Source organism: Moschus berezovskii, chromosome Y, assembly GCF_049115385.1.
Source record: "Moschus berezovskii isolate FMDL1 chromosome Y, NW_MosBer_1.0, whole genome shotgun sequence".
Lineage (NCBI taxonomy): Eukaryota > Metazoa > Chordata > Mammalia > Artiodactyla > Moschidae > Moschus > Moschus berezovskii.
The window spans coordinates 72,926,572-72,998,660 of record NC_142489.1 but is presented as its reverse complement, the minus strand read 5'-3'; positions in this window follow the sequence as shown (position 1 = coordinate 72,998,660).

The following is a 72,089-nucleotide window of genomic DNA, read 5'->3' as shown; positions in this document are numbered from 1 at the left end:
GTGATCATATGTGACTGAGAATCCCAGTTCCAGGTTCGATTTTTAATCAGGATCCCCAGTTCTTGGAGTGTTTGAATCAACAACAATTTTGGCTCTTTCATGATGAGATGGAGCATGGAGTTGGAAATAATTCTGACATCTAAACTTGGTATCAATATTTTCTGTTAAGCAAACATATCTGTCTATTTTATATAGATATTTGTATATCTATGATGTATAAATATATGTATATATATATATATATATTTCCATAAGTGTTTATTTTTGCCATTAAACCTGGACAAACATTTGAAAATTGGTAGATATTTATTAAAACGAATGAGGGGAGTGATATAAAGGAGTCCTCATATTTTAGATGCAGCCAAAGAAACATATTTGGAAGTATTTCCATTTACGTATATTCAATAACCGAGTAGACTTTTGAATCATTCTGCTTTTGGATTTGAATTTTTTTCCATTGCTGCTTTGCCTAACGAAATTAAAAGCCATTGTACATTTTTCTATACACACATCCATACACACAAACATGCACGTATGTGTATATATGTGTATATGTCAAAATATAATTTTAAACAACTTTATTTGGGTGGTCAAAATCTTTACTTGCTTCCAGTCTTAAGTGAACTGTTTGAGAACCCCAACACTACTTAATAACTTCCTGGCTGAATAATATTGATCCTATTACTGAAAGACTATCCCTTAATCGAGCTTATCTTCCACTATTCTTTGTGTAAGAGATGGAGTTCATACATATGAGGACACCTTGAGCACATAAAACCACAACTCTCATTTACTTAGAGACACAGACTAGTTCCAAATAGGAATAGGAGTACGTCAAGGTTATATATTGCCACCTTGCTTATTTAACTTATATGCAGATTACATCATGAGGAACGCTGGGCTGGAAGAAGCACAAGCTGGATTCAAGATTGCCAGGAGAAATATCAATAACCTCAGGTATACAGATTACACGAACTTTATGGCAGAAAGTGAAGAGGAACTAAAAAGCCTCTTGATAAAAGCAAAAGAGGAGAGTGAAAACGTTGGTTTGAAGCTCAACATTCAGGAAACAAAGACCATGGCATCTGGTCCCATCACTTCATGGGAAATAAAAAGTGTTACAGAGGAAACAGTGTCAGATCCAAAATCATCGTGGATTCTGATTGTAGCCATGAAATTAAAAGACTCTTACTCCTTGGGAGGAAAGTTACGACCAACCTAGATAGCATATTAAAGAGCAGAGACATTACTTTACCAAATAAGGTCCGTCTAGTCAAGGCTATAGTTTTTCCAATGGTCATGTATGGATGTGAGATTTGTACTGTGAAGAAAGAATTGATGCTTTTGAACTGTGGTGCTGGAGAAGACTCTTGAGAGTCCCTTGGACTGCAAGGAGATCCAACCAGTTCATTCTAAAGGAGACTGATCCTGGGTTTTCTTTGGAAGGACTAATGCTAAAGCTGAAACTCCAATTCTTTGGCCACCTCATGCGAAGAGTTGACTCACTGGAAAAGACTCTGATGCTGGGAAGGATTGGGGGTGGGAGGAAAAGGGGGCGACAGGGAATGAGATGGCTGGATGGCATCACCGACTCGATGGACATTTGTTTGAGTAAACTCCGCAACTTGGTGATCTACAGGGAGGCCTGACATGCTGTGATTCATGGGGTCGCAAAGAGTTGCTGATGACTGAGCATCCGAACTCAAAGGAACTGCAGACATTCAAATTATATGACGTGCACATTAAAATCACTTCTCCATAATTAAGTGTGTACATTTTTCTTTCATCCCTTTAAACTGCTGGTACCAAATATTTCAATAGAAACCACTGATTATCAAAATTTCTCTCCCTTCGTGCCACAGGGGTTCAGCTTCATGCCGCCCTCCATATTATATCCTTATTTCTTGTCCTCCTTTGTATTTTTGTAGTTTCCACATCAGAGAAAACCTAACTAGATAACATGAACAGGCTCAATATATTATGTTAATAGAGAAATGTAATATAGGCTGTGCATTTTGTCAACATTTTACAGAGTTGTCACAGAAGCATGACAGAATTGCTCCAAAAGGAAACTTAAAACCAGCAGTATTATGTATAATGAGTAGCGACCATCTTAGAACACTCTTAGAAAATAATTTTTTATCCAAAACACTGAGGGGAAAGCAATGGTAAAAAAATAAAATAATTCTCAATGTTAATAGGAAAACAGGGTAAACAATACACTTGAATTCTCAGTATTACACAAAATAAGATCATGGCATCTGGTCCCACTACTCCATGGGAAATAAAGGTGGGAAAAGCAGAATCAGTGACAGATTTCCTCTTTTGTGGCTCTATATTCACTGTGATGGTGATGGCAGCAATAAAATTAGAAGACAGTTGCTTCCTAGAAGCAAAGTGCTCACAAATTTAGTAAGTGTGTTAAAAAGTGAAGAGTTGACTTGACCAAAGGAATCACATTGAGTAACACTAATGGTCTTTCCAGTAGACATGTATGGATGTGAGAACACCAAAGTGCTCTGCTGGGGATGACTTGTGAGTGTCCATTGGATTGCAAGGAAATCAAACTAGTCAAACATAAAGGAAATCAACTCTGAAGATGCATTAGAATCACTGACGCGGAAGCTGAGTCTCCAAAGCTTTGACCACCTGAGCAAAGAACTGACTCACGAGAAAAGACCCTGATTGGTAGGAAATAATGAAATAAGGAGGACAAATGGGTTAGAGAGGAGGAGAAGGCTGTATCATTTCACCCATTCATGGACATGATCTCAGGCAGAACCTGGGAGATGGTGAGGGGAAGAGAGGCCTTGTGTGCTGCAGTCCAAGGGGTCACAAAGAGTGTGACATGGCTTTGTGACTGAACAACTACAAGATTTCAGTTAATAAAATGGTTCTTCCAGGGTTGCGATGGGGGTCTCATTGTGTTAGAGGAATAGGAGCCTGAGTCCACTTTCTCCCACACAAATCCATCAAAGGATAGATTGCACGTGGAACACCTTCCGGAGACCAATTTGTGACTGATGTTGATGGGCCCTAGAAACTGATAAAGGAAAACCAGTCTCTTAAAAAGTAGGTAAGAAAAAATAAGTGATGAAAGGGAGGAAATGTATTTAGGGATCAAGACTCTCCTTGGAGAAGGAGTCTTAAAGGAGGAGAAATTTGCACAAAATAAGAAACCCTCTCTCATAGGTGTCAGTCGGGGAAGAAAGAGAACTGGAGAGAGGAAGAACAAAAACACAGCTTATGCCAATAAATCCGATCACTAGCCAAGGAATGATTCAGATACTCCCGTCCACTGTCATACATGGGGCATTGAAGGCAGGTCTGGGATGTATCAAACACGTTATGGTTAAAAGCAGGCTTTAATGCCCTGAGGACAATGTGACGAAACTAAGATAACACACAAACCTAAACCATGGGGACACTGGAGACAGAAATTTTAGAAAGGACCTTTCCTGTGAGAAGGCTCTAAGGCCACATTGAACCATGGAATACTCACAGAACCGAAGATTGTGCACTAGAAAATACCAAAGGAGACCAAGCCAGTGTCCATTTAAGACCCTTTCCTCCACAGATTGAGAGAGGAACGTGTACGACTGCCAGAGGCAGAAGGAAAGAGGCTACTAGTATCTTGACTCCAGAGACACCCACTACCAAGCTCTAAGCTGGCTGACAGTTGCTAGTGATGAATTCCTCACTTCATGGACAGTTCACATAGGCCAGGAACATGACAGCCTGGGTCAGTTAGCCTGAGGAGACACATGGCATACTTGAGACTCTGCCCGCTGGCACAGGCAGCAAACTGAGTGACTGAGACCAGAGAGCTGCATAAGATGCACGGCCCACCTGGGACTGTGCCTTGCCTCCAACCAGTCACCCGAGATTTTGGACTTGGGAAGAGCACAAAGCACATAGCCAATCGTGGTCATGGCCCTTGCCAAGCACCTGACTGCCTGATTGGCTGGGAAGTGCATGTAACACAGGGCCCACTTGGAACTGTGCCCTCATGTATCAGCCAGGAATCTGAGCGGTGTGGACCCAGAAAGGACATGTCACATTTGTCATTCAAAAGCCCAATGTGATCAATCCACCTCAACCACCCCCAATATCCCAATGGTATTTGATTTCTGTGTCCCACCTCTCACCCCCCAAAGCACTGAACAAGTGAGCTCGAATATGAGGTTACTGCACCCTCGTTTCATGGTGAAAACGAGATATGGAGAGGTTTTCAAATAAAAGAAGGAAATATAAACAAAGAAACAAAAACCAACCCAGAAGTGACAGGTTCAATGGAATAAGTCAGCAATATATGCCCAGACTGTTCAACTGAGGAACAACAGTCACCTTTGACAATACAAGCTTCAACAAGAGACTGTCTGACACTCTATTGAAACCAAAAATCACACAACTGCTTTGAGACTCTGTGATCTATTTCCATATGATTTCTTTAATTTTAAACTATTTTAGTCCTTTATTATACCCTAAACTTTTATTTCTATTAACTATTATTATCTTTCAAACAAAACACAAATAAATCCATTTTTAAACACATTTTTTATATATGAGAGAATAAATTTAAACTCCATTTTCTTTTTTTACACTATTTTTCTTGTTTATTAACGTTTATTTTCCCAAAATTGATATCAATTGTGATTTTAGTAAGAAAATATTTATGATCTGACTTCATTTATGGATTCAGTTCAGTTCAGTCGCTCAGTCGTGTCCGACTCTCCGCGACCCCATGAATCACAGCACGCCAGGCCTCCCTGTCCATCACCAACTCCCGGAGTACACTCAAACTCATGTCCACAGAGTCGGTGATGCCATCCAGCCATCTCATTCTCCGTCGTCCCCTTCTCCTCCCGCCCCCAACCTTTCCCAGCATCAGAGTCTTTTCCAGTGAGTCAACTCGTCGCAGGAGGTGGCCAAAGTATTGCAGTTTCAGCTTTAGCATCAGTCCCTCCAATGAACATCCAGGATTGATCTCCTTTAGAATGGACTGGTTGGATCTCCTTGCAGTATAAGGGACTCTCAAGAGTCTTCTCCAACACCACAGTTCAAAAGCATCGATTCTTCGGCGATCAGCCTTCTTCACAGTCCAACTCTCAGATTAGTTTCCTTAATTGATTGCTGTTTTCTATTTTAACACTCCCCTATCTCCTCCTAGGCACCTCTTTCACACTCCTCCCTTTTCTCTGCTGTCTGAAATTCTGTGCATCCTGTTGATACTTTCTGGATGAGGAGAGTTGTGCCACCATTAACCTGGGGTTTATCTTCTGTATTGAGTGCATGTTAACTTTTGATGTTACTGCAATCTGGAAAAATAAACCCAGAGTCCAGGATATCGATTCCAGTACTTTAGAGCAATATCGAACTCCTTACCTCAAGGAACGTTAAAGGAGAAGCACACACCCCAGAATTTCCATGTCTACATGGAAAGCAATATCCACACTTGAGTCAGTAAGGTCAGTACAAGAGAAACCACACCTATTCTCCAACAAACAGAAACAAAACGGTGAATATTATAAAAGGGGGTGCACTAAGCCATACCAAACCCACAAACACCCAAAAGCACTGTCCATGGGCAATTTATTGAATTTCAGAGAGAGGAGACACAGATCCGCATGCCAGTGCACAGACACAAATGATCCGAAGCATTAAACCTGGAGAAGTCACTGGTCCAATCCCACCCACAAAGGACAGGATCCACAACATATTGGAGCTATAACCCTCCGGCCTGTAGAAAGGGGACCGAAATCAGAGTAATCATCATAGATGACTACTGCAAAAAACATAGCTTGACTAAACAGAGCTTTTTTGGCAAAATCAGGTCTCTGCTTTTTAATATGCTGTCTAGGATGGTCATAACTTTCCTTCCAAGGAGTAAGCATTTTAGTTTCATGGCTACAAGCAACATCTACATTGATTTTGGAGCCCCCCCCCCAAAAAAAATAATATTGGCAGCCACTCTTTCCACTCTTTCCCCATTTGTTTGCCAGAAGTGATGGGACTGGAGGCCATAATCTGAGTTTTTAAAACTTGATCTTTAAGCCAATGCGTTCACTCTCATTACATTACTCAAGAAACTCTAATTTTTCTTTAGTTTCTGCCATATGAGTGGTGTCACCTGTATATCTGAGGTTATTGATATTTGAGGTTATTGATATTTCTCTCAGCAATCTTGATTCCAGCTGTGCTTCTTTCAGCCCATCTATTCTCATGATGTACTCTGCAAATAAGTTAAATAAGCAGGGTGACAGTACAGCCTTGATATGTTCATTTTCCTATTTGGAACCAGGATGTTGTTCAATATTCAGTAGTAACTATTCATTCCTGACTTGCATACAAGTTTCTCAAGAGGCAAGTCTGGTGGTCTGATGTTTCGATCTCTTTCAGAATTGTCCATAGTTCTTTGAGATCCACACAGCCAAAGGTTTTTGCATGGTGATTAAAGCAGAAATAGATGTTTTTCTGGAACTCTCTTCCTTTTTCGATGATCCAGCAGATGTTGGCTGTTTGATCTCTGGTTCTTCTACCTTTTCTAAAACCACCTTGAACTTCTGGAAGTTCACGGTTCACCCGTTTTTGAATCCTGGCATGGAAAATATTGAGCATTATTTACTAGCAAGTGTGTGAGATGACTGCAATTGTGCGGTAGGTTTGAGCATCTTTGGCATTGACTTTCTTTGGGATTGTAATGAAATCTGACCTTTTCCAGTCCTGTGGTCTCTGCTGAGCTTTCCACGTTTGCTGACATATTGAGTGCAACACTTTCACAGCATCATCTTTTAGGATTTGAAATACCTCAACTGAAATTCTGTCACTTCCACGGGCTTTGTTCACAGTGATGTTTCCTAAGGCCCACTTGGCTTCCCATTCCAGAATGTCTGGCCCTAGGGGATGATAAGTGATCACAGTATCGTGATTATATAGGTGGTAAAAAATCTTTTTTGTATACTTCTTCTGAGTATTTGTTGCACCTCTTCTTAATATCTTCTGCTTCATTAGGTCCATACCATTTCCGTTCTTTATTGAGACATTCTTCGCATGAAATATTCCCTTGGTATCTCAAATTTTCTTGAAGGGCATCTAGTCTTTCCCATTGTATTGTTCCCATCTATTTCTTTGCGTTGATCACTCAGGAAGGCTTTCTTAACTCTCCATGCTATTCTTTGCAACTGTGCATTCAAAGGGATAAATCTTTCCTTTTCTCCTTTGCTTTTAGCTTCAGTTTTTTTCACAGATCTTTGTAGGTCTTCTCAGACAGCCGTTTTTCTTTTTGCTTTTCATTTGCTTGTGGATGGTCTTGGTTCCTGTCTCCTGTACAATGTCACAAACCTCCACCCATAGTTCATATGTTGTATACAGCATGCTAAATGCCAGGCTTTAAGAAGCACAAGCATGAATAAAGATTGCTTCGAGAAATATCAACAGCCTCAAATACTTGATGAAATCACTCTTATGGCAGAAGATGATGTAGTTATAAAGAACCTCTTGATGACAATGAAAGAGGAGAGTGAAAATTTTGAGTTAAAACTCAACATTCAGAAAGCTAATATCATGACATATGGTGCCATCCTGGCTTAAAATATGAATGGAGAAACAATGGAAATACTGATAGACTTTATTTTGGGGGGCTCTAATATAATTGCAGATTGTGACTGCAGCCGTAAAATTAAAAGGCACTTGGTACTTGGATTAATAGCTATGAACTCCTTAGTCAGCATATTGAAAAGCAGAGAGATTGCTTTGCCAGCGAAGGTCCACCTGGTCAAAGCGATGGTTTCTCCTGCAGTAATTTACGGATGTGAGATTTAGACTGTAAAGACAGCTGAGCATGGAAGAATTGATGCCTTTAAAATGTGGCATTGGTGAAGAACCTTGAGAGTCTCTTGGACGTCAAGGAGGCTAAAGGAAATCAGTCCTGAATATACATTGGAAGCACAGATGCTGACACACATACTCGAATATTCCCGACCCCTGATGCAAGGAACTGACTCTTTGGAAAAAACCCTGATGCTGGGAAACATTGAAGGCAATAAGAGAAGAGGACGACAGAGGATGAGATGGTTAGATGGCATCACCGACATGACAGATATGAGTTTGAGTAATCTCTGGGAGTTGGTGATTGACAGGAAACATGACAAGCTGCAGTCCATGGGGTAGCAAAAGTTGAACACGACTGACAGACTGGACTGAATTGAACTTAAATGGAGAATTACTTACATTTTTGCGTGCAAATATGGCGATGCTTGTTTTACTCCATGATATATTGCATTTTTTTTTCTTCATTTTAAGAAAATCAGGAATCAGTTTTTTTTTTTTTTTTTTAATGTGAAATGTGGACTAGTCTGCACCTCATACATGAATCCTCCTGGTGGTTGTCTAACATCAAGTGGAAAGTTCTGGATATTTCACATATGAAAATCTTATCACTGCTTTTAAAGTCATGGAAAACCAGTATGAAATTGGAACTATCTCTATTGCACAAGTGAAAATATGGGCACCACTGTTTCTTCATGAAGTAAAGAGTTTGTTGTATTTCTGAAAACATATACCAAAACAAAGAATGGATTCCATGAAGTGGGAAATGACTTGTTTTTACTGTATCAAAACCTGGGGGGAAGTCTCCGTCATGGAATTTGGACTTCTCTACACTTCATATTTGAGTTCAGAATGGATATTTTCCTATAAGAAATATGGAAATCTCTATATTTCACATAAGGCACTGGTTCTTCAGCTGCAGAAACACCCATGTTCCCTATTTGCCTATGTTTCCGTGTGTCTTGCACATTTGTGTGTGTAGCCACGGAGGCTTGTTTCCAATGTTTGTGTGTTTTTCTCTGTGGATATGCTTCCAATCACAAATGACAGAGTGGTGAAAGTTACAGACCACGAGATATGGAACAAGCAGAAGGAGGCACCAGGCATCCACAGACTGGGAGAGACTGCTCCATGCATCTGTGAGACATGGAATAAGGAAAGGATGACCAGTCACAACTCAGGACTGTGAATTCACAAATCTGGGTTTACATCAAGAGACATGAAGAAGCTCACAGTTTCTGCTGTGGTGATGTGTGTTTGTACCAGCAAGAGGATGTGGAACGGTTAAAGATCCATCCAGTATAACTCCAGTGGTGTGGGGCTTTTAAAACATAGCCTGTGGACCCCTCAGTCTGTGGGAAGTAGGCTGGCCTGTGGAAAAGGTGGACATGGCTATAACTGGAAATAAGAGTGTCAAGAGGTGAAGGTGCTTCAGGAAAGAGTAGAAACTGAAAGGAGGAGGAATAGAAAGAAAACCTGTTGCACTGGAGAATTTTTCCAAATTAGGGGACGGCCCTGGGATAGTGCTGCCTCGGATCAGCCAATCAGGTAACACACTCTCTCTTTACGAGTGACCAACAATAGCGTCATGTGAGACAAATGACATGAAAAGGTAGGATCCTTCATGGTGAAACCACACACATCCTAGAAAATACAGGGTGACCTTGGCTCTGTCCAGGCACTTCAAGCCTATCTGACAATTCAGAATGGTGAAAAAAGTTCAGATGTGGGATGGAGGCATTTCCCCCTTTGGCAGTGTGTGCCTGTAAGGGAGAGAAGATGGGAAAGTAGAAGGGTGTGAACCCAACTTTTCCTGTGCGAACTCCAAAATTACAGCTTGTTTCTGAAGGACCATTGACACAAGAATGTTGGGTCCCACCAAAAAGAGCAACAACAACAACAACAGATGTCCAAGGGCAAAGGGAAAGCCCCAAGAAGACTGTAGCAGTGGTGAATTTGCACCTAGAATCAATAAATACCAGCGATGCCTCAAGTGCTCAATAAAATATTTTGTGCACCTATACCCAGAGACCGCACAGAGAGAGAGTCAGAACTGCATTCAAGTGATTGAGTGTATCCTGCAGAGGCATGGGTCAGCAATGGCCTGACAGGGAAGAGAAGCTCCAGCTGCTACAGACGTGGGTCATGCAGTTTGTGACATAAGCTCTCTCACAGAAGGTCACCTTACAACCTAACATAAAGCCACTTAGCACACAATCCACAAGTTGCAGGAAATGATTCCAAAGAAAGTTTCATACACTTAAGGAAGCTCTAGGACTCCTACAGTTTTCTTAATCCTGGGATCTGGCAAAGGGACTGAGAACCCTAGGTAATTTGACTCTGTAGGCCAGTGGGATTTGATTATACAACTTCCACAGGAGTGAAACAGACTGTTGGAGGGCACACTCAAAACCTTGTGTGCACGAGGAATCAAGAATAAGGACCAGTGTCCCCAAAAGAGACTGAGCCAGACTTGCTTGTGAGTGTCAATAAGTCTCCGGCAGAAAGTGGGATGCAGAGGTGTCTCAGGCCCTGAATACAAGAGTGCTTGCTCAAATGCTTTTGAAAGAGGTCCAAATGACTTTCGTTTCCCATATGATAGTTTGGGCTCAGTTCAGACAACAAAGCCTGAACACAGCCACACCCATCAAGAGTATATTGGATTAAAGATCCACTGAATATGGCTCCATATATCAGAGCCGGACCGAGGCTCACTCACAGTCAGTTTCTCCCATCAGGAATTTTACATAAGCCTCTTACCTTTATCCATCACAGGGCAGAGAGAATGAAAAGCACAACCACAGAAAACTAATCAAACTGTTCAAATGGATCACAGCATTGTCTACCTCAATGAAGCTATGATACCTGCCGTGTAGGGCCACGCATGATAGATTGGACATAGTGGAGAATTCTGGCAAAATGTGGTCAACTGGCGAAGGGAATGGAAAACCACTTAAGTATCCTTGCTTTGAAAAACACATGAACGATATGAAAACCCAAAAAGATAGGACATTGAAAGATGAACTCTCCAGGTTGGTAAGTGTCCTGTATACTTCTGGAACTCAGTGAGGAAGTAACTCCAGAGAAAACGAAGAGATGGAGCTAAAGGAGAAACAACACCGAGGTGTGGATGTGAGTGGTGTAAAAGTAAAGTTTGATGCTGTAAAGAATGATATTTCATAGGAACCTAGAAAGTGAGGACCATGATGAAGGTAAAATTTACGTGGTCAAACAGGAGATGACAAGTGTGACGATCAAAGTTTCAGCAATCAGTGAATTAAAACTGAATGGAATGGACAAATTTAATTCAGATGACCATTTTATTTTCTAAAGTGGGTAAGAATCCCTAGAGAAGAAATGGAAGAAGCTGCCCTCATCAATAAATCAGTGTGGATTTCAGTACTTGATTGCAATGTAAAAATGAAACATCTCTGCTTGTTTTCAAGGCTAACAATTCGGTAGCACTGTAATCCAAGTCTGCGTCATGACCAGTAATGCTAAAGTTGAAGTTGAGCTGCAGGCCAGGGTGAAGCTGAGGTTGAGTGGGTCTGTGATTACCAGTAGGACATTCTAGGATGTACACATGAAAAACAAGATGCTATTTTCATCGTATGGGACTGGAATGTAAAAGTAGGAAATTGAGAACTCCCTAAGGAAACAGACATGTTTGGTCTTCGGGAACAAAATACACCAGGGAAAAATCTATCACAGTTTTGCCAAAACAAGTTACTGTCATTGGATACACCCTCTTCCAACAACACGAGATGTGACTCCAGACATGCACATCATTAGATGATCAATACCAAAATCAAACTGATAATATACTATGGGGCTGAGGATAGAGAGTCTCTTTCAGTTCAGATCAGTTCAGTTCAGTCGCTGAGTCATGTCCAAGTCTTTGTGACCCCATGAACCGCAGCACAACAGTCCTCCCTGTCAATCAGCAACTCCTAGAGTTACTGAAACTCATGTCCATTGCGTGGGTGAGGCCATCCAACCATCTCATCCTCTATCGTCCCCTTCTCCTCCTGCCCCCAATCCCTCCCAGCATCAGGATATTGTCTATTGAGTCAACTCTTCGCATGAGGTGACCAAAGTATTAGATTTTCAGCTTTAGCATCAGTCCTTTCACAGATCACCGAACACTGATCACTTTTAGAATCAGTCCTTTAGGACTGGTTGAATTTCCTTGCAGTCCAAGGGACTCTCAAGAATCTCTCCAAAACCACAGTTCAAAAGCATAAATTTTTTTGCACTCAACATTCTTCACCATCTAACTCTCACACCCATACATGACCACTGGAAAAACAATAGACTTGACTAGGTGGACCTTTGTTGGCAAAGTGATGTCTTTCCTTTTTAATATAATATCTAGGTTAGTCATCACTTTCCTTCTGAGGAGTAAACGACTTTTGCTTACATGTCCACAATCACCATCTTCAGAGATTTTGGAGCCCCCCCCTCCAAAAAAAAAAAAAAAAAGCCTGAGACTGTGTCTACTGTTTCCACATCTATTTACACGAAGTGATGGGACCAGATGCCATGATCTTAGTTTTCTGAAAGTTGAGCTCTAAGCCAACTTTGTTACTCTCCTCTTTCACTTTCATCAAGAGACTTTTCAATTCCTCTTCACCCTCTGCCATTTGGGTGGTGTCATCTGCATACCTCAGGTTATTGAAATTATTCCCGGCATTCTTGATTCCTGCTTCTTCCAGCGCAGCGTTTCTCATGATGTACTCTGCATAGAAGTTAAATAAGCAAGTGACAATATAGAGCCTTGAAATACTCCTTTTCCTATTTGAAATTAGTCTGTTGTTTCATGTTCGGTTTTAACTGTTGATTCCTGATCTGCATATAGGTTTCTTAAGAGGTAGGTCAGGTGACCTGGTATCCCCATCTTTTTCAAAATTTTCCACAATTTATTGTGATCCAAACAAACAAAGGCTTTGGCATAGTCAATAAAGCAGAAATAGATGTGTTTTCTGGAACTCTCATGCTTTTTTGGTGATTGAGCCGATGTTGGCAATGTAATCTCTGGTTCCTCTCCCTTTCCTAAAAGCAGCTTGAACACCTGGAAGTTCCCAGATCATGTATTGCTCAAGTCTCTATACAGTCAGCCAAAACAAAACTAGGAGTTGACTGTGGCTCAGATTAACCACACATATTAATAAAAATTTGTAATTACATTGAAGAAAATAGGGAAAACCCCTTGATCATTCAGGTATAACCTATATAAAATATCTTTTGAGTGCAGTCGCAAATGTCAAACTGATTCCAGGAATTAGATCAGAAAGAGAACTCTGTACAGAAGTTTGTGATATTGTACAAAGTGAAGCAATGAAGAATATCCCCAACAGAAAGTAATGCAGAAGGCAAAATGGTTACCTGAAGAAGCCTTAAAAACAGCTGAGGAAAAGGAAACAAAAAGAGAGAGAAAGAGAGAGAGAAGTGGAAGGGAAAAAAGAACAGGAAATTTACACCCATATGAATGCAGAGTTTTGAAGAATAGCTATGGCTTATAAGAAAATCGTCCTCACTGATCTATGCCAAGAAATAGAGGAAAACAATAGAAAAAGAAAGACTAGAGATCTCCTCAAGAAAAGTAAATATACCAGGGGAACATTTTATGCAATGAAGGGCACAATAATGGACACACATATTAGGGAACAAAGAGAAGCAGAAATATTAGAAGAGGTGGCAAAAACACAAAGAAAATGGTCAACCCTGAAAAGCACGATGGTATCATCACCCACCTAGACCCAGATATCCTAGAATGCATAGTCAAGAAGGCTTTAGGAAACAGAGAACAAACCTGGTGGAGGTAATGGCTATCCAGTTGAGATATTTCAAATCCTAAAATATGATGCTGTGAAAGTGCTGCAGTCAATATGAAGGCAAGTTTGGAGTACTCAGCAGTGGCTACAAGACTGAAAATGATCACTTTTCATGGCATTCCCAAAGAAAGACAATGTCAGACTCTTTGAACTAACACACAATTGCATTCATCTCACATAAAGCAAAAAGTAATGCACGGAATTCCTGAGGACGTTTTCAACAGTATGCAAAGGAAGAATTTTCAGAGGTTCAAGCTACATTCAGAAAAGGCAGAGGAACCAGAGATTAAATTGCCCAAACCCGTTGTATGCTCAAAAAAGCAAACAAGTTCAAGAAACACATCCACTGTTTTATTGACTAGGTCAAAACCTTCGGCTTGTGGAACAGAAAAAGTGTGGAAAGTTCTTCAAGAAAAGGGAATACCATACCACCTGACATGCCTCCTGAGAAACTTCTTTGCAGATAATGAAACAACAGTTATCATGGATGGGGAATAATGGGCTGGTTCCAAGTTGGGCAAAGTAGCAACTCCAGGCTATATATTGTCACCATATTTACTTATGTAGACTGCGTCATGTGAAATACCAAGCTGGATGAAGCACAAGCTGGGATCCCTTTTTTCAGGAGATATAGAAACAAACACAGATATAGGATGACACCACCATTACGGCAAAAAGTGAAGAGAAACTAAGAAATCTCTTAATGAAAGTGAAATTGGAGAGTGAAAATTTTGGTTTCAACCTGAACATTCAATGACTGAAGTTCATGGCATCTCTTCCCAACTCTTCATGGCAAAGTGACGGGGAAACAGTGGAAATCATGACAGGCTTTGCTTTCTTGGACTTCAAAATCACTGTAGATGGTCACAGCGGCCATAAAAGCTAGACAAATGTAGACAGCATTTTAAAAAGCAGAGACATTACGTCCATCTAGTCAAAGCTATGGTTTTTCCAGTAGTCACGTATGGACGTGAGATTTGGACCTTAAACCTGACTACCGAAGAACTGATATTGTGATCAATCGTATTGGAAAAGATGATTGAGATTTGCACTGCATGTAGAAGGAACTAGTGAATCCTAAAAGAACTTGGTTATGAGTATTTGGAGAAATGTTGAAGCTGAATCTTCAATATTTTGGCCACTTGATGTGAAGAAAGACACTGTAAAACACTCTGATACTGGGAAAGACTGACGACAGAAGGAGAATTGGGCGACAGAAATTGAGAAGTTTGGATGGCATCCTCATTTTTCAAATAACAACAAGAGAGATATTGCATCACCACTTGATGGAGAAGTATTTGAGCAAGCTCTGGGAGTTTTAGATAAACAGATAAGCCTGGCATGCTTCAGTTGATTGGATCATAAAGTGTAGGGTGAATGAGGGAAAGAAATAACTTGAACTGAATGGTGGTGGGCTGTTTGCATCAAGGGATCCTAGGACAGTGATGTTCCTGAGAGCAGTTCAGAGCCTTCAGCTTTTCAGTCTTAGGGCCAAAGGAATAGCAGTCATCACAAAGATATCCCACTTCTTGAGCCAAAAATTGTGACATAAATTCCTTTCTTTCTCTGGGATCTCATCCTTGGCTGTGGATGGCAGAGAGGCAAAATGTCTCTCTGCACTTCAGGGATGGTTCTGAAACTCTCACTGGAGGACAATCTCTGATTTTTTTGTGGTAATCCTGAGTGAAATGTGCACCATGAGACTCTCTACCACAGCCTTATGAGGGCAAGAGAAAGAGAACCTTGGCATTTAGTAAGTTAGGGAGGCCTGGCCTGGAATCATGCCCTCTTGGAACAGTTGGAAGAGGAATGCCACTTTCTGAACAATAGAGCCATAAGTTGTGGGCCCAGGGCAGGCAGGCTCTCCAGGGTGTGATCTGTGTGGGGGTTCTGTGTATGTGTGTATAGAAGTAAACTGTGGTGTTGCCAAAAAAGGAAGCCACCTGACCTTTTGGACTTCATGTTCAGTGACTTGTTTCAGCAGAGGTCCTTTGGATCCATATGTACCTTCTTGATGATATTGCTTCAGACACAGTCCTGTCACATTCTCTTTGGCATTTTGGAGGCCTCGATTTGGACTTTCCCTGCTACAGGGAGACAACCATAGGGGGAGGGGGGAGTGAAAACCTCTCCAAACAGACTATTACACAAGTAGGAGGTACAGGGGCACCTCTCTCAGAAGGTCTTGGGCCTGAGTGTGTACTGGGCCTACCATAAGAGCATGGCATTGACAAACAATTATTTTGAGAGAGCTTGTTGAAATGAGGTGCTCAAAGTCAGTGCTGTCCAAAGCTCCATGCTATTTCTGGTGTGGCTGCTGGAGTGAAAGTGCATGGGATGGAATCATGCCAATGTGACTGGCACTGTGAACCAGTCAGTGTGATGGAGGAATACAGACTAGCACCACTCATTCAGTTGTCCACCATGAATGGACACACAACAAAAGAGCCCACACAACACTTTGAATGTCAGTCCTCCTCATGAGCAAATCCCAACACTTTGTAACCTTCCAGAATAAACAATATAGATAGAAGAGGACACTAACTTGATTAACAAGTAAATGGAAGAAAACCACCAGAGAAAATGAGAGATGCTTATCCAAGTCCATTATCCTGGACAAGCAAAGGTATGGTTCTGCATCTGTGAAAATTTCCTTTTAGCATTGGGTGTATCTGTGTCTCTGTGTGCACTCACTGTTTCAACACTGCATGAAAACTGTCAGAACTGGCCTGGCTGGCAGATTGAGGCCAGGCAATCGAACCCAAGGATATCAGAGTGGCAGGAAGAGAGCACTCAGGGCCATTCAAGGAGATGCAAAGCAGCCAAGAAACAGAATGGCCCAGATTACAAAGCAAAGTGATGGGGTATGCAGAACCCCTACAAAGAGCTTTCTATCTTTCTTAAATGCAGCAGTATTCTTTCAGCCACAGGAACAGGCACATCTTTTTTTATGTAAGGTTTGGGAGCCTGTTGGCTCTGTAGCATAAGGTGATGCTGCCTCCTGAGTAGAATTGCCCAAGAAAGGCAATGCCAACGAAGCTCAAGCTTCCACTCAGTTACACTCAACTCGCACATGAGGTAAGTAATGCTGAAAATTCTCCAACCAGACTTCAGCAGTACATGAATCATGGACTTCTAGATGTTTAAGCTGGCTTTAGAGAAGGCAGAGGAACTAGGGATCTGATTGCCAACATTCTCTGGATCATCTCAAAAGCAAGAGAGTTTCAGAAAAACATCTATTTCTGCTTTATTGACTATGCCAAAAACATTGACTGTGTGGATCACAATAAACTGAGGAAAATATTGAAAGAGATGGGAATACCAGACCAGCTGACTTACGTCCTGAAAAATCTTCATGAAGGTCAGGAAGCATCAGTGAAAACTGGACGTGGAAAAACAGACTGTTTCCAAATAGGAAATGGAGTATGTCAGGCTGTATATTGTCACCCTGCTCATTTAACTTATATGCAGAATACATCATGAGAAACACTGCGCTGGATGAAGCACAAGCTGGAGACAAGATTGCCGAAAGAAATATCAATCACCTCAGATATGAAGATCATACCACCCTTATCGCTGAAAGTGAAAAGAACTAAAGAGCCTCTTGATGAAAGTGAAAGAGGAGAGTGAAAATGCTGACTTAAAGTTCATCACTCAGAAAGCTAAGATCATGGCCTCTGGTCTCATCGCTTCATGACAAATAAATGGGGAAAGAATTGAAAAAGTGGCTGCCTTTATTTGTTTGATCTCCAAAATCACGGCAGATGGTGACTGCAGCCATGAAATTAAGAGACACGTCCTCCTCAGAAGAAAACTTTTGACCAATGTAGACAGCATAGTAAAAAGCAGAGAAATTAATTTATCAACAAAGGTCCATCTTATGAAGGCTATGGTTTCTCCACTAGACATGTTTGAATGTGAGATTTGGACTATAAAAAAAAAAAAACTGAGCACTGAAGCACTGATGCTTTCCAACTGTGGTGTTGAAGAAGACTCTTGAGAATCCCTTGGACTTCAAGGAGTTTCAAACAGTACATCCTCAAAGAGAGCAGTCCTAAGTGTTCTTTGTAAGGACTGATGTTGAAGCTGAAACTCCAGTTATTTGGCCACCTTATGTGAAGAACTGACTCACTGGAAAAGACACTGTGTTGGGAAAGATTGAAGGCAAGAGGAGAATGGGATGACAGAGGATGAGAGGACTTGATGGCATTATCGACTCAAAAGATATCAGTTTGAGCACACTCCTGTAGTTGATGATTTACAGGGAGGTATGGCATACTGAAGGCCATGGGCTCATGAATAGTAGGACATGACTGAGCGCCTGAACTGAACTGAAACTGCAGAATTTGCCAGTTTCCAACATCACTCAAATCTTCGCAAAATTTTTAAGCATCAGTGCTTTGTAGTGGATGGCTTAGGATGATCCTCCTGCTGCTCCCAGCCCCAAAGGGCTAAGGTGATAGGGTTAACTGGCGTGTGTTCTCACTTGGAGGCAGGAAGAAAACAGAACTACTTTGAAAGGGCCCCTCTACAGTAAATGAGCTGACTTCAATTCCCCTGGCACTGATGAGTCATGTCCCTTAGCGGGATGCTGACTTTGATATCCCTTAATTGGAGCTTCTTCATCTGTAATTCTCTTTATATAGAGAGAATTCCTTCTCTAAATAGGGAATTCTCTGTAGGTCGCATATTGGCGTAAGTGCAAAATGTTTCTACGTGAAGCACAGAACTTAGTGTTTCAAATATGAATATATGCATGTAAATTCCACGTATGAAATATGGAATTCTCTATATTGCATATGTGAATTTCTCAACCCTCAATTTCCACAATGAAAATGGAGATCTCACTTGATCTTAGCCAAAAGGGTGCACAGTTTCATTTTCAGTTGTTTGTGAATCCATTTGGTAAGGGATAACACATTTGTTTACCAAACCTTGAAAGGAATGGCTGATGCAATTTGCAGTGGGAGAGTGAATTTTTATCTCCTTTTATAAGCTGCATATTACAGCTGTGAATCTTCCCCTTCTCTGCATTGCCTACAGCTGTGCACTAACTAGGGCATCGCACAGAAAGGTAGATTTCATCCTGTCACCTGTATAGTACCTAAAACCATAGGAATGACATTACCAAGAATGTTCCCAAAATTTAGAGCACATTAAACAAGAGTAATGGTTCTAATGGTGGGAATCACTCTCTCTCTCTCACACACACACACATAATGATCTCCTAATTAAGTAACAAATCTTACTGGTTGTAGTTCAGACAAGAACCCTCCCAAATCAGGCAGCACATGTTACTACAAATTAGCATCTGGATAACTAATATAATTTTACACCTCTTCATTAAGCTAATTACTGAACAGTGCTGAATGTCATCAGAACACAATACTTAACAACGTGCATAGCTAACATTGTATATCTTCAATTGTGTCTCAATAACTAGTCAGGTAATAGACATTTTAGGAAGGACAAATAAAGTTGGCTTGGAGATTTTAGGGAGGATTTCCCTCATTTGAAATAATCATTTAAATGTCAAAGTTGAAGTATAGCTCTTATTTCATCCCAGTAGTTGACAAACGTGGTACTGAGAGCCCTTCTAGCTAAATTTTAACTTCTGTGAATACATTACTCAATCTCTAGTTAATCCCTTTACCCGAAAATCGGCTCAGACATTCTAAGTAGGGACTGATCAAGTACCTACAGGCCATTGCATACACCCAGAGGAACTCCTGTGTTATCAAATTTTCTAATTCACGTCACAAATCAGTAAGTCCAGCAAGAAACCCCGAGAGCTAAGTGTGTCAAATAGGACCACTGGGAAAACAGCACTATAGGAATTACAAGGCTAAGACCCTGTGTTGCTAGGCGAAAAGGGAATTTTTATTGAGAATAGAGTTTGGATATTCGTCATATCCAGTCTTTTCTTTCTTAATGTGGTCCATTTCAGACTGGTACAAGTACTGCATACAATTCAGTTTAATGCAGAAGGCAATTCACTTTTTTGAACAAGAGGGAACAAAATAACACCCCAAGAGATGTGGAATCAGGGCCTCAACTTGACAAAGTAGGCTTTTTCAGTCTGGGTTTTAAGTATACTGAGCATATCTAGAAGAAGGTCAACATTCTAGAACACACCAAGGACTTATTCAAATGACAGAAATTGGGAAACTCTCTTATAATAATGTAAAAGAAACTTTTAAAAGATCTTTCTTCTAAAAAAGAAACTTCTTTTCTCCTAGATATTTCTACATAATTGACCAATAATTGTCTCCAATTTAGCATATCTTGCCTTACTCCTAAACCTGCTTTAGTATTTTTCTCAAAAAAATGGGAACTCAGTTCCAATTGTTTAAAAAAAAAAATGGCACAGTCATCATTGACTTTCTTCCTTCACAGGCCACATTTCAGTCTTTGGCAAATCTAGCATTTGAACACTTCTCATCTTCTTCTCTTATACTGGAGGTTTCAAGTCATCATTACTGCTAACCTTCTTTATTTATTGTTGTTCCATCATTAAGTCATGTCTGACTCTTTGTGATTCCATGGACTGCAGCACACCAGGCTTCCCTGTCCATCACCAACTCCCAAAGCTTGCTCAAAATCATGTCCATCCTATCGGTGATACCATCCACCCATCTCATCCTCTGTCATCCCCTTCTCCTCCTGCCTTCAATCTTTCACAGCATCAGGGTCTTTTCCAATAAGTTGGCTCTTTGCTTCAGGTGGTAAAAGTATTGGAGCTTAAGTTATAAGTCCTTTTAATGAAATTTTAGGACTGATTTCCTTTAGGATTGGCTGGTTTGATCTCCTTGCAGTCCAAGGATCTCTCAAGCATCTACCCAACCATCAGAGTTTGAAAGCCGCAGTTCTGTCACTCTATCCTGTCAATTCATTTTATTCCACTGTTAGTACCCCTCAGTGATTTTCTGTATCATTTTGAGTAAAAATAAAAGTCTTTGCAGTTAAAATAAAAAGAGAAAAAGAAAACAATGAAAATCTCTTTATTTCATATGAAAATCTGTATGCATATTTTTCTACATGAAAATGGGAATTAAATCTATTTCACCTATACATTCAGTTCAGTTCAGTTCAGTCTCTCAGTCGTGTCCGACTCTTAGCGACCCCATGAACCACAGTACGCCTATACGTAACTGGATGCTAAATTTCCTACATGACATCTGGAATTTTGTGTATTTCACTTATTAAATGCTAGCCATTGATTTTAGTATACAAAACAAGGAATTTTGATTCTTTCACATATGTCAATCTGGGCACAGATTTTCTTCCTTTAAATATGGAATTCTCTATATTTCACACATAAAAACCCAATCGTAGTTGGACTCCATTAAAAAATGAATTAACTATATTCCATTTAGCAAAATATGGGCCCAAATTCCAATTGTCTGTATTTCACAAATGAAAATCTCACTCTGATTTTCCTACATGAAATATGGATTTCTATGTTTTCCGTATTTGAAACTCTAGGCATGGTGCTTTTTTCCATGAAGTATGAAATAATTTTGTTTCATATCACCTATACAGTTGCCAGATTTCCTACTAGAAATATGGAATTACTTATTTCACATAGGCAAACCAATGCCTATATTCCTATTTGAAATATCAATTCTCTACAATTTACATATGAATATTTGGTGAACATTTTTTTTTTCCTACATTACATATAGAATTTTCTACACTTCACAGCTAAAAATCAGGATAGTTATTTTTTCTACAAGGAATGAGGAGTTCTTTTTCTTGAACAAGAACATCTGGGTGAAGATTTTCCTACATGAAAAATGGAAATCTCTGCTTTTCAATTCTTTACCATCTATGCCACTAGGGAACTTGAATGGTTTTAGGAAGACTTGCAATCTCTTTCTAAAATTAACCCCGAGAAAGGATGTCCATTTCATTATAGGGTTCTGGAATGTGAAAACAGAGAATCAGAAGATACCTGGTGCCATGTGCATGTTTGGTCTTGGTGTATGAAATGAGGTGGGACAAAGTCTAGCAATGTTTTGGCAAATAGAAAGGATGAAAATGAAAATAGTGACAGACAGTTTTCTTCGGTTCCAAAATATCTGGGGACAGTGACTATATCCACGAAAATAAAAGACCCCTGCTCCTGGGAAGAAAAGCTATGATAAGCCTAGACATAGATACAATGTAATGAAAAGGAGAGACATCTCTTTGGCAATAAAGGTCCATATAGTCAGAGCTATGCTTTTACCAGTAGACATGTATGGATGTGCTAGTTTCACTATAAGGAAGGCTGATTGCCGAAGAATTGAGTCTTTGCAACTGTGTGCGAAAGATGGCTCTGGAAAGATCCTTGTCCAGTAAGGAGATCAACCCCACAAATCCTAAAGGAAACTAACCCTAAATATCCATTGGAAAGACTGAGGTTGAAGCTGAAATTACAATATTTTGGCTACCCTGGTGTGAAGAAATAATACATGGGAAAAGATTGAGGTTCTGACTTGTCACTGAAAAAAATAATAATTATCAGCTCTGATATGGGTAGATGGAAGACAGGAGGAGAAGGGAACGACAGAGGGTGTGATCGTTGGACAGTATCACTTGACTCCATGAACATGAGTCTTAGCAAAGTATTGGAGATAATCAGAATAGGGATATCTGGAGTGCTGCTGTCCACAGTCTTGCAAACAGTTGGACATGACTGAGTGAGAGAATATCACCAACAACTGTATTTCACATATATCAATCGGGATGAGATTTTTCGACCTTGAAACATGAAATTCTGTATATGTCCATTAAAAAATTAGATATTCCTGCTTTCTCTACTTCTTTAATGAAAGTCTTGGTACAGAACTTACCTCCTAAACTATGACAGTTTGAATATATCATGCACCAAAATCTGAATTAAAATATTTTGACATGGAATATGGACATGGAAAATGACATGGAATATTTGATATTTCAAATATGAAAATCTATGGATAAATTTTCATATGTGAAATAACATGTGATTATGGATGCATTACCAAATTTTCTGTTTCATATATTGAAATTACACTAGAGAGTCTTACATGAAAGATAAAGTTCTCAGTTTCACATAAGAACCACTACGTGCAGGTTTTAGGACATGAACTATCAAAGCCTCTAAAATTCATAAATGAAAATCTGGGGACAGATTTTTCAATTAAAATTAGGGAATTTTCTGTATATTATATGAAAGTTTGGACACAGAATTTTCTGCATGAAATAGGAAATCTTGATGCAATTTGCAGATTTCTCATTTGAAAATCTGTGTGCCGCTTTTGTCATGAAATACAGATTGCTTTGCACTTCATATTTGAAAAATTGCATCGTTTTGCTACAAAAAAATATGGAATCTTCTTTTTCATATAAAACAATGTGATTTTCATGTTTGAGCAATAAAACTCTATATTTCACCGAAACAATCTTCCGACAAGAAATACGGAATCTGGTATAATTCACATTTGAAAATCTGAGGACAGATTTGCTCATATGAATTACAAAGCCTCTATTATTCACATTTAAAAAGCTGTGTCAGATTTTTCTCACATAAAATACGGAATTGTCCATAATTCAGAAGAGCTGACTCATTTGCAAAGAACCTGATGGTGGGAAAGATTGAAGGCAGGAGAAGGGGACGACAGAGAATGAGATGGTTAGATGGCATCATGGTTTAAATGGACATAAGTCTGGTTAAACTCTAAGAGTTGGTGATGGACAGGGTGGCCTGGCGTGCTGTTGTCCATGGGGTCGCTAAGAGTCAGACACAACTGAGCAAATGAACTGAACTGATGATTCAAAAATAAAGATCTTGGACGAGCAAAAAAATATAGAATCAACTTATTTCTCGTCTGACTGATACCTGATTTCCCTATTTACATTTATAATTATCTGTATTGCATTGATGAAAGTCCATGTGAAATTTTCCCAAAATGAAATACGAAATAAACTCTATGTGTCACATGAAAGTCTGGGTGCAAATATTTCTACAGGGAAATGTGTACATCTCTATAGTAACATGTGAATTTTTAGATTTTGGATTCCCCACATGGCCAGTGGAAATCTGTATATTTCACATGTAAAAATTTTGATGCCATTTTCCTCCATGAAATATGGAATGATCCCTATTTCTTGTTGCGAAAACCTGGACAAAAACTTTCGCACACGAAATATGGAATCTCAGCATTTAATTCATGAAAATATGGGTGTAGATAGTCTCATATGCATTTTGGAATCCTCTAAATTTCACATATAAAACCAAGGCACTTACTTCCTGACATGAAATATGGTAGTCTTTATATTTTTTATTTCACCATTTAGGTGTAACTATTTCAAGCTGATATTTGGAATTCTCTGTATATCACTATTTAGATCTGCTAGCAGATGTACCTGCAAGCAATATGGAATTCTCTATATTTCACATATTAAAATGATGTCTTTTAAACATGAAATAAGGATTTTTGTTCATTTCACATAAAAAACCAGGGTGCAGATTTTCTGACAAGACATATGATCCTTATATAGTTCAGATGTTGGTAATTTGATCTGGGTTCCTCTGCCTTTTCTAAAACCATCTTGAAAAGACAAAGGAATGAGAGATCAAATTGCTAACATCTGCTGGATCATTGGAAGAGCAAGAGAGTTCCAGAAAGACATCTATTTCTGTTTTATTGACTATGCCAAAGCCTTTGAGTGTGTGGATTACAATAAACTGTGGAAAATTCTGAAAGAAATGGGAATACTAGAGCACCTGACCTGTTTTTCAGAAACCTATATGTAGTTCAGAAAGCAACAGTTAGAACTGGACATGGAACAACAGAGTGGTTCCAAATAGAAAAAGGAATATATCAAGGTTGTATATTGTCACCCTGCTTATTTAACTTATATGCAGAGTACATCGTGAGAAACTCTGGGCAGGAAGAAGCACAAGCTAGATTCAAACTGCTGGGAGAAATATCAATAACCAGATATATGTTGATGACACCACCCTTATTGCAGAGAGTGAAGAGGAACTGAAAAGCCTCTTGTTGAAAATGAAAGAGGAGAGTGAAAAAGTTGGCTTACAGCTCAACTTTCAGAAAACTAAGATCGTGGCATTGGGTCCCATCACTTCATGGAAATAGATGGAGAAACAGTGGAAACAGCATCAGGCTTTACTTTGGGGGGGCTCCAAAATCACTGAAGATGGTGATTGCGGACATGAAATTAAAAGACGCTTGCTCCTTGGAGGGAAAGTTATGACCAATCTAGGTAGCATATTAAAAAGCAGAGACATTACATTGCCAACAGAGGTCCGTGTAGTTAAGGCTATGGTTTTTCCAGTGGTCATGAATGGATATGAGATCTGGACTGTGAAAAAGGCTGAGTGCTGAAGAATTGATGCTTTTGAACTGTGGTTTTGGAGAAGGGTCTTGAGAGTCCCTTCGACTGCAAGGAAATGCAACCAGTCTATCCGAGAGAGATCAGTTCTGGGTGTTCATTGGAAGGACTAATGTTGAAGCTGAAACTCCAATATTTTGCCACTTCATGCGAAGAGCTGACTCATTGGAAAAAACCCTGATGCTGGGAGGGATTGAGGGAAGGAGGAGAAGGGGATGACAGAGGATGAGATGACTGGACGGTATCACTGACTTAATCGACATGAGTTTGGGTAAACTCCGGGAGTTGGTGATTCACAGGAAGGCCTGAGGTGATGTGTTTCACAGGGTCACAAAGAGTGGGACACGACTGAGAGACTGAACTGATAGTTGATTTGAGAACTGGATGCGTTAATAAATATCAGATTTTCTTGTACCTACAGCCATCATGGGAATGTAATTCAACATATCAATATAACCGGTTAAAGATTTTTGTAAACCTAAATTCCTGTGAATGAAGAACTATTGTTTTTGAAATAAATAATAAAGAGGATTTAAAAGAGCACACAGATTGCCATTCATCCATAACAGAAATGCAAAGACGTTGTGTGACAAATATAATGAACATCTCAAAGACGTAATGCAATAGAATTAAATACAACAAATTAAAAACACTAGAATATATAAAATGCAGAAATACTAGACAGAGTTGATTGTTGATGGTTCTGTCCCAACTCTTTTACGGTAATTTTTCTTTTGGGGAAAAATTTTCAATCTTCAGACATGCACATATGCAGCAAAATATAATGTACAGTCACTTTAATTTTTATTGCTGTTTTCTTAATAAGTGTGTTATGAATTTAGAAATAGTTTTCTGAGATTTGCATTGCATTTCTCATTAAGGTGCACGCATTTTCAATTCTACTTTTGACTTCCAAGATAATGTGAAATTCATTAAGAATAATGATGTTTAAAAAAGATTATTATATTTTAAAACTTATTATTATTATTTTTTGGAGTATACTTGCTTTATATTGTTTGGTTAGTTTCTACCCTAAAGCAAAATTAGGGAAAGGTGCAGTCCTTCAGGTCATGAACACTAGTAAACAAGATAGTGACTAAACAGCAACCACACATGTATCTCCATGTTTTTGACTTCTTTCTAAATCTGGTCACCACAGTGCCTTAAGTAGGCTTCCCTGTGCTGTACATATAGATCAAAAGTATATATGCTTCTGTTGTAATCTCCCAGTTGCTACGACCACCAGGCATTACATCCTTGATAACCGTGTATTTCTTCTCCATTGCTGTGTCCCTATCTATGCTTCTCATAGAGAATCATCTATTCCAGTTTTACCTAGATCCCATATATTTGTGTTAATATGTGATATTTCTTTTCATCTTTTGTCTTAGCTTTATTGTATCTGACACTGTCTCTGTCCTTTTACATCTATGCAATTTACCTCATTTCATTCCATCCTAAGACTATGGTATGTATTTACCAACTCATTTAATCCATTCCTGTCTAGATGAATGGATATTTCTGTTGCTTCCATGTGCCGCTATTGCAAATATTGCTGCCATCAATATTGAGGTTGTGCATCTTTTGGAATTATTATTTTCCTCATGAAAATTATTGGCAATTATTGGGATTTATTGAACATATGGTAGCTTCATTCTTATTTCTAAATGAACCCTGTTCTATTCTCCATTTTAATCGATCATTGTGCCTTCCTAGCAACAGAACAGGGTTGTTTTGTCTACTCCACACCCTCGCCAGAATTAGTTTTGTGTGGATTTTTTTTTTTATATATAAGTATTCAGACAAATGTAAGTTGATACCCTCACTGAAGACTTTATTTCACTAACTCTTACAATTATTGATGCTGAGCATCTTTTCCATTATTGTTGGACGTCTGTATGTCTTCTTAGGAGAAATGTGTATTTTTTCATCTATTCATTTGTTCCAATTCGGTTGTTTGTTTTGCTATTATTGAGCCACATTAGGTGCTTCCATATTTTGGAGATTCTTCTATTGTCATATCTTCAGTTGCAAATGTTTTTCCCATAATGAGACTTCATTTTTGTCTTGATTATGGGTTGGCTGTGCTATATGTTTAAGTATTATTAGGTCTCTTTATTTAATTTTGGTTTTATTTTCATTTCAAAGTAGGTAGGCAAAAAAAAAGTTGCTGCTGCATTTCATGTCACAATGTATTCTACCTATTTTTTCCTCAAATATTATTGATTTACAGTTTCTGGCCTTATATGTAGGTCTTTAATCCGTCTTGAATTCGTCTTTTTCTATGGTGGCATCACTAACTCAATGGACATGAGTTTGAGTGAACTCCGGGAGTTGGTGATGGACAGGGAGACCTGGCATGCTATGATTCATGGGGTCGCAGAGAGTCGGACATGACTGAGCGAATGAACTGAACTGAACTGAAGGAGTGACTGAACTGAACTGCACTGAAAGGAGTGACTTAAGTTGATCCACTGGAGGAGTGAGTGGCTAACCACCCCCTTTATACTTGCAACGGGACTTCCACGAACTATATAAAAAGGCAGCACGGTATGACTCCAAAACATGATCACCCAGGATGGTAGGTGCCAAATATGCTGCTCGGGAGGAGCAGAGGGTACTAACTAATGTTTCCAGAAAGCAACAAATGGTTGCCCCCAAATGGAAATAAACCTCATTGTTCATGTGTCTGGTGATGAAAGTAAAATGGAAAGCTATAAAGAACAGTATTTCAGGGCAATCTGGAATGTTAGATCCATGAACAATTTAAATTGAATGTGGTATAATAGGAGACGGCAATAGCCAACTCATTACAAAAAACCTGATTCCGGGGAAGATTGAAGGGAATAAGAGAAGGGGAAAAGAAGGATGAAATGACTGGATGGTATCACCTATGCAATGCATATGAACTCGGGAAAACTCCAAGAGGTGGTGAGGGACAGCAAGGACTGGCACGTTGCAGTTCATGGCATCCCAAAAAGTCAGACACAACTCGGTCACAGAAGAATAACCAGGTACTGTTCTAACTGTAATCTTTTAGCTGTCCAGTTTTCCAGCTTAACTTGTCAAATATATTATCTTCTTGCCATTGCATATTGCTGCTTTCTTTGTCATAGATTAGGTGATCATTTGGGAAAGAGATTGTTTTAGGGTTTACTATCTGTTCCATTGGCTTTAATCCGAATATCGTGCCCATTACAAGCCAGGTTGAAAATTAAAAGTTTTTGTATAGACTGAAGTGAGGAAACCTGAGTCCTGCAGATCAGTTTTTCTTTCTTCAGTTTGCATGGTTATTCAAAGTCTTTGTGTTTCCATCAAGTTGTAAAGACTTTCTGTTGTTCTGTTTCTGTGAAAACTGTCGTTGGTAATTTAATATGGATGACATTGAATCTGTAACCTCGTTTTTTTTTAATTTTTAATATTTTTCATTTTTATTAATACAGAATATACTAACAGTAAGTTATCTTTCAATATAATCAAGTTTACAAATAAACTGTTACTAACCAATAAACATGAGTTTGAGTGTACTCCGGGAGTTGGTGATGGACAGGGAGGCCTGGCATTCTGTGATTCATGGGGTCGCGGAGAGTCGGACACGACTGAGCGACTGAACTGAACTGAACTGAACTGAACCAATAAACAAATAATAGTCACTTGACTCTTCTCTTGGTTGAATAATTCTCTATTAGGTAGTACAGTTATTTTTACCAATTTATTTTTAAACTGCTTTATGATTTCAAAGAAATTTCTTAGTCTTTACTTATTAAATAATTCCGTCAATTTGGAACTTCATATATCACAATTATTTCCAGCAAGTTAATGCATTCTTCAATACTTCCTACTCAACCTAGTTGTCTTAAAATGCATTCTGATTCTTTGAAAGCTGAGTATGACATCAGTGTTTGCAAAAGGTGAGCATAAAGCCCATAAGAAAGAAATGTTTTCCTTCCTTCCCCCAGTCACTGAGGCCATATGAGTGTTCCACATTCTTCATATTTAGCAACAGGAATCCCTTACAACTCAAATGGCAGCAGACAAGGGAGAACTTAGGCCATCAATGTACTTGTAAAACAGATAAAACTCCAAACATATTTTAAGATTCCATCTTCACCACAGATGACAAAGGGTTGGCGAGGCTCTTCGACTTTTCTGTAGCAGCAATCCTGGTCCCCCAGTTAGAAAAAGAAACGCAGGATGGTAGTCCTTCTTAAACAGCACAAACTCAATGTAACCTCGTTTTTATAGTGTAGCTAGTTTCACATATTGATTTTTATAGTCCAAATAATAGTATATCTCTCATTCCATTTGTGTCGTCTATGATTTGTCTCATCCATACCTTACTCTTTTCGGGCCACAAGTATTTTCTCTGGTTCGGCAGGTTCATTTTCAAGGATTTTATTTTTCTTGTTACAATGGTGAATCAGATTGTTTCCTTAATTTTTGTTTTTTGTTTTCTCTTGTTATTTATAGGAATGCAGGTGATTTTATCCTGTTTATTTCTTTACCCAACCACTTCCGTATTAATTTTCTGGTTCAATCTTAGGAATCTCTGAAATATAACTTTTTTCAGCAAACAGTGGCATTTTTACATCTTGTTTATCAGTTTGCTGGTATTATTTCCCCCTTCACTGATTGCTGTAGCTAGGAATCCCAAGATTATGTTGAATAACAGTGGTGAGAATGGCAAACTTTGTCTTTTTCACAAACTTAGGCAACATGATTTCAGATTCCACCTCTGAAAAACATAGTAGTGCTGGGTTTATTCATACATGGCCTTTGTTAAGTTGAAGATGATCCTCTCTGTTCCCACTTCTTGAACAGCTTTTATCATAAATGAGTCTTTAATTTTGTCAAAGGTGTTTTCTGCATTGTACCTTAGATGTGTTCAAGAGCTCTACTTGGAAACGTTTAATATCTTTCATTGTTCTTTTCTTCTCTGGCCACCTGATGCAAAGTGCTGTCTCATTAGAGAATGCTCTGATAGTGGGAATAATTGAAGGTAAAAAGAGAAGTGTGTAACAGATGATGAGAGGGTTAGATAGCATCACAAACCCTATGGACATGAGTCTGAACAAATTCTGGGAAATAGGGAAGGTCAGACTGACGGGACACAGTCCATGGGGTGGCAAAGGGATGGGCATGAATAACTGACTGAACAACAATAGCAAAACATTCTTTCCTGTTATTGACAGTAGTAGTTATCCATGATTACTTCATTTTCTATCTTGCCATACCCTATCTATATCTCAGTTGCACTACTTTCACCACGTACCATGCAAAGATTCAGCCATGTTTGTTGCTATTACTGTCCCCCAAATGGACCAAAGTATATGTGATTTCTCAACTACACATGATCCAATGGTCTCCTAACCATTCTCCAGAATCCATTTATGTTCCTTAAAATCTCTCTACCTTGCTATAGACAGAGAAAATTGTCACTCATTAGCGAAGCTATGCGATAGAAAGCAAGTTCTTGAGAATAAATACCCTTTCAGGCTTCTGTATTCTAACTTTGTCTCCGTCTTCACATTGTTCGCTTAAGTCTCATTTCTTAAATCACACTGAAGTTTCATTGTGTTCTGTTCTTCTCAGTCTCACTGTGCAGACACTGTTCCGTTTTTCTTGATTTTTCTTTTTAATTAATGTCTATGAGATCTTATTTTAAATTCCTCAGGAAACTACTTTTCACTTTACAGATCATTTTGAGATTTTAATTTTAGATTGACCTTTTTGATGAGCTTTGATAGACTGTCCTCTCTAAAAGGAATAAATTTTGACAACCCACATCTATTTTAGCTTGTGATTCTACTCGCCTCTATTCAGGATTAAAGGATTGTATTTGAGTAATACAACCTGAATGGGAGTGCATCATAGTCACTGAGTTATGCCCAACTCTGCAAACTCAAGGACTGCAGCCCAACAAACTCAATTGCCCATGGATATTCCAGGAAATTATATTGGAGTGGATTGCCGTTTCCTTCTCCAGGGCAACAAGAATACTGGAACTATAAAGAAATATATTTTTTCAGCTTAGAAATCTTAATAAATTCTGAATTTACAGAGATAATTCATACCAAAGAAAAAGAGTATCTTGATTGCAAGTTAAAATCACCAACTTTTGCTGTCTATCCCACAATTAGGTGTAAAAAAAGCATTAGCATATCTGAAAAGCATATTTTTCGATTATTAATATGACTAAGGAATATTAAAAAAAAAAGCAAAAAGAAATCTCAGAGATCTATATCATGGTTAGTAAATAGAAGTATATAATGGCATTTCTCTTCAAGAGAAATTGAGGCTAGAATATGAATCTTTCTCACTTTTTTTTTTCTTGATAAATGTTATTTGGCATTCCCGGTCATTGTTTTTCATCAGGATCCCTTCAATCAGGGTCCATACTTGTTTTTCTAGTGAATTATTGGTGGGTGCTTTCAGGAAAAATGAAACGAGGGAAGCAAGATACAGCAGAGTGAAACTAAATCTAATCTCAAGTGGAGGCGAAATCTCACTGGGTGCAGAATTTTCTACATCAAAAGGGTAATTGTGTATATTTTACATATGAACGTCCTAGTGCAGATTTTCATCTTCATATATGGAATTCTCGATATATCATGTATGAAAATCTGAGTGAAAGTCTTCTGACAACACATGAAAATTTGCATATTTGGAATGCAAGGATTCTTCTATATTCGCAAATCAATCAATGTAATATCCACATTAAAAAATGAAAAATAAAAACCATATGATTATCTAAATAGATGCAGAGAAAGTCTTTGACAAAATTCAACATCCATTTATGATAAAAGCCATCCAGAACGTGGGAATAGAAGGAACATTCCTCAACATAATAAAAGCTACATACGGCAAACCCACAGCAAACATTATCCTCAATGGTGAAAAATTGAAAGTGTTTCCCCTAAAGTCAGGAACAAGAAAAGGGTCACCACTCTCACCACTACTATTCAACATAATCTTGGAATTTTGGTCACAGCAATCAGCGCAGAAAAAAGGCATAAAAGGAATCCAAATTGGAAAAGAAATAAAACTGTCACTGTCTACAGATAACATGATCCTCTACACAGAAAACCCTAAAGAGTTAACCAGGAAACCACTAGAAGTAATGAATACAGTAAAGTTGAGGATATAAAATCAACACACAGAAATCTCTTGCATTCCTATACACTAATAATGAGAAAATAGAGAAGTTAAGGAGATAATTCCATTCACCATTGCAATGGAAAGAATAAAACACTTAGGAATGTATCTACCTAAAGAAACAAACAAAAAATAAACTATATATAGAAAACTATAAAACACTGGTGAAAGAAATCAGACAGGACACTAATAGATGGAGAAATATTTCCTGTTCAAAGATTGGAAGAATAAATATTGTGAAAATGAATATATTACCCAAAGTAATTTATAGTTTCAATGAAATCCTTATCAAACTACCAAAAGTATTTTTCACAGAGCTAGAAAAAATAATTTCACAATTAGTATGGAAAAATAAAAAACCTCGAACAGCCAAAGTAATCTTGAGAAAGATGACTGGAACTGGGGGAATCAACAAGCTGGACTTCAGGCTCTACTACAAAGCCACAATCATCAGGACAGTTTGATACTGGTATAAAGACAGAAATATAGATCAATGGAACAAAATAGAAAGCCCAGAGATAAATCTATGCACCTGTGACACCTATCTTTGACAAAGGAGGCAAGAATATTCAAAGGAGAAAAGACAATCTCCTTAACAAGTGATGCTTGGAATACTGGTCAACCACTTGTAAAAGAATGAAACTAGAACACTCCCTAACCCCATACACAAAAATAAACTCAAAATGGATTAAAGATATAAATGTAAGACCAGAAACTATAACACTCCTAGAGGAGAACATAGGCAAAACCCTCTCCGACATAAATCACAGCAGGATCCTCCATGATCCACCTCCCAGAATATTGGAAATAAAACCAAAAATAAACAAATGGGACCTAATTAAACTTAAAAGCTTCTGCACAGCAAAGAAAACTATAAGCAGGGTGAAATGACAGCCTTCAGAATGGAAGAAAATAATAGCAAATGAAGCAACTGACAAAGAATTAATCTGAAACATATACAAGCATCTCCTGAACTCAATTTTAGAAAAATAAATGGCCCAATCGAAATATGGGCCAGAGAACTAAACAGAGATTTCTACAAAGAAGACATACAGATGGCTAACAAACACATGAAAAAATGCTCAACATCACTCAGAGAAATGCAGTACAAAACCACAATGACGTACCATTTCATGCCAGTCAGAATGGCTGCTGTCCAAAAGTCTACAAGTAAAAACTGCTGTAGAGGGTGTGGAGAAAAGGGAACCCTCTTACACTGTTGGGGGGAATGCAAACTAGTACAACCACTATGGAGAACAGTGTGGAGATTCCTTAAAAACTGGAAATAGAACTTCCATACGACCCAGCAATCCCACTGCTGGGCATATACACCGAGGAAACCAGAATTGAAAGAGACTCATGCAATCCAATGTTGATCGCAGCACTGTTTATTAAAGCCAGGATGTGGAGGCAACCTGGATGTCCATCTGCAGATGAATGGATAAGAAAGCTATGGTACATATACACTATGAAATATTACTCAGCCATGAAAAAGAATGCATTTGAATGAGTTCTAATGAGGTGGATGAAACTGGAGCCTATTATACAGAGCGAAGTAAGCCAGAATGAAAAACATCATTACAGTATATTAATGCATATACATGGAATTTAGAAAAATGATAAGGATAACCCTGTACACGAGACAGCAAAAGAGACACAGATGTATAGAACAGTCTTTTGGACTCTGTGGGAGAGGGCAATGGTGGGATGATTTGGGGGAATGACATTGAAACATATATATTATCATATATGACATGAATCACAAATCCAGGTTTGATGCATGATACAGAATGCTCAGGGCTGGTGCACTGGGATGAACCAGAGGGATGGGACGGGAAGGGATGAGGGAGGAGGGTTCAAGATGGGGAACACAGGCACACCAGGGGCAGATTCAAGGCAATATATGGCAAAACCAATACAATAATATAAAGTAAAAATATTAATAATAATAAAATAAAAAAAGAAATGTGGTGTATTCCAGATAGTCAGATTTTCACATGTGCAATAATGAAAAATGCATATTTCTCATTAGAAACTTAGTGCCAAGATGTTGGCATATGAAATATACAAAATTCCACATAACATGTTGGTCTATCTGCGAGCAGATGTTCATATGTGAAATACAGACTATTCTTTAATTCATTATGGAAATTATGAGACTCCATTTTCAATATGAAGTGCAGATGCTTCCCAAATTCACTTAAGAAAATCTGTGATTGCATTGCCATATGTAATATTCAGAGAAAGCCATTTTTCATAACATTCTGCACCAGGATTTTCATCTGTGTAGCAGAGAGAATATCGTATTTCATACAGGAATTATTGAACTTAGATTAACATACATGAACTTAGAAAATTCCATGATCCAGGGACCACTAGTCACTCCCAGGTTTCCAAGTGTGAAATATAAGGATTCTACCTTTCATGTTGGAAAATCAGCACCAAGATTTTCTTATGTGGACTGTAAAAAATTCTACATTTCATGATGGAACATTTTTACACAACATTCATCATACAGGAGAACCAGTTATTTGTTTTTCTTATGTGAATATCAACATAAAATTTTGTGTGTAAACATACAGAAAAAATGTCATGCAATATGTAAAATACACAGAGTTGCATTTGGGATGACTGATTTTAGAGTTTTGCCTATGAAATATAAACATTTCCAAATTTCATCTAAATGTTTATTTTTTGCCTAAATTTTCATGTGTGAAATACCGAGAATGTTATAGGTCATGGAGGAAAAGAAAATCTAACCCACTTTTTAAATGTGAAAGAGTACTCCATTTTTCATGAAGGATAAGGTATGTCCAGATCCTCACACGTTAGTTACACACAAGGATGTTATATTTCTTGTTCAACAGAAATACTATGCCCAGGTTTTAATATATTGAATTTATAAAATGTCATGTTTCAGTAGAGAATCTGTCCCCAGATTTTCTCATGCAAAACATAGAGAAGTCTTTATTTTTTATAAGGTAATTTGTGTCCAGGTTTTCTCATACTGAACACAGAGATTTCCATATTTCATGTAGGAAATTCAGAGTGCAGCTTTTCATGTGTCATGTTGAAGAGTCTGCATATTTCATGTAAGATAAAATGTGTTCAAAATTTCATATGTGAAATATACAGTATTCTATGTCTCAGGTAGTATGTCTGATACCCAGTTATTCATATTTAAAATGTATAGAATTCAATATTCCGTGCTAAAATTGCAGCTCAGTTGTTCATATATCAAGCACAGAAAATTCCAAATTTCTATAATTAAACGTTGTGTGCAGTTTTTCAAATGTGAAATAGTGTTTATTCCATAATTTATTAGAATAACATGCCCTCAACACTCAGATTACCAAATTAAAAATATAGGAAAGTCACACTTCAAGCTTGAAAATATGAAGTGATATTTTCATATACAAAATATCGAAGGTCCATAATATACATATGAATATCTTTGTGCAGTCCTGCTTATAAGCATTCAGACTTTCTAATTACATATTTGAAAATGTATCCACATTTTCTCCTATTAAAAACAAAACAAAACACAAAACTGTATTTCAGGTCTCAACAATGAACCTATAATGCTACATGTGAAATTCACAGTTCATATGTCAGATGAAAAAAATCACCAGCCTTTCTTATTCCAAATGTGCAAAGTTTCATGTGTTGTCAGAAAACATTCATTCAGATTTTCATATTTGATGTATCAAGAATTTCATAATGAAGATGAAAATCTTCACTAGTATGCTCATACATAAAATATACATAATTACACATGAGTTGGTGATGGACTGGGAGGCCTGTCGAGTTGTGATTCATGGGGTCACAAAGAGTCGGACATGACTGAGCAACTGAACTGACCTGAACTGAACTGATACATTTGATGTAGAAATTCTCCACACAGTGCAATTTTGCCTCCACTTGAGATTAGATTTATTTTCACTCTGCTGTGTCTTGTTTCCCTCATTCCATTTCTTCCAAAAAACCTCACCAATAATTCACTTGAAAAGCAAGTATGGACCATGATTTAAGGGATCTTGATGAAAATTTATCACTAGGAATGCCAAATATCATTCACCAAGTAAAAGAAAGAGAGAAAGTTTAACAATCTAGCCTCCATTTCTCCTGAAGAAAAATGCCATTATTTGCCTCTATTTACTATCTATGATATAGATCTCTGATATTTATTTTTGCTTTTTTTTAATATTCCTTAGCCATTTTAATAATTGAAAATTATGATTTTCAGAGAAGCTATTGATTTTTTCTCTACCTGATTGTGGGATAGACAACAAAAATTGGTGATTTTAACTTGCAATCAAGTTACTTTTACTCTTTTCAGGGAATTAACTCTTCAAGTTCAGAATTTATTAAATTTTATACGTTAAAATTTTCATCTCTTATTTCCATTGTTCATATTGTGCTGCAGAAGGAAATGCAACCCACTCCAGTATCTTAACTGGAAAAGTCCATGGATTGATGATCCTGTTGGGCTGCAGTCCATGAGGTTGCAGAGTTGGGCATGACTCAGTGACTAAGTTTCACATCCATTCAGGTTGTATTATTCAAATACAGTCCTTTACTCCTGAATACAGGTGAGTAAATCACAAGCTGAAATAGATGTGTGTTGTCATAATTTATTCCTTTTGGAGAGGACAGTCTATCAAGGCACATCAGTTAGGTTAATCTAAAATTAAAATCTCAAAATGATCTGTAAAGTGAAAACAAGTTTCCAGAGGAATTTAAAATAACATCTCATTCAGTTCAGTTCAGTTCAGTTCAGTCTCTCAGTCGTGTCCGACTCTCCGCGACCCCATGAATCACAGCACGCCAGGCCTCCCTGTCCATCACCAACTCCCGGAGGTCACTCAAACTCATGTCCACAGAGTCGGTGATGCCATCCATCCATCTCATTCTCCGTCGTCCCCTTCTCCTCCCGCCCCCAACCTTTCCCAGCATCAGAGTCTTTTCCAGTGAGTCAACTCGTCGCAGGAGGTGGCCAAAGTATTGCAGTTTCAGCTTTAGCATCAGTCCCTCCAATGAACATCCAGGATTGATCTCCTTTAGAATGGACTGGTTGGATCTTCTTGCAGTATAAGGGACTCTCAAGAGTCTTCTCCAACACCACAGTTCAAAAGCATCTATTCTTCGGCAATCAGCTTTCTTCACAGTCCAACTCTCACATCCATACATGACCACGGGAAAAACCGTTGCCTTGACTAGACGGACCTTGGTTGGCAAAGTAATGTCTCTGCTTTTTAATATATTATCAAGGTTTGTCATAACTTTCCTTCCAAGGAGCAAGTGTCTTTTAATTTCATGGCTGCAATCAGCATCTGCAGTGATTTTGGAGCCCAAAAAAATAAAGTCTGAAAATGTTTCCACTGTTTTTCCATCTATTTGCCATGAAGTGATGGGACCAGATACATCTCATAGACATTAATAAAAAAGGAAAATCAAGGAAAACAGAAGAACAGTGTCTGCACAGACAGTGAGACTGAGAAGAAGAGAACACAGACTGAAACTTCAGTGTGACTGAAGAAATGAGACTTAAAAGAACAATGTGAAGACTGAGACAAAGTTAGAATATTGAATCCTGAAAAGGTATTTATTCTCAAGAACTTGCTTTCTATCCCATGGCTTCGCTAGTGAGAGACAATTTTCTCTGTCTATAGCAAGGTAGAGATTTCTGAGGAAAATAAATGGATGCTGGAGAATGTTTAGGAGACCATTGGATCATGTACAGTTGAGAAATCACATATACTTTGGTCCATTTGGGGGACAGCAATAGCAATAAACATGGCTGAATCTTTGCATGGCACGTGGTGAAAGTACTGCAACTGAGATATAGATAGGGTATGGCGAGATTGAAAATGAAGTAGTCACGGATATCCACTACTGTCGATAACAGGAAAGAATTTTTTGCTATTGTTGTTCAGTCAGTTATTCCTGCCCATCCCTTTGCCACCCCATGGACTGTGTCCAATCAGTCTGACCTTCCCTATCTCCCAGAATTTGTTCAGACTAATGTCCATAGGGTTTGTGATGTTATCTAACTCTCTCATCATCTGCTACCCACTTCTCTTTTTACCTTCAATTCCATCACTTCATGGGAAATAGATGGAAACTGCAGATGCTGATTGCAGCCACGGAAGTTATGACCAACTTAGATAGTATATTACAAAGCACAGACATTACTTTGCCAACAAAGGTCCGTCTAGTCAAGGCTATGGTTTTTCCCATGGTCATGTATGGATGTGAGATTTGGACTGTGAAGAAAGCTGATCGCTGAAGAATTGATGTTTTTGAACTGTGGTGCTGGAGAAGATTCTTGAGATTCACTTGGACTGCAAGGAGATCCAACCAATCCATTCTAAAGGAGATCAATCCTGGGTGTTCATTGGAAGGACTGATGCTGAAGCTGAAACTGCAATACTTTGGCCACCTCATGCGACGAGTTGACTCACTGGAAAAGACTCTGATGCTGGGAAAGGTTGGGGGTGGGAGGAGAAGGGGACGATGGGGAATGAGATGGCTGGATGGCATCACCGACTCTGTGGACATGAGTTTGAGTGAACTCTGGGAGTTGATGATGGACAGGGAGGCCTGGCGTGCTGTGATTCCTGGGGTCGCAGAGTGTAGGCCACGACTGAGCGACTGAACTGAACTGAACTGCACTGATTCCCAGTATCAGGGCACTAGTTAATGAGACAGCACTTTGCATCAGGTGGCCAGATGAGAAAAGAACAATGAAAGTTAATAAACGTTTCTAAGGAGAGTTGTTGAACACATCTAAGACACAGATGCAGAAAAAACCTTGGACAAAATTAAACACTTATTTATGAAAAACCCTGTGCAGGAAGTGGGAACAGAGAGGATCATCTTCAACTTAATAAAGGCCATGTATGGATAAACCCACCACTAAAATGCTTCTCATAGGTGAAAACTGAAAATATTTTGCCTAAGATCATGAGAAAGTTAAAGTTTGCCGCTCTCACCACTGTTACTCAAAATAATCTTGGGTTTGTTAGCTACAGCAATCAGTGAAGAAGAAGAAGAAAAAACAAATTACCAGCTAACTGAAAAATAAGAGTCACTGTTTTTCGACACAATTTATTATGTCACAGAATCCTAAGATGTCACCAGAAAATTAACAACAGTGACTTTAGGAAAGTTGTTGGATTAAAGAAAAATAAACAGGAAACTGTCTCCTGCATTCCTATACATAACAAGAGAAAACCAAAAACAAAAATTAAGGAAATAATCTGATTCACCATTGTAACAGGAAAAATGAAATACTTGGGAATAATCCTGCCTAAACTGAAAAAGGACTTTTGTGACAGAAATAATAAGGTATGGATGAGACAAATAAAAATGATAAGCCCTTTGGAGAGGGTGCAGAGAAAACGTAACTCTCTTACATTGTTGGTGGGAATGCAAACTTGTACAGCCACTGTGGAGAACAGGGTGGTGATTCCTTAAAAAAACTGGAAAATAGGACTTCCATATGGCAGATCAATTCCACTGCTGAGGATACACACCGAGGAAACCAGAATTAAGAAAGAGATTTGTACCCCACTGTTCATTGCAGCACTGCTAACAACCACCAGGACATGGAAGCAACTGAGATAGCCATCGGCAGACAAATGAATAAGAAAGCTCTGGTACATATACACAATGGAATACTCAGTTCACATCAGTTCAGTCACTCTTTCGTGTCCGACTCTCTGCAACCCCATGAATCACAGCATGCCAGGACTCCTTGTCCATCATCAACTCCTGAAATTCACTCAAGGTCAATCTAGTCAAGGCTGTGGTTTTTCCTGTGGTTATGTATGGATGTGAGAGTTGGACTGTGAAGAAAACTGATTGCCCAAAACATTATGCTTTTGAACTCCTGTATTTTAGAAGACTCTTGAGAGTCCCTTGTACTGAAAGGAGATCCAACCAGCCCATTCTAAAGAAGATCAATCCTGGGTGTACATTGGAAAGACTGATGCTAAAGCTGAAACTGCAATACTTTGGCCACCTCATGCGGCGAGTTGACTCACTGAAAAAATAAAATAAAATATTACTCAGCTATTAAAAACAATGCATTTGAATCAGTTCTAATGAGGTGAATGAAACTAGAGCCTATTATACAGAGTGAATTAAGTCAGAGAGGAAAACAGCGATAGAGAATATTAACACAAATAGAATTTAGAAAAATGGTAACAATGAGCCTGTATTTGAGACTGCAAAATGGACACAGATGTAAAAAACAGACTTTTGGACTCTGTGGGAGCAGGCAAGGGTGGGATGGTTTGAGAGAATAACATTGAAATATGTATATTACCATATGTGAAATTGATCACAAGTCCAGGTTTGATGCATGAGACAGGGTGCTCAGGGCTGGTGTACTGGAATGACCCTGAGGGGTGGGATGGAGAGGGAAGTGGGAGGGAGTTCAGGATGGAGAACACATGTACACCCATGGTTGATTCATGTCAATGAATGGCAAAAACCACTACAATATTGTCAAGTAATCAGCCTTCAATTAAAATAGATACTTTTTTTTTTTTTTTTTAAGAAAGGTGACAGAAATGAAATAAGAGCTATACTATTTTGGGGGCTTTAAAATTCAATAGGTGAAAATGGCTACACTACGAAAAGGAGTTTGCAAATTCAGTGTCATCCCTATTAAAGTACCAATGACATTTTTCACAGAATAGAACCAAAAAGAAAAATATTTACAACTTGATGGAAAAACAAAGATTTGAATAACCATGCAAACTTGGGAAAGAGAAACTGAGCTGCAGGACTCAGGTTTCCTCACTTCAGTCTATACAAAAAACGTATAGTTTTGAAAATGCCATGCAATTAGCACAATATTGGGATTAAAGCCATTGGAACAGATAGAAAACACTAAAATAATCTCTTTCAATGATCACCTAATCTTTGACAAAGGAGGCAACAATATTCAATGGCAAGAAGATAATATATTTGACAAGTTAAGCTGGAAAATCCGGACAGCTATAAGTATTAGAATACAGTTAGAACACGACCTGGTTATTCTTCTGTGGCTGAATCGTGTCTCACTTTTTAGGATGCCGTGAACTGCAGCATGCCAGTCTTTCCTGTCCCTCACCACCTCTTGGAGTTTGCCAGAGTTCATATCTATTGCATAGGTGATGCCATCCAATCATCTCATCTTTGTTTTCCCCTTCTCCTGCTGCCTTCAATCTTTCCCAGAACCAGGATCTTTTTCAAAGAGTTGGCTGTTGCCATCTCCTGTTATACCTCATTCAATTTAAAATGTTCATGGATCTAACATTCTAGGTTGCCCTGCAATACTGTTCTTTACAGCATTTCATTTTACTTCCATCTCCAGACATATATACAATGAGGCTTATTTCCATTTTTGGGCAACCACTTGCTGCTTTCTGGAAACGTTAGTTATTAATCTCTGCTTCTCTCAAGTAGCATATTAGGTATCTACCATCCTGGGAGACTCATTTTTTGGTATTGCACATTGTTGCCTTTTTATACAGTTTATAGAGGTGCCATAGCAAGAAAAATGGGGTGGTGTGCCATTCCCTGCTCCATTGGATCACATTTAGTCACTTCTTAGCACCATAGAATAAGACAAATTCAAGATGGATTAAAGACCTACTTATAAGTACAGAAACTGTAAATCAATAATATTTGAGAAAAGCATAGGTAGAATACATTGTGACATGGAATGCAGCATCAACTTTTTTTTTTTTTAACTACCTCCTTGGGAAATGAAAATAAAACCAAAAATACATAAAGAGACTTAACTAAACTTAAATATGTTGCACAGGAAACCAATAGGCAAGACAGAAATGAAGTCTCATTATGGGAAAAACATTTGCAACTGAAGATAATGACAACAGAAGAATCTCCAAAATATGGAAGCAGCTCATGTGGCTCAATAACAGCCAAATGAACAACCCAGCTGAAACAAATGAATAGGTGATGAAATAGACACTTCTAATAAGAAGATATACAGATGTCCAATAATATTTTTAAAAATGTTCAGCATCACTAACTGTGAGAGAAAGGGAAATAAAATCTTCAATGGTGGTATCAACTCACATGTGTCTGAATAACCTTTATAAAAAATAATCAACACAAAAAATGCTAAGAGAGGGTTCTAAGTATACAGAACAATCCTGTACTGTTGTTAGGAATGCACATTGATAGATTAGGATGGAGAAGAATATAGGGGATCGTTTAAAAATAAGAATGAAGCTACCATATGTTCAAGAAATCCAATAATTGTCAATAATTTTCATGAGGAAAATCATAATTCCAAAAGATGCACAACCTCAATATTGATGGCAGCATTATTTGCAATAGCAGGACATGGAAGCAACAGAAATATCCATTCATCTAGAGAGGAATGGATAAAATGAGTTGGGACATACATACCATAGTCTTAAGATGGAATGAAATCAGGTAAATTTCATAGATGCAGAAGGACAGAGACAGTGTCAGATACAATAAAGCTAAGACAAAAGAGGAAAAGAAATATCAGATATTAACACAAATATATGGGATCTAGGTAAAACTGGAATAGATGATTCTCTATGAGAAGCATAGATAGGGACACAGCAATGGAGAAGAAATATACGGTTATCAAGGATGCAGTGCCTGGTGGTAGCAGGAATTAGGAGATTACAACAGACACACATGTACTTCTGATCTATATGCACAGCACAGGGAAGTCTTAATGCACTGTGGTGACCAGATTTAGAAAGTAGTCAAAAACATGGAGATAGATGTATGGTTGCTCTTTAGTCACTATCTCGTTTACTAGACTTTATAACGTGAAGGACTGCAGCATTCCCTAAATTTGCTTTAGGGGGGAAACTAACAAAATAATGGAAAACAACCATACTCCAAAAAAATTAAGTTTTACAAGCATATTAGCTTTTTTAATAAACATCATTATTCTTAATGTTCACATTATCTTGGAAGTGAAAAGTAGAACTGTAAATGTGTAAACCTTAATGACAAATGCAATGCCAATATCGGAATACTACATCCAAATTCATAACACACTTATTAAGAAGACAGCAATAAAAATTGAAAGTGACTGTACATTATATTTTGCTGCACATGTGCATGTCTAAAGATTGAAAAATTTTCCCCAAAAGAAAAATTACCTTAAAAGAGTTGGGACAGAACCATGAACAATCTACTCTGTCTAGTTGACCCATCATATGTACTTGTGCATTTTGTATATTATAGTGTTTTAATTTTTATTGTATTTAATTCTATTGTATTGTTCTTTAAAATATTCATTATATTTGTCACACAACGTCTTTTACATGTTACCATATGTTATGAATGAATGACAATATACGTGCTCTTTTAAATCTCCTTTACTTATTTATTTTAAAAATGATAGTTCTTCACTCACAGGAATTTAAGCTTTACAAAATCTTTAAATGGTTATATTGATATGTTGAATTACATTCCCATGATGGCTGTAGGTACAAGAAAATCTGAATTTTATTAAGGCATCCAGTTTAAAGGTATCTTTCTCCAATCAACTATCACTTGAGTTCAGTTCAGTTGCTTAGTGGTGTCCGACTCTTTGCGACCCCATGAATGGCAGCACGCCTGACCTCCCTGTCAGTCACCAACACCTGCAGTCCACCGAGTCGATGATCCCCTCCAACCATCTAATCCACCATCTAATCCTCTGTCGTCCCCTTCTCTTCCTGCTCTCAATCTTCCCCAGCATCAGGGTCTTTTCAAATGAGTCAGCTCTTCGCATCTGAAGGCCAAAGTACTGCAGTTTCAGCTTTAACATCAGTCCTTAAAATGCACAACCAGGACAGATCTCCTTTAGAATGGACTGGTTGGATTTCCTGGAAGTCCAAGGGACTCTCAATAATCTTCTCCAACAACACAGTTCAAAAGAATCATTCTGCACTCGGCTTTCTTTATAGTCCAACTCTCAGATCCATGCACGACTACTGCAAAAACCACAGCCTTGACTAGACAGACCTTTGTTGGCAAAGTCATTCTCTGCTTTTTAATATCATGTCTAGGTTGGTCATAACTTTTCTTCCAAAGAGTAAGCGCCTTTTAATTTCATAGCTGCAATCACCTTCTGCAGTGATTTTGGAGCCCAGAAAACCAAAGTCAGCCTCTGTTTCTACTGTTTCCCCATCTATTTGCCATGAAGTGATGGGACCAGTATCTGAATGTTGTTCTTTAAGCCAACTTTTTATTCTCTTCTTTCACGTTCATTAAGAGGTTATTAATTCTTCTTCACTTTCTGCCATAAGGTTGGTGTCATCTGCATATCTGAGGTTATTGATATTTCTCACTGCAATCTTGATTCCAGCTTGTGTTTCCTACAGACCAGTGTTTCTCATGATGTAATTTGTATATAAGTTAAATAAGCAGGGTGAAATATACAGCTTTGATGTACTCCTTTTCCTGTTTGGAACCAATCTGTTGTTCCATGTCCAGTTCTACATATTGCTTCCTGACCTTCATACAAGTTTCTCCATATGCAATTCAGGTGGTCTTGTATTCACATATTTAAAAAAAAATTACACAGTTCATTGTGATCCACAATTCAAAGGCTTTGGCATAGTCAATAAAGCAGAAACAGATGATTTCCTGGATTTCTCTTCTTTTACCGAAAACCGAGTGGATGTTGGCCATATGATCTCTAGTTCCTCTGTCTTTTCTAAATCCACCTTGAACATCTGGAAATTCATGGTTCCCATGTTACTGATTCATGGCTTGGAAAATTTTAAGGAACACTTTAGTAGAGTGTGAGATGAGTGCAATTGTATTGTAGTTCAGCATTTTCTGCCATTGCTTTTCTTTGAGATTGGAGTGAAATCTGATATTTCCCAGCCCTGTGTCCACTGCTGAGTTTTGAAAGTTTGCCAGCATATTGCATGCATCACTTTCACAGCATCATTTTTCAGGATTTTAAATAGTTCAAATGGAATTCCATCATCTCCAGTATCTTTGTTCATAATGATGCTTCCTAAGGCCCACTAGACTTCACTTTCCAGGATGTCTGGCTCTAGGTGAGTAATTTCGTGATTATCTGGGTCATGAAGTGTTTTTTGTTTTTTTTTTTTGTACAGTCCTTCTGTGTATTCTTGCCATCTCTTCTTAATCTCTTCTGCTTCTGTTAGGTCCCTACCATTTCTGAATGTTTCTGCTGCTTTCCCAGATAACATACAATTACAGTAATAAGTCTTAGAGAATGCTGTTCTGGCATACTGTCTCGGGTCACACAGAGTTCCAGCCCCAGGGTACCACTTCCATTCAGATGCAGGCCAAGAGGAGTCACCCAGAGTCATGGCTCAGACACACACAAGTGGAGACATGCCCTGGCTTGGCTGGCACTGTGACTTTGGAGCGCGCCACTCCTGCCAGCCCACACGTCCCTCCACCCCATGGGTTTGCCTGTGCCCTCACCCATATTCCTCCTTCTGCTCCTGCTCCTTCTATTATCCTGAACAACCAAACCTAAGAAGCGGTAGTAAGGATATGACTTTGCCCCAGGAGCCAGGAATGCCCTCAATGATTCCACAAGCGACACTTTTCCTCTGATGGTTCTTCCACCTGAGCGGAGAGTAGGCCCTGCGGTAATTTTCACTCCCACAACTCAGCTCTACCTGCGGGAAAGCCAATGCCTCCACTGCACGAAGTGGGGGCAGTGGGAGCCAATCCCTCGGGGCTCCACGGCTTGGGTGTACCTGGTCCTGCTCTTCTGGGTCCTTCTCACGCTCTTGAAAGTACAGCAGCTCCTGTTCCTCGCCAACCGACACCAGGTTCACCGTCTCGATGATGTCTTCCACCAGTGGCTGGAGGTCTTGCCGGAACCCCACTATTTCTCCTTCCTGCAAAGTTTCTCCTTCCTCCACAGCCTCCATCCTGAAGAGGGTGACCACCTTGACTGGTGCCCCCTGACCCCCGCTCTCTGTAATGTCCCTGATGGCCCCACCGACCCGGCAGGTTGCAGGACCCATGTGACATGAAAACCAGTCTCACAAGTAAGAAAATTCAGGCTCCTAAAAAACACTCCAGCCTTCCACTGGTCTTCCTTTCCTTGTTGCCCTTACCATGTACCAGGTTTGTAAAGGTTGTGGGCCTGGAAGCACAGCAACTGGCTGACACAGCAGGCCCACAGGCTTCAATCACTCCCCACCAATTGATTACTTGTGGACACTACCAGAAGGGAAGGTGAGACACACAGCAAGATCATTTTGTCATCACCCATGCATAGTATGTTGGTGGGAAGGGCCTGGCTTCTACACGCTGACCTTCCAAACACTTCAAGAGCCAATCAAATGGAATTTAAAGGCATTTCCTCAGGGGCACTCTGGCTGCAATGAGCCTGTGCCCATCTCTGATCAACACAGTTCCGTTCAGTTCAGTCGCTCAGTTGTGTCCAACTCTCCGCGACCCCATGAATCACAGCAAGCCAGGCCTCTCTTTCCATCACCAACTACCGGAGTTCACATAAACTCATGTCCACAGAGTCGGTGATGCCATCCAGCCATCTCATTCTCTGTCGTCCCCTTCTCCTCCCGCCAGCAAACTTTCCCAGCACCAGAGTCTTTTCCAGTGAGTCAACTTGTCGCATGAGGTGGCCAAAGTATTGCAGTTTCAGCTTTAGCATCAGTCCTACCAAAGAACACCCAGGTTTGATCTCCTTTAGAACGGACTGGTTGGATCTCCTTGCAGTCCAAGGGACTCTCAAGAGTTGTCTCCAAAACCACAGTTCAAAAGCATCAATTCTTGGGTGATCAGCTTTCTTCACAGTCCAACTCTCTCATCTATTCATGACCACGGGAAAAACCATAGCCTTGACTAGATGAACCTTTATTGGTAAAGAAATGTCTCTGCTTTTTAATATACTATCTAGGTTGGTCATTACTTTCCTTCCAAGGAGTAAGCGTCTTTTAATTTCCTGATTGCAATCAGCATCAGCAGTGATTTTGGAGCCCAAAAATATAAAATCTGATACTGTTTCCATTGTTTTTCATCTATTTCCCATGAAGTGATGGGATCAGGTGCCAAGATCTTTGTTTTCTGAATGTTGAGCTTCAAGCCAACCTTTTCACTCTCCTCATTCGCTTTCATGAAGAGGCTTTTGAGTTCCTCTTCACTTTCTGCCATAAGGGTTGTGTCATCTGGATATCTTAGGTTATTGATATTTCTTCCAGCAATCTTGATTCCAACTTGTGTTTCTTCCAGTTCAGCGTTCCTCATAATGTACTCTGCATGTAAGTTAAATAAGCAAAGTGACAATATACAGCCTTGACGTACTCCTTTTCCTATTTGGCACCAGTCCGTTGTTCCATGTCCAGTCCTAACTGTTGCTTCCTGACCTGTATACAGGTTTCTCAAGAGGCAGGTCAGGTACCCTGGTATTCCCATCTCTTTCAGAATTTTCCACAATTTATTGTGATCCACAGAGTAAAAGGCTTTGGCATAGTCAATGAAGCAGAAATAGATGTTTTTCTGGAATTCTCTTGCTTTCTCCATGATCAAGCATATGTTGGTAATTTGATCTCTGGTGCGTGTGCCTTTTGTAAAACCTGATTGAACATCTGGGATTTCACGGTTCACATATTTCTGAAGCTTGGTTTCAAGGATTTTGAGCATGACTTTACTAGCGTGTGAGATGAGTGAAATTTTGCGGTAGTTTGAGCATTCTTTGTTATTGCCTTTCTTTGGGATTGGAATGAAGACTGACCTTTTCCAGTCCTGTGGCCACTGCTGAGTTTTCCAAATTTGCTGGCATATTGAGTGCAGCACTTTCACAGCATCATCGGAGCAGCTGTGAAGAGATATCCCATGCCCAAAGTAAGAGAACCCCAAATAAGACGGTAGGTATTTTGAGGGGGCATCAGAGGGTAGACACACTGAAATCATGATCACAGGAAACTAGTCGATCTGATCACATGGACCACAGCGGAATGTGGTCCACTGGATAAGGGAATGGCAAACCACTTCAGTGTACTTGCCTTGAGGACCCCAGGAACAGCATCAAAGGGCAAAATGATAGGATACTGAATGAGGAATTCCCCAGGTCGGTAGGTGCCCAGTTTGCTACTGTATATCCGTGGAGAAATAACTCTAGAAGAAATGAAGGTATGGAGCAAAAGCAAAACCAATACCCAGTTGTGGATGTGTCTGGTGATAGAAGCAAGGTCCAGTGCTGTAAAGAGCAATATTGCATAGGAACCTGAAATGTTAGGTCCGTGAATCAAGGCAAATTGGAAGTGGTCAAACAGGAGATGGCAAGAGTGAACATAGACATTCTAGGAATCAGTGAATGAAAATCGACTGCAATGGGTGAATTTAACTCAGATGACCATTATATCTACTACTGTGGGCAGGAATCCCATAGAATGGAGTAGCCATCATAGTCAACAAAAGAGTCCAAAATGCAGTACTTGGATGCAATCTTAAAAACGACAGAATGATTTCTGTTCGTTTCCAAGGCAGACCATTCAATATTACAGTAATCCATGCCTATGCCCCAACCAGTAACTCTGAAGAAGCCGAAGCTGAACGGTTCTATGAAGACCTACAAGACCTGATCAACACAAGCATGCCCTAAATGGAAGCTATTTTCTTGAGCAACAGTTTCAAAGTGCAAATAGGGGAGACAGGTGTTTCAGTAGCTGAAGACCCAGTGGTTCTTATGAAATATAGAGCTTTCCATATTTCTTACAGGAAAAGCTCATTTCTGATCTTCAACTGTGAAATATAGAGAAGCCCTACTTCCATGAAGGAGGATTAACTGAGATTTTTATACAGGAAATACAGAGAATTCTGTATTTCAGGGTGAAAATTGATTCTCTTGATATATGTTTGAGTAATATCAAGAATTCCATATCTCTTGAAGAAAGAGTGGTGGGCAGATTTTCATTTGCAAAATAGACATGATTTCAATTCCATAACGATTTTCTGTATCTTAAGAAAACCAATGCCAATGTTTTCATATGTTAATATAGATAATTCCATATTTCATTTAAGAAAATCACCACCCAGATTTTCGTATATGATATAAGGAGAACTCCACATTTGGGGTAAGAAAATATCGTGATACAGGATGCTTGGGGTTGCTGCACTGGAGTGTCACATGGGATGACATGGGGAGGGAGGTAGAAGGGGGATTCAAGATAGGGAACACATTTAGACCGGGGGCAGATTCATGCCAATGTATGGCAAAACCAATAAATAATGTAAAGCAATTAGCCTCCAATTAAAATTTAAGAAAATCAAAAAAGAATATGATAAAAAAAAGATTAAAAAAGGAAGAAAACCAATGCCAAGGTTTCATATGTGAAATATAGAGGATTCCATATTTCATTTAAGAATATCACCACCCAGATTTTCTTATATGCTATAAAGAGAAATCCACATTTTGGGTACGAAAAATAGCATCCAGATGCTTATAACGTGAAATGCCAGAAAATTCAATGTATTATGGACTAAAAGAAGCATCAAGATTTTCACATGTAACATATACAGAGTTTGATATTTAATTGAGTAAAATTGTCACCATGATTTTTTCAGATGTGAAATATACAGAATTCCATATTTTATGTAGGACTATGACTGCACTGATTTTGGTGTCTGAAATGTACAGAATCCTAGATTTCTTGTGGAAATGATTTTTCATATGTGATGTTCATAAATTTCAGTCTTCATCTATGAACATTTTAGCAGATATTTTTGTATGTGATGTAGAGAGTATTTATATCTCATGTAAATACTATGTGGTCAGATTTCAAATGTGAAATATAGAGAATTCCACATTTTAGGGCATTTTCCTATAGGAAATATAGAGAATGTTTTCCATGGTTTTTGCGGTAATACCTGGGTCATGATTTCCATATGTCATACATGAAAAAATTCATATTTCTTGCCTGATAATCAGTTCACACATTTCTATAGGATACATGGAGGCTTTTCATATTTCATTATGAAGGGCTATCTCCAGATTTCTATATGAGAATTACAGAAAATTACATATTTATGGCAGAAACTAATAATACAGATTTTTTATTATGAAATATCAGAATTTCATATGGCAAGGAAATATATATATGTATATATATATTCTGTCATCTGTAAAATAGACCTCATCGCATGTTTCTTTTAGGAAAATCTACACTTTGATTTTCACATGTGAAACATATCGAATTCCATATTTCACATTTGAAATTGAATGCCTCGAAAACGCTTGCTAATATTTAATTGTGTGAAGTATAGAGAATTCAATATTCAATGCAAGAAATATGATTACCCATATTTCCAATGGTAACACAAAGAATTACACATATCATGTAGGGAAATATGCACACTGATATTCATAAATGTATTTTAAAGAATTCAGTGTTTAATTCCTCTATATAATATATCCACTATATACCATACCAAAACTCCATATTTTATGCAGGAAAATCTGTGCCTGGATTTTCAAGAGATATTTAGAGAATTCCATCTCATTATCTATTTTCCTTAAAGTAACATCAGCCATATTTTAGAGTGTGAACTGTAAAGAACCACGTATTTCAGAAAGTAAAGCTGTGCTCATATTTTGATAAGGGTCATACAGAGAATTCCTTATTTCATACAGGGAAGTCTACACCCATCTTTTCATATGTAACATGTAGCAAATTTTGGAGAAAAATCAGTGTCCAGATTTCATAAATGAAATTATAAAGATTTTATTTCATGTCATTGTATCTGAGATATTTCCATATTTGATAAATAGAAAATTCCATATCATGTACAAAAGCTGCACTCAAGTTTTCATATCTGTATGATACACAGCCTATATGCCTTGTCAGAAAATCTGCACCCTGATTTTTTATGTGAAATGAACAAAAATCCATATTTCTGTGTCAAAACTTGCTCAACAGGTTTTTATATTTGAAATATAGAGAATTCCATATTGCACGCAGGTAAATCTGCTTGCAGATCTAAATAGTCAGATACAGAGAATTCCATATATCAGCTAGATAGAGTTGCACCTAAATGGTGAAATATTAAATGGAAAGACTACCATATTTCATGTAGGAAAGTATGTGCCTTGATTTTATGTGTGAGATTTCAGTCAGTTCAGTTCAGTCGCTCAGTCGTGTCCGACTCTCCGCGACCCCATGAATCAGAGCTTCCAGGCCTCCGTGTCCATCACCCACTCCCGGAGTTCACTCAGACTCATGTCCATCAAGGCAGTGATGTCATCCAGCCATCTCATTCTCTGTCGTCCCCTTCTCCTCCTGCGCCCAATCCTTAAATTGTAGTACCTATTAGTAAATCTCAATTTGAGAATGGTTTGCAAACTTCTACTGACTTCCAAATAGATTTTTTGAAATCAATCTTATTTCAGTATTAACCATATGATGACGTACATTTGTAGTATTCTCTCATGTTCCCAGAAGAGGGTGTTTGCTATGAGCAGTGTGTTCTCTTGGCAAACCTCTGTTAGCCTTTGGAAGACTTCATTTTGTACTCTAAGGCCAAATTTACCTGTTACCCCGGGTATGTCTTGACTTCCTACTTTTGCATTCCATTCCCCTATGATGGAAAGTTCATCGCTCTTGTTTGTTAGTTATAGAAAATCTTGTAGGTCTTTATAGAATTGTTCTAGTTCAGCTACTTCAGCATGACTGGTCAGGGCACAGACTTGGATTAGTGCGTTATTGAATGGGTTCCCCTGGAAAGAAACAGAGATCATTCTGTCATTTTTCAGATTGCCAACAAATACTACATTCTAGACTCTTTTGTTGACTATCATGGCTACTCCAATTCTTCTGAGGGATTCTTTCCCACTGTAGTAGACATAATGGTCATCTGCGATAAATTCATCCATTCCCGTCCATTTTAGTTCCCTGATGCCTAAAATGTCAATGTTCACTCTTGACATCGCCGTTTTGACCCCTTCCTATTTAAATACCTTGATTCATGGACCTAATCTTTAAAGTTCCTATGCAATCTTGCTCTTTAGAGCATTGGGGTGTTCTTCCATCACTAGTCACATCTGCAACTGGGTACTATTTTGGCTTTGGCTCCATCACTTCATTCTTTTTGGAGTTTCTTCTGCACTGATCTCCCATATGATATCGGGCAGCTACCAACCCTGGAGTTTGTCTTTCAGTATGCTATATTTTGCCTTTACATGCTGCCCATGGATTTCTTCAGGCAAGAATACTGACGAGGTTTTGCATTCCCTTCTCCAAGGACCACGATTTGTCAGAACCCATTACCATGATCCGTCCATCTTGGGTGGCCCTACAAGCATGGCACATAGATTCACTGAGTGAGTTAGACAAGGCTCTGTCCCATGTGATCAGTTTGGTTAGTTTTCTGAGATTATGGCTTTCATTCGAGGTTGTGGAAGCTTTCTGATGGGAACGACTGACTAAGGGAAACTGATTTTTGTTCTGAAGGGTAGAGCTATGCTTAGTTCAGTGCAGTTCAGTGGCTCAATCATTGACAAATCTTTGTGGCCCTATGCACTGCAGCATGCCAGTCCTCCCCGTCCATCACCAACTCATCGAGTTTACTCAAACTCATGTTCATTAAGTCGGTGATGCTCTCCAATCATCTCATCTTCTATCCACTGTTATCCTCCCACTCTGAACCTTTCCCAGTGTCAGGGTCTTTTCCAATGAGTCAGTTCTTCATACCACAAGTCCAAAGTATTGGAGTTTCAGCTTCAGCATCATTCCTTCCATTGAATATGCCGGACTGAGTTCCTTTAGGGTGGACTGCTTGGATCTCCTTGCCATCCAAAAGACTCTCAAGCCTCTTCTCCAACATCAGACTTCAAAAGCATCAATTCTTTGGCTTTCTTTATAGTCCAAATAGCTCAGCTTTCTTTATAGTCCAACTCTCCCGTCCATACATGACTACCGATAAAATTATAACTTTGACTAGACAGAAATATTTTGGAAAGTAATCTCTCTGATATTTGATATGCTATCTGGTTTGGTCATATTTTTCTACCAAAGAGAAAGCATATTTTAATTGTATGGCTGCATTTCCAATCTGCTGTGATTTTGAATACATCTCCACACACAAAACCCACTCCTGGCCAAAAAAAAAAAAAAAAGTCTCTCATTCTTTCCATTTTTTCCCCTTCTATTTGCCATGAAATGATGAGACCGGTTGACATCATCGTTTTCTTAGTTTTGAGTTTTATGTCATCTATTTCACTCTCCCCTTTCAGATTCATCAAGGGGCTATGTAGTCCGTCTTCCCTTTCTGCCATAGACATGGTGCCATCTCCAGATAAGAGATTATTGATATTTCACCTGGCTATCTTGATTCCAGCATGTGTTTATGCAACCAGGCATTTCGCATGATGTAATCTGCATATAATTTACATCATCAGCATGTCAGTATACAGCCTTGACATACTCCTTTCCCATTGGATTCAGACTGTTTTTCCATTTCCAGTTCTAACTGTGGCGTCTTGACCTGCATACAGAATTTTTCAGGAGGCAGGTCAGGTGGTCTTGTATTATCATCCCTTGAGGAATTTTCCATAGTTTGTTGTGATTCAGAGTCAATGGTTTTGGTTCAGTCGTTGATGCAGGAGTAGACTTTTTTGTTCTGGTACTCTCTTCCTGTGTTGTTGATCCAAAAGTTATTGACAATTTGATCTCTGGTTCCTCTGACTTTTAAAAATCAAACTTAAACACCTGGAAGTTCATGGTTTATGTACTGTTGAAGCCTATTTTGGAGAATTTCGATCAGTATTTTGCTAGTGTGTAAGAAGGCAATGGCAACCACCCCAGTTCTCTTGGCTGGAAAATCCCATTGACAAAGGAGCCTGGTAGGCTGCAGTCCATGCGGTCGCTAAGAGTTGGACACGGCTGAGCAAATTTACTTTCACTTTTCATTTTTATGCATTGGAAAAGGAAATGGAAACCTACTCCAGTGTTCTTGCCTGGAGAATTCCGGGGACAAGGGAGCCTGGTCGGCTGCCGTCTATGGGATTGCACAGAGTCGGACACGACTGAAGTGATGTAGTAGTAGTAGTAGTAGTAGTAGAAGGATGATTGCAATTGTGTGGTAGTGTGAGCATTCTTTGGCACTGGCTTTCTTTAAGGTTGAACTAAAAATGAACTTCTCCTTGCATAATTATGGGTCACTAATATGTGTATATGACAAAACCCATCCCAATATTGGATTATGCTTATCGTCCACTTAATTTTTTTAAAACTAATTTATGAAAAAGGAGTGAAGAAGATAAAATAATTCTACTTGGTGCTCTCTGTTGACCTAAATCTGAAGGAAGTCTAAAAATGCAGGGATTTATGTACACATAAGTGTCATTCATTTTGATATATTACAAAAAAGTAATAGAAGGTTGTATAATTTTTATAAAATAAAATTGCTTAAAGCAATATTACAAGTCAGCTGTACCTCAAGCAGTGAACAAATAAATGGTTCCATCATTTGCAATATTTGGGTCCTTGAAAACGTGATGAGAAGTAAAATATTTCAGTTACAAGGTGACAGAAACTTTAATCAGGTGATGATATAAATAATAATATTTGAATTTAGAAAAAGTGATTTGAACTAGTTTGCATTCCCACCAACAGTGTAAGGTTCCTTAAAAAACTGGAAATAGAACCACTATACGATCCAGCAATCGCACTCCTGGGCATACACACCGAGGAAACCAGAATTGAAAGAGACACATGTACTCCAGTGTTCATCGCAGCACTGTTTATAATAGCCAGGACACGGAAGCAACCTAGATGTCTATCTGCAGATGAAAGGATAAGAAAGCTTTGGTACATATACACAATGGAGTATTACTGAGCCATTAAAAAGAATGCATTGGAATCAGTTCTAATGAGGTGGATGAAACTAGAGCCTATTATACAGAGTAAAATAAGCCAGAAAGAAAAACACCAATGCAGTATAGTAACGCATATATATGAAATTTAGAAAGATGGAAATGATAAACCTATACATGAGACCGCAAAAGAGACACAGATGGATAAAACAGTCTTTGGGACTCTGTGGGAGAGGGTGAGGGTGGGATGATTTGGAAGAATGGCATTGAAACATGTATATTATCATATGTGAAACGAATCGCCAGTTCAGGGTCAATGCATGCTACAGAATGCTCGAGTCTGCTGTGCGGGGATGACCCAGAGGGATCATAAGGGGCGGAGGGAGGTGGGAGGTGGGTTCAGGAAGGGGAAGTCATGTACACCGGGGGTGGACTCATGTCAATGTATGGCAAAACCAACCAATATAATGTAAAATAATCCAGTTCAGGTCAGTACTGTTCAGTAGCTCAGTCGTGTCCGACTCTTTCAGACCCCATGAATCACAGCATGCCAGGCCTCCCTGTCCATCACCAACTCCCGGAGTTCACTCAAACTCATGAACATCCAGTCGGTGATGCCATCCAGCAATCTCATTCTCTGTCGTCCCCTTCTCCTCACACCCCCAATCCCTCCCAGTGTCAGACTCTTCTCCAGTGAGTCAACTTGTCGCATGAGGTGGCCAAAGTATTGGAGTTTCAGCTTTAGCATCAGTCCTTTCAGTGAACATTCAGGACTGATCTCCTTTAGAATGGACTGGTTGGATCTCCTTGCAGTCCAAGGGACTCTCAAGAGTCTTCTCCAGCTCCACAGTTCAAAAGCATTAATTCTTTGGCGATCAGCTTTCTTCACAGTCCAACTTTCACGTCCAAACATGACAATGGGAAAAACCATAGCCTTGACTAGATGGACCTTGGTTGGCAAAGTAATGTCTCTGCTTTTTAATATGTTATCTACGTTGGTCATAACTTTCCTTCCAAGGAGTAAGCGTCTTCTAATTTCCTGCCTGCAATCAGCATCTGCAGTGATTTTTGAGCCCTAAAAAATAAAGTCTGACACTGTTTCCACTGTTTCCCCATTTATTTCCCATGAAGTGATGGGGCCAGATGCCATGATCTTCATTTTCTGAATGTTGAGCTTCAAGCCAAACTTTTCACTCTCCTCTTTCACTTTCATCAAGAGGCTTTTGAGTTCCTCTTCACTTTCTGCCATAAGGGTGGTGTCATCTGCATATCTGAGATTATTGACATTTCTCTCGACAATCTTGATTCCAGCTCATGCTTCTTCCAGCCCGGCGTTCCTCATGATGTACTCTGCATAGAATTAAAATAAGCAGGCTGACAATATACAAACTTGATGTACTCCTTTTCCTATTTGGAACCAGTCTGTTGTTCCATGACCAGTTCTAACTGTTGCTTCCTTACCTGCATACAGGTTTCTCAAGAGGCAGTTCAGGTGGTCTGGTATTCCCATCTCTTTCGGAATGTTCCACAGTCTATTGTGATCCACACAGTCAATGGCTTTGGCATAGTCAATGAAGCAGAAAGAGACGTTTTTATGGAACCCTCTTGCTTTCTCCATGGTCCAGCCGATGTTTGCAATTTAATATCTCATTCCTCTGCCTTTTCTAAAACCTGTTTGAACATCTGTGAGTCCACGGTTCACATATTGCTGAAGCCTGGTTTGAAGAATTTTGAGCGTGACTTTAGTAGAGTGTGAGTAAAATAATTAGCTTCCAATAAAAATTAAAAAATAAAATAAAATAAAAAATAAAATGTGAGTTGAAAGTCATTATCTGATCCTATTCAAAATGGACCATGATTGTTCAAGTTACCAACTTGTATCGTAGGTCAAATATTTATTCAAGGAAGGTGTTCTAATAGAGACATGACGGACATAGATCTGCAGATCTTAGCTCAAGATTATTAGTGAAGTTGGAAATACAACTCCTATCACAGTCACACGTTCAATGGCATGTACTAGAATATATGTTGCTCCCATTGATTAGGGCTTTCTAGGCCTTCTACCCTAGGGCCAGGTAGTGAAAGGCAGAACTTCGGGTTAGGCAAAAGTCTGTGTATTGCAGAGGCACAGTTCCCTTGATGGAGCCATTCACTGAGGCCTTTACCACGGTTCGAAAAAGTAGCCAACATGTCCGATGCTCACCTTCATGATCTAATGGTTGTGGCAAACTGTAGGGGTAACAGTCTATGACGCCCAGCTCTCTTCTGGATAGTATGAGAAGACAGAGGCCCAACAGTCCTTCGGGCACCTGATTCCCTCATTAAAATGACTGGCCAATGTATGAGAACTTTGGAAAGAGAAGGACACAGAGAAGAGACAGCTTCCCCTTCAGCTGGGACTGGGCACTGATGGGAGACCCAAGACCAGACATTGAGATCTAGCCTGAACCCAGACAGGATAACCAGCCTTCAGAAAGAAACCCTCCTCTTAACCAGGATGTTGGATGATGAAAGTCATTTTAGCATACTTCTTTTCAGGATACGGATTGATATTTGCTTCAGTACAGGTTTACAGAAACAGTATTACCTGACCGTGACTTTACCTCAATAACAGAGGATCTGACAACAAGATAGTTTCAACACCTAATCACAATTCTCACTTACGTTTCCTCTAAGAGTGCTGTGTTGAAAACTTTGAGGAGTTTGGTGTAAGTAAAGTCATAAGCCACACGTCTTGCATTGTTCTGCAATGAAAACCTCTAGTTTTTAAATGCCAATCTTTGGAAAAAAACTTAGCCTAATAATATTGGGTATTTTTAGCAGTAGCATCCTATTTTTCAGTTATGTGGATCAGAGAGTGCCTCATTTGAAAACCACATTCTCTCAGGTGTACAAGAAAAGATTACCCTTTTCCAGTATAAAAAAATATTAGCTGGTGCACTGGGATGAACCAGAGGGATGAGATGGGGAGGGAGGTGGGAGGGCGGTCAAGATGTGGACCGGGGCGGATTCATGTCAATGTATGGCAAAACAAATACAATATTATAAAGTAATCAGCCTCCAATTAAAATAAATACATTTACAATAATAATAATAAAATCAAATTAGCAAACACTTACGGCTATCCCGATTATCAAGTTAATTAAGGACCAAATTACTGTGACAGATGTCATCAGGTCTATTTGAAGAATACTTATAACTTTGAAAACATTGTAATGAACTGATTTGCTAGTATCAGTTCAGTTCAGTTCAGTTCAGTCGCTCAGTCGTGTCCGACTCTCCGCGACCCCATGAATCACAGCATGCCAGGCCTCCCCGTCCATCACCAACTCCCGGAGTACACTCAAATTCATGTCCACAGAGTCGGTGATGCCATCCAGCCATCTCATTCTCCGTCGTCCCCTTCTCCTCCCGCCACCAACCTTTCCAACCTTGATAGTATATTAAAAAGCAGAGACATTACTTTGCCAACCAAGGTTCGTCTAGTCAAGGCAATGGTTTTTCCCGTGGTCATGCATGGATGTGAGAGTTGGACTGTGAAGAAAGCTGATTGCCGAAGAATAGATGCTTTTGAACTGTGGTGTTGGAGAAGACTCTTGAGAGTCACTTATACTGCAAGGAGATCCAACCAGTCCATTCTAAAGGAGATCAATCCTGAATGTTCATTGGAGGGACTGATGCTAAAGCTGAAGCTGCAATACTTTGCTAGTATACATATATAATAGATATGTATTTTGACTTTGCAAACATTTTGTCGTTTGTATATGTGCATCACAGTTTGGTTTAATACTTATACAAAATAAATATTCTTCTTTCCCTAATGTCTTTATGTATAGGATATCGAGGTTGGCAAGAAACTCTGAATCTTGTTTACAGTTGTATGAGTCCCAAACAACCCATTTTTCTTAACAATCTTCATTCTGAATTGGGTAGATCTGATCAGTGTGGTGAACACTCAGAGACAGATTAGTATACAACAGTCACAAGTCAAAAGAGGAAAATCAATATTGTAGAATAATTTTGTCCTCTCAAAATGTATATTTTGAAGCCGATGGCATCACCAACTCGATGGACATGAGTTTGAATGAACTCTGGGAGTTGGTGATGGACAGCGAGGCCTGGCATGCTGTGATTCATGGGGTCACAGAGAGTCGGACATGACTGAGCTACTGAACTGAACTTACTTTACTTTGTACAGAGTCAAAATTGTGAGCAATGTATAATTTCTTTCTGAGCCTTTTTGCCAATAGGGTTTTTATGTAGATATTTTGATACACAGAACTGGGTTTTTATAAGGAAAGGAGAGCAGACACAAAAAAAACAGAGACATTTATATGTGAAGACAAAGCCGTGTGATGATGTGCCACCATCCAAAAGAGGCCTCAGAAGAAAGCAAATCTGATAACCCTTTTATTACTGGCTAGGTCCCTGGAAGTATTAGAAAACATTTATTGAAGCTACCTGCTTTATGGCATGCCTTTACAGCAAACCTTGAAAAGACTTACACCACTACCTCTTGAAAATAAGCTTTCAAGTTCAAAAGAAGACTACAGTTCATACCCAGCTTCTCACGGAAAGGAAACTGTTAAAGAACTCTCTGACCCATTAACTGATAATGCTTCAGAATTTTAAAGGAAAAAATTCCATTATCCATTGAAAAGAGAAGTATAAAGTATTTAGGAATAAATTTACCTGAAGAAACAAAAGACCTGAATCTATATATCGAAACCTAAAACACTGCAGAAATAAAGATAATAGAAACAGAGAAATATGTCAGGTTCTTAGATCAGAAGAATCAATATATGAAAATGAGTACACCAGCCAAAACACCATAGGTTCACCGCTATCTCCCAGTGTTGCTGTTGTTGTTGTTGTTTTTTCCACAGAACAAGAACAAACAATTTCAACCTCTGATAGCCAAAGCAATCTTGAAAAAGAAGAATGGAAATAGTGGAATCAACCTGCCTGACTTCAGGTTTGCTACAGTCATCAAGAAAGAAAGGTACCATCACAAGACAAAAATACAGATCAAAGGAACAATATAGAAAGCCCAGAGACATATCCACACACATATGGACACTTTATCTTTGACAAAGGAGGCAAAAATGTATAATGGAGGAGAGACAACGACTTTAAAAAGCGCTGCTGGGGAAAATGGTCAACAACTGTAAAACAATGGCGCTAAAACACATTCTACCACCCTATACAACAATACACTTAAAATGGACTAAAGAAATAAACATAAGTCTAGAAATTATATAACTCTCAGAGGAAAACATAGGCAGAACAGACTCTAACACGAATCACAGCATGATTCTCTGTGACACAGCTGAGTGATGGAAATAAAAACTAAAACAAATATGGGAGCTCATTAAACTTAAAAGTTTTACACAATGAAGGAAACAATACTCAAGGTGAAAAGACAGCCTTCCAAATGGGAGAAATTAATAGTAAACAAAGTAACTGACAACAAACTAATCTCCGAAATATACAAGCAGCTCATGCATTTCAATACCAGAAAAATAAGCAATCCAATCAAAACGTGGGACAAAGAACTAAAGAGATTTCTCAGAAGGAGACATAAAGCTGTCTAACAAACACAAGAAAATCACTGATTATCAGAGAAACTCAAATCAATAGTACAGTGAGGTACCATTTCACACTGGCCAAAAAGCTACCATCAAAAACTGCCATCAAAAACCTCTACAAGCCAACAATGCTGGAAAGGGGGCGGAGAAAGGGAACCTTCTAACATTGTCAGTGTGAAGGCACACTAGTATGGGCAGTGTAGAGGACAGTGTGGAGATTCCTTAAAAAAAAAAAAAGAAAATAGAATTACCATATGACCCAGCGAACCCACTTCTGGGTATACACACCAAAACAACTAGAATTCAATGAAACATATGTACTACAATGTTCATTGCATGAAACAACCTTGATGTCTGGTTCGAAGTTGAATGGTTAAGGATGATGCTATCCATATACACAGTGGAATATTCAGCTATTAAAAAAGGGACACGTTTGAGTCATTGCTATTAGGTGGATGAAACTGGAGCCTATTATACAGAGGGAAGCAAGCCAGAAAGAGAAACACCAACACAATACATGAAACCTTATACATGAAATTTAGAAAGAGGTAACAACGATGCTATAAGCGAGACAATGAAAGTGACACATATATAAAGAAAAGAATTTGAGACGAGGTGGGAGAAAGTGAGGATGGGATGCTAGGAAAGAAAAGCATTGAAACATGAAACACTGAAACATGTATATTATCATATGGAGAAAGGATAACCAGTTGAAGCTCATTACATGAAGCAAGGCATGCAAAACTGGTGCTGTGGGACAACCCAGAAGGATGAGTCCATGAGATGTCTGACTGATATAGTAGTGTGGAAGAAGCTCTGATGAGAATTCAGTAACCACAAATGTAGTTCACTTGTATTACAGTAAAAGATAATATATATTTATGACTTCATTGCCATCCACATTTCTTTTACTGTAGCAATGAGTAGTCTAAACCACTGTGATTGAGGCCTTCAGATATGTCACTGTGCAGCCCATCCTTCTTTCTAAGATCATCTCCATGTTCCCCTGAGCATCAGGTGTCTCCATAAGTACTTCTTATCTGTTGCTCATGAAGACAATTGAACAACCCTCATGACCTCTTATCAATCTCATTAAAGTGTGAAATAGACAAATATGCTAAAAAGGCCTGGAAATCTTCACTAATACTGAGAACTCCTTGAGAAGAGGGAGTCTCAGCCTTCCTGAAAAATTCTTGGTAAATGTTATGTAACTCATGGGAAAGAATATGAGGAATATGCTCACTCTTGCCATGGAAAGAAGTAGGTAATAGGATGGAACTAATAAGCCCTTTCATATGTGACATAAAAAATGATGAGACAGCATAGGAAAGACAGGACTCAAAGCCACACATATGTGGGGGAAAGTTCTTGGGGTTCTTTTTTCTATAACAGACCTGTTCAATGCATAAAGCAGCCTGTTCCTGGAAAGGACGAGATATATATGGGTATCAAGATTATCATTTCCTCTCAGTGCCAGATCTTTCTGTTGTGCTCCTTACTGGTCTAGACAAGGGAAAAGTTAAATTAGAGTTTATCATTCCCAAATAGGAAAAGAAACGTCCCAGTGGACCAATCTCTATCAAGTCAAAACAGTGTCTTTATTTCATATACTAGGAAAGAAGTTTCAAATCTTGGATGGAGAAAAAGAAGCATAAGACCCTCCACATAGGATACATTTTCGTTTATTTCTTCTTCTTCTTTTTTCTTTTTTTGAAGGTAAGGAAACAGCCACTGAACTTTAATAAAGTCACAGAGATAATTTAGAAAAATGTTAAGCCCTTCAGCGTGAGTGACACAGTGTCCTAGGAGACAATAAATGGAACATAATTGCATCTGACACTAAATTACATGTATGTTTGTATGTTCAGTCTTGTACAACTCTGCAACGACATGGAATGTAGAACACCAGGGTCCTCTGCTCATGGGATTTACCAGGCAAGAGTGTTGCTTTCTGTGGCCATTTCCTACTCCACTGTTAGATGTGTAGAATGAATAAAAACATTATCCATGATTTTCTTGCATCTCTTTCAATACAAAATAAATTATAAAGACTCTTTGTTCCAGCAAATCTTTCTGAAATTTCAAAGATGCCATTGTGAATGAGAAACGGTTAAAATATTGTGGACTCTCATGATCACAGCAAGGCAGATACAAATTAAAGGAAAAGGTAAACTTCGAAACCTGGCCTACCTTATAATTCAGTGAAGCTCATTTTTTGTTAAACAAATAACAAAAGTTCCCTTCTTTATGTCCTTTTAACAGCTAAGGATGGAGAAATAGGTAGATAGATGGAGTAGAGCTCAAAGTAATGGGACAGGAATCTCTGTATATGACCCAGTCAGTTTTCAAGGGTTTCACCTTTGTTTTCTTGCCTGTTTGCTTGTTTGTTTTTAAAGAACTCATTTCCCAGAACTTCATAGCAACGTTAGTGATGCTGAAGATCTAGTGTCATCTTGGTGTTGGCGGGAACCATGACCACGAGCAAGTGGCACTGATTTCCCTTAGGGCTCCAGGTATAAATCAGTATGTCCAGTGTTTGTGTTCTCTGTAAGAGGAGCCACAAATCAAATATCCAAAATCTGTGGGATCATGAAGATAACAAAAGATATCCAGGAACAAACAAACAAATAAACATATTCTTCTACTTCATTGTTTATAACAAAGGTTTTGACTGTGTGGATCACAACAAACGGTGGAAAATTCTTAAACTGATAGGAACACCAGGTCACCTGACCTGCCTCCTAAAATATCTGTATGCAGATGAAGAAACACCAGTTAGAACCAGACGGAAAACAACAGATTGCTTCCAATTAGGGTAAGGATTATGACACGGTTGAATTTTGTCACTCTGCTTATTTAAATTATCTGCAATGTTCACTTCAGTCGCTCAGTCATATCCGACTCTTTGCGACCCATTAACCACAGCACGCCAGGCCTCCTTGTCCATTACCAACTCCTTTGGTTTATGCAAACTCGTTTCCATTGAGTTGGTGATGCTATCCAATCATCTCATCCTCTGGCATCCCTTTCTCTTCGTGCCCTCAATATTTCGTAGCATCAGGAAATTTCTCAATGAGTCACTTAATGGCCAAAGTATTGCAATTTTGTCTTCAAGATCAATCACTCCAATGAACACCCAGGGCTGATCTCCATTAGGAGGGGCTGGTTGGATCTCCCTGCAGTCCAAGGGACTCTCAAGAGTCTTGGCCTACACAACAGTTCAAAAGCATCAATTCTTCAACGCTCAGATTTCTTTATAGTCCAACTCTCACATCCATACATGGCCACTGGGGAAACCATAGTCTACTAGATGGACCTTTGTTGGCAAAGTAATGCCTCTGCTTTATAATATTCTGACCGGGCTGGTCATAACTTTCCTTCCAAAGAGTAAGCATCTTTTAATTTTAATCGCTGCAATCACCACCTGCAGCAATCTTGGCGCCTAAGAAATAGTCAGTGACGGTTACAACTGTTTCCCCACCTATTTGCCGTGAAGCGATGGGACCGGATACCATAATCTTAGTTTTCTGAATGCTGAGTTTCAAGCGAACTTTTTCACTACCCTCTTTCACTGTCATCAAGTGGTTCTTTAGTTTTTTTTCACTTTCTGCCAAAAGGGAGGTGTCATTGGCACATCTGACGTTATTGATATTTCTCCCAGAAAACTTGATACCAGCTTGTGTTTCCTCCAGCCCAGCACTTCTCATGATGTACTCTGCATATAAGTTAAATAAACAGGGTGATAATATACAGCTTTGACGTATTCTTTTTCCTATTCGGAACCAGTCTGTTGTTCCATGTCCAGTTCTAACTGTTGCTTTGTGACGTGCACATAGGTTTCTCAAGAGGCAGTTCAGGTGGTCAGGTATTCCAACCTCTTTCAAATTTTCCACAATTTATAGTGATCCACACACTCAAAGGCTTTGCCATAGCCAGTAAAGAAGATATAGATGCTTTTCTGGAGCTCTCTTCCTTTTTCGATGATCCATCGGATGTTGGCAATTTGATCTCCGGTTCCTCTGCCATTTTTAAAACCAGCCTGAACATCTGCAAGTTCAGTTCACGTATTGCTGAAGCTTGGCTTGGAGAATATAGAGCATTATTTTACTAGCATGTAAGATGAGATTTGGTGATGGGCAGGGAGGCCTGGCGTGCTGTGATTCATGGGGTCGTGGAGAGTCGGACACGACTGAGCGACTGAACTGAACTGAACTGAAGATGAGTGCAATTGTGCGGTAGTTTACATATTCTATGGGATTGTCTTTCTTTGAGATTGAAATGAATATTGCCCTTTTCCAGTCCTGTGGCCACTGCTGAATTTTCCAAAATAGCTGGCATATTGAGTGCAGCATTTTTGAAGCATCATCTTTCAGGGTTTAAAATAGCTCAACTGGAATTCGAAAACCTACACTAGCTTAGTTTGTAGTGATGCTTCATAAGGCCAGCTTGACTTCACATTCTAAAATGTCTGGCTCTAGGTGAGTGATCACACCATCGTGATTATCTGGGTTGTAAAGATATTTTTTGTACAGTTCTTCTGTGTATTACCACCTCTACTCAATAGTTTCTGCTTCGGCTAGATCCCTACGGTTTCTGTGCTTTATTGAGAACATCGTTGCATGAGATGTTCTCTTAGGATCACCAATGTTCTTGAGGAGATCTCTAGTCTTTCCCATTCTATTGGTTCCATTCTTTTTTCGCTTTGATCCCTGAGGTAGGCTTTCTTTTCTCTCCTTGCCTTTCTTTAGAAATCTGCATTCAAATGGATATATCTTTCCTCTTCTCTTTCGCTGTTTCCCTTGTTTTCAAAGCTATTTGTAAAGCCTCCTCAGACATCATTTCATTTGTTGCATTTCTTTACCTGGGGATGGTCATGATCCCTGTCTCCTGTACAATGGCAGGTACATCCATCCATAGCTCATCAGGGACTCTGTCAATTGAATCTAGTCCCTTACATGTATTTTGCACTTCCAGTGTATAGTCATAAGGGATTTGATTTAGTTCATACCTGAATGGTCTAGTGGTTTCCTCCAATTTCTTTAACTTTTGTCTGAATTTGGCAATAAGAAATTCACGATCTGAGCCACAGTCAGCTTCCTGTTTTGGTTTTGCTGACTGTATAGAGCTTCTCTATTTTGGCTAGAAAGAGTATGGTCAATCTGATTTCAGTGTCGACCATCTGGCGATGTCCATGTGTAGAGTCTTCACTTGTGTTGCTGGAAGAGGGTGTTTGCTTGACCAGTGCGTTCTCTTGGCAGAACTCTGCTAGCCTTTTACCCTGCTACATTCTGTACTCCAAGGCAAATTTGCCTCATACTCTAGGTGTTTTTTGACATCCTACTTCTGTTTTCCATTCTCCTATAATGAAAAGGACATCTTTTTTGAGTGTTAGTTTTAGAAGGTCTTGCAGGTCTTCACAGAACTTTCAGTTTCAGCTTCTTCAGCATTACTGATCAGAGCATAGATTTGGATTACCATGTTATTGAATGGTTTACCTTGGAAAAGAACAGAGATCATTCTGTCGTTTTTGAGATTGCTCTCAAGTACTGCATTTTGGACTCTTTTGTTGACTATGGTGTCTACTCAATTTCTTCAAAGGGATTCCCGCCCACAGTTACAGATATAATGGTCCTGTGAGTTAAATTCTCCCATTCCAATCCATCTTAGTTCACTCATTCCTAGAATGTCAATGTTTACTCTGGCCATCTCCTGTTTGGCCACTTCCAATTTGCCTTGATTCATGGACTAACATTCCAGGTTCCTATGCAATATTGCCCTTTACAGCATTAAACCCTGATTCCATCACGAGTCCCATTCACAAGTGGTTCTTGATTCTGCTTTGGCTCAATTGCTTCATTATTTCTGGAGTTATTTCTCCACGGATCTCTAGAAGCATATTGGGAACTTACCGATGGTTCATCTTTCAGTGTCCTATCTTTTTGTTTTCATGGTTTTCATGGGGCTCTCAAGGCTAGAATACTAAGTGGTTTGCCATTCCCTTCTCCAGTAGACCACATTCTTTCCACTTTGGTGAAGGGCTGTCATCAAAGTAAAAGACAATTTCTTCTTGGAGAAAGCTCTATTGCAAACCTAGACATTGTATTTAGAAGAGACATTCACCTTGGTAACAAAGGCCTCCACTTCACAAGCCCCTGTTTTTTAACCAGTAGTCATGTGAAGATGTGGGAGCTGGAATATCAACAAGACTGAGAGAAGGAGATTCGATGGCTTTCAACTGTGCTGCTGCCAAAGACACTTCATTTCAGTTCAGTCGCTCAGTCATGTTCAACTCTTTGCGACCCCATCAACCGCAGCACGCCAGGCCTCCCCCTCCAAAACCAACTCCCAGAGACCACCCCAACTCATGTCCATTGATCAGCAATGCCATCCAAGCATCTCATCCTCTACCATCCCATTCTCCTCCTGCCCTCAATCTTACCCAGCATCAGGATATTTTCCAAAGAATCAGCTCTTCGCATCACGTGTCCAAACTATTGGAGTTTCAGCTTCACCATGAGACATTCCAATGGGTACCCAGGGCTCATCTCCGTTAGGATGGACTGGTTAGATCTTGCAGTGCAAGGTGCTCACAAGAGTCTTCTACAGCACCACAGTTAAAAGCATCAATTTTTCGGTGCTCAGCTTTTCTTACAGCCCAACTCTCACATTCATACATGACCACTGAATAAGCCTTAGCCTTGACTTGATGGACCTCTGTTGGCAAAGGAATATCCCTGCCTTTTAGTATGCTATCTAGGTTGGTTGTAACTTTCCTTCCAAGGAGAAAGTGTCTTTTAATTTCACGGCTGCAATCACAATCTGTAGTGATTTTGAATCCCCCAAAAATAAAGACTTGTAGGGGTCACTTTGACTGCATTGAGATTAAGCCAATTCATCCTAAAGGAAATCAACCCCTAAGAATTCATTCAAAGGACTAATGAAGTTGAAACTTCAGTTTTGGCAAGCTGATGCGAAGTGTCGATTCACTGGAAAAGTCCATGATGCTTTTAAAATTGATGACAGGAGAAGAGGGGAGAAACAGAGGACGAGACGGTTGGACCGTATGAGAAATACAATGTGCATGCATTTGAACAAACTCTGTGAGATAGTGAAAGATAGAGAGGCCTGTTGGGCAACTGTCCATGGCGTCACAAGAGTTGAAGACAACTTGTTGACTGAACAACGACACTCGATGTCTCTAGAGTTAATTTTTCAAATCACTCTAAAATATACTTAATGAAAGTAGTAAAAAATAACAACTAAGGTTGTATAATAGAAGATGGCGTAATGCATTATATATATATATATAATATATAATATATAATATATAATATATATATATATATATATATGGGAATGGTTGGCTCTAAAAGAAACGAATCTTAGAATGGAATAAATTTTAAGTATTAGTGTGAGGGACGAGACATGAAAATGGAGGAGGAAAAGGATGCGGAGACAACTTTCTCCCCCACAAATTCATCAAAACGACATTTCAACGCTGAGAAATTCCCACAAAACAACTCTGAATGACGGTAGAGGACATCAGCCACCCAGAAAAGCAGCCCATTGTCTTGGAAAGAGGTAGGAAATAATATAAAAGATAAAAAGAGAGACAAAAGAGGGAGGGATGGAGGTCCATCCCGGGAAGGGATACTGAAAAAAAGAGAGAAGTTTCCAAACACCTATAAACACTCACTGGTGAATCCGTGGCAACCTTTGGAACCTCAGAGGGCAACAGAACCAGGAGGAACAATAGATAAATAATTAAAACCTACAGACTACGTGCCTAGCAGTAACCCCAGGGGAGAAGCAGTGCAGCTGCCCAAACTCCCCACTAGCAAGCGGTGGCTGAGCAGGGAGGCACGGGCTGCATCCCTTAGAGTAAGGACCGGGCCTGAACGACCTTAAGGAAATCTGAGAGAGCTAAATTAAGATAGCTAAGCAGACTGTGTGATAGCTAATCCGCGAAAAGGCAAAAAGCCCCAAGCTAAGACACCGCCAGACCCACTCACAGAACAAAGGACTGAACAGAGCTAGCCAGCTGTGGTCAGCGCATCCACCATCCCCCGCCAAGACAGATAGGCGAGGGCAGACAGAGCTGGAAGTGGGCAATCGCGACTCCAGAGAGGTATCCAATACCAAGCTGAAAGCAGACTTCTTTGTTAACCAAGACTTCTTGGGTTCTGGCCGGTCGATATCTGCCTGAGAAGGTCCGCTGGTGGTACGCCCAGAAAACCGAGCAGCAGGGATGGGGGAGGCAATAAGTCACAGCGACAGTGCTGGCCAAACAACTGGTCACCTGAGCTGCTTGGACCAGGGAAGGGCACACAATGCAGGCCCAACCAAGTCTGCACATTTGTGTAGTACCCGAGAACCAGAACCTGAGTGACTTAGGCCAGGGATGTACATCCAACCCAGGGCCGGCCTCAGACGATTCCTAGCAGAGCAACCTAAAGCCTGTACAGTGTAGACTGGGACAGCACACACGCCGTGAGCGGGGGAAATCCCAATGTGGCTGAGAGACTGTAAGCACTCTCCACAGATGCTACTGATATTTGTCTGCAGCTTACCTCCCTCCCCACAGCACGACTGTACAGGTGAGCCTAAAAAGGGGTCTACCACAGCCCCTTGTGTCAGGATGGGAATTAGACATTGAAGAGACCAGCAAACAGAAGAAGCTTAAACAGAAGGAACTGCCTTGGAAGAGACAGATGGAGAAGTCTTGAGCCTACTGCAAGAATAAGACTGAAAACCAGAGGCAGAGGCTTACGTCCAAATCCTGAGAACACCAGAGAACTACTGTTCCAAGGAACATTAATTGAAAGGAGCTCATCAAATGCCTCCATACCTACACTGAAACCAGGCAACACCCAAGGGTCCACAAGTTCCAGAGAAAGACATACCAAACAAATTCTACAGCAACACAGGAAAATAGACCTGAGCTTCAATATACAGGCTGCCGAAAGCCACTACAAAGTAAATGACATCTCATAATTCATTACTGGACACTTCATTGCACTCCAGAGAGAAGAAATCCAGCGCCACCCACCAGAACACCGACACAAGCTTCCCTAACCAGGGAACCTTGACAAGCCACCTGTTGAAGGCCACACAGAGCAATGAAACTACACAATAAAGAAAACTCCACAAACTGCCAGAAGATGGAAAGGCCACCACAAACAGAGCAATATAAGCGAGACGAAGAGGCAGAGAAATATCCAGCAAGTAAAGGAACAGGATAAATGCCTTCCAAAAAATGATTAAGATATAGGGAATCTACCTGATAAAGAATTTTGAATATTGATAGTGAAAATGATTCAAAATCTTGAAAACTAACTGGAGTTACAGATAAATAAACTGGAGACAACGATCGAGAAGATGCAAGAAAGGTTCAATAAGGATCTAGAAGAAATAAAAAAGACTCGATATACAATGAATAATGCAATAGATGAGATCAGATACATTCTGGCGGGAACCAACAGTAGAATAACAGAGGCAGAAAACAGTTGATAATTGAGATAGAAGATGGAATTGTAGAAATAAATGATTCAGAGAGGAAAAAAGAAAAACTAATTAAAAGAAATGAGGACCATCTCTGAGACCTCTGAGACAGTGTTAACTGCCCCAACATTGGAATCATAGAAGTCCCAGAAGAAATGACAAAAAGAAAGACCATGAGAGAATACTTGAGGAGATAATAGTTGAAAACTTCCCTAAAATGGGAAAGGAAATAATCACCCAAGTCCAAGAAATGCAGAGAGTCCCCAACAGGATAAACCCAGGGGAAATACTCCAACACAAAAAATAATCAAACTATCAAAGGTCAAAAAAAAAAAAATAGTAAAAGCAGAAGGGAAAAACCAACAAATAACACACAAGGGCATTCCCATAAGGATAACAGCTCATCATTCAACAGAAACTCTTCAGGCCAGGAGTCCATGGCAAGACATATTTAAAGGGATGCAAGAAAATTTCCTACAGCCAAGATTACTAAACCCATCAAGGATCTCACTCAAGTATGAAGGAGAAATCAAAAGATTTAAAGATAAGGAAAAGCAGACAGAATTCAGCATCACCAATCCAGCTCTCCAATGTTAAAGGATCTTCTTTTGAAAGGAAACACAGAAAGGGTGTATAAACTCGAACACAAAACAATAAAGAAAATGGCAACGGTATCACACTTATCAATAATTATTTTAAATGAAAATGGGTTGAATGTCGCAACCAAAAGACAAAGGCTGGCTGAATGGATACAAAAACAAGACCCCTATATATGTTGTCTGCAAGAGATCCACCTCAAAACAAAGGACACACACAGACTGAAAATGAAGGGCTGGATAAAGATATTTCACGCAAAGAGAGACCAAAAGGAAGCAGGAGGAGCAATACTCATATCAGATAAAATAGACTTTAAAACAAAGGCTGTGAAAAGAGACAAAAAAGTACATTACATAATGATCAAAGGATCAATCCAAGAAGAAGATATAACAATTATAAATATATGCACTCAACATAGGAGCACCGCAATATGTGAGACAATTTCTAACAAGTATGAAAGGTGAAATTAACAATGCAATAATAGAGGAAGACTTTAACACCCTACTCAAACATATGGACAGATCAACTAAACAGAAAATTAACAATGAAACACAGACTTTAAGTGATACAATAGACCAGTTAGACCTAATAGATATCTATAGTACATTTCACGCCGAAACAATGAGCATCACCTTTTTCTAAAGCACGCACGAAACCTTTTCCAGGATAGATCACATCCTGGGTCATAAATCTAGGCTTGGTAAGTTCAAAAAAGCTGAAATCATTCCAAGCAACTTTTCTGACCACAATGCAGTAAGATTTGATCTCAATTATAGGAGAAAAAATATTAAATATTCCAACATATGGAGGCTGAACAACACACTGCTGAAAAACCAACAAATCATAGAAAAAATCAATACGTGCATAGAAACGAATGAAAATGAAAACAAAACAACCCAAAACTTATGGAACACTGTAAAAGCAGTGCTGGGGGAGGTTCATAGCAATACTGGCATACCTCAAGAAACAAGAAAAAAGTCAACTAAATAGCCTAACTCTACATCTAAAGAAACTAGAAAAGGAAGAAATGAAGAACCCCAGCGTTAGTAGAAGGAAAAAAATCTCAAAATTCGGGCAGAAATAAATGCAAAAGAAACAAAAGAGACCATAGCAAAAATCAACAAAGCCAAACGCTGGTTCTTTGAGAGGGTAAATAAAATTGACAAACCACTAGCCAGACTCATCAAGAAACAAAGGGAGAAATGCCAAATCAATAAAACTAGAAATGAAAAGTGAGAGATCACAACTGACAACACAGAAATACAAAGGATCAGAAGAGACTACTATCAACAATTATATGGCCATAAAATGGACAACTTGGAAGAAATGGACAAATTCTTAGAAAAGTACAACTTTCCAAAACTGAATCAGGAAGACATAGGA